The sequence below is a fragment of the Colius striatus genome, chromosome 4 (genome assembly GCF_028858725.1).
Source record: "Colius striatus isolate bColStr4 chromosome 4, bColStr4.1.hap1, whole genome shotgun sequence".
NCBI classification, from domain to species: Eukaryota; Metazoa; Chordata; class Aves; order Coliiformes; family Coliidae; genus Colius; species Colius striatus.
The window spans coordinates 36,200,657-36,272,745 of NC_084762.1; the positions used below are offsets into that span (position 1 = coordinate 36,200,657).

The window sequence follows — 72,089 nt, forward strand, 5'->3', positions numbered from 1 at the left end:
TATCTGAAAAATGATTTTTTAATGAAGTAAGTAAATGGAACTTTCTCAGCTAACAGTAGTTAAAGACAATAATGTTAATGGACTCTTCACTACAGAAAACTTCCTTTCAAGACTAATGGTACAGACCAATGGTACAGACCATTGGGAGAGGAAAATTAGCAGTCAGATCCACACCGGCTCCAATTTGGCATCCTTCTAATGACAGACTAACATCTTGCCTAGCATGGCAAGCAAGATCACACAGTCAAGTTGCGCTCTGACATACGCATTTGTTATGCACTACCTCAATTTTTTTACTTGTTATTTCAGGACTGAGAAGTAAATTTGTTTTTAATAACAAGAAATAAAAAGGTGACTTCATCCTTAAAAACCGAAAACCAAAACAACCTACAAAAAGTACACACTTCAGGCTTTAATCAAGCCTTGGTTGTTCAAAACCTCATTCCTATGGCCTAGGGGAGTTTTCACATGCTCAGTTGTTCCTAATTACAGGGCTATTTCTCTATCACCTGTACCCCAGGGACCAACCCAGTGGATCCCCTTTGCCACCACCACCACTGTGTTTGCAGCTGTACTACGGGTAAGTTGTGTTACAGGCTGAGCTATCTCCATGAACCAGTTTACAGTCAACTTCTAAAAGATGTAATAAATTTTCTACCTTCAAATTACATGAAGGTAACAGAGTGATTCAGGTTTTTTCCACTTCTTAATATTTTCCTCTGCTTCAGCTACTTCTGTCACTGTTACAGCCCCTAAGACACAGAGGCTGAGAAACCCACAAACGTTAATGCATTTATGCTTGAGCAATAGCTCTGCAAAGCAGAGCGTTGCTACTATTGATTTTCCATGTATTTTAAACAGTTTTCATTTATAGAGATTTATAAAGATAAAAACAAGTATCTATTTACATTATTGGGATTATTAACAGACATGGGGAGCTGGGTACATTGCACGCAGATACACAGAATCATAGAATCACAGAATGGTAGGGGTTGGAAGGGACCTTTAGAGATCATCTAGTCCAACCCTCCTGTCTAAGCAGGTCCACCTAGATCAAGTTGCACAGGAACGCATCCAGGTGGGTCTTGAAGACCTCCAAGGAAGGAGACTCCACACCCCTCCACGGGCAACCTGTGCCACTGCTCCCTCATCCTCACAGTAAAATAGTTTTTTTATGTTTAAATAGAACTTTTTGTGTTCCAGCTTCATCCCATTACCCCTCATCCTGTTGCTAGTTACTATAGAAAAAAAGGATGTCCCAACCTCCTGACACCTACCATTTAGATATTTGTAAATATTAATAAGATCTCCCCTCAATCTCCTCTTCTCTAGACTAAACAGCCCCAGTTCCTGCAGCCTTTCCTTGTATGAAAGATGTTCATGGGGTTGTTCCTTCCCAGGTGCAGGACTCTGCACTTGTCCTTGTTGAACCTCATGAGGTTACTCACTGCCCAACTCTCAAGCCAGTCGACATCCCACTGAATGGCAGCACAGCCACTTGATCCACCTCACCATCTGCTCCTTCAACCCAAACTTCCTGAGATTTCCTATGAGGATGTTTTGGGAGACAAAGGCCTTGTTGAAGTCAAGGCAGATGATATTCACTGCTGTCCCCTCACCATACTCCAGATAAGTACTGAGGTACATCTCCTGGCCTAGCCTGAACTGATATGTTGAAGGACATGAGACGGTTGGAGGAAAGATGAGCTTTGGGCTAGCATTTTCAGCATTCCAGCTACCCTAGGCTGGCATTCTGTCTGCCCAGCAAAGCACCATAAAGTCCAAATTAGCGTTGGGGTTGGCAGCTCTAAAGCATCAACTAGCTCTGTGGTCTGTAACACTGGATAAAAAACGAGGCAGTGGAATCTCTGTGGATGTCTCTAGTACCTCCCTCCTTCAGTCTTTTTGTAAGGAAGGACAGGAGCTGTAGCAGTGCCTCCGCTGCAGCTGCAGAGGTAAGGTAGTCAGGTTGGCTCGGGCACGGAAGTCAGCCTTCCTGGAGTAGAGAGCAAGTTTGGTGCAAGTTCATTTACTTTCCATTGCAGGCTATAAACGTGATGTGACATTTGGCAGTGTTTCAGAGGAAAGCAGGCGATGAAATGCTTTGAAATACATATGCAGTGGGTACAAATGGAGAAACAGGTGAATAAACATCAAGTAAGGAGTCCAGGGAACAGAAACCCTTTTTCCTATCAGTTGAAACACAGTCAAGGGGCCCAGACTAATTCCGTTAGGAATCCCAGAATACCTGAGAGGCACAGGAAAAATCTGAAATTTAGCAGGAAAGCTGTTCACACTGAAGCCACTGAGTGAGTTGGTGAGAAAAATTACTCAAAGGCATGGAGCAGAGCCAGAGAAAATAAACAATTGACATTACCAAAGATTCTGGGGATACATTGCTCTAGAGAGGTGCAGTGCTTTTTAGGACTGGAGTCAATTGTGCTTAAGTATTATTTCTTATGTAAAGCCTCTAGAGCCAGCTGCTTGGGAATTTCTCTAGCAACTTTTTAAATACTGAGAAATACTGATTGATCAAAGCAAATATTTTGGAAAAAAAATAATAAAAAGCATCTGCTTTGAAAAATATCCTCTGGAGCACAAAACCAGCGTGGAAACAGTGAATTCTATTTTTTTTCCCCCAGCTTACCTACTAGGCTTAATGAGTAGGATCTGCTGTTGTGGCTGTTCAGCAAAAGAAATGGTTCTGCAGATGCTGAGAGTTTAATTCCTAGGAATAGACTTAGTCTGTGAGCTACCTCAAAAGTATATGACCCCACAGTTTCCAAAACCCCTTTGAAAAACTGGCATTTGTAGAAGCCTCAACTTGAATGACAATTTTCAGACTCACAGGGAAGTGACTCAGCAAAGGGAGACCTTGAGATACAGAACTCCCCATAATATTTGGGATACATAACATTTGGGATTCTTCTGTTGCGTGAATGGTGCTCACTATGCTGCATGAAACAAACTCCCAATTTTAGTGTCACTCTTTATAGCACTGACAAATATGGGCATGCCCTCCGTTAATGGAGAGTTTAGTAGCTTTGAAGTACTTTTTAATAAACAAAATCTTCAATTTTTTCTGTTCTGAGATCAAAGCATAATTAATTATTACAAACAATTTATTTGAACCAGCATTAGAAATCAATTTGACGTTTTTTGTATCATTTGCCCCATTCTTATGTAAAAGTCTCCTATTCTGTTTTGTATATAATTTTATTTCAATTACTGTAATTTTGGTTGCAACTAATCATACACATTAAAAATCAGCTAGCCATGAATAAATATGAAAAGGCTGACACTCTGTGCTGCTCATTCTTGATAACTGATGCATTAATGCACACCTCACTTAAAATGCTTAATAAAAACACAAAGTGCAAATTATGGGGAACCAAGGTTTTTGTGGTTCTGCAGAGAGTGGCCTAGTACTTACCAGCTGTAACCCAGAGGCCAATAGGCTACATATAAGCCCTCATTCCTTAATTTATTCCCAGCAAGTAGCTTTCTGTGGGCAGGGCAGAAGGCTTACTATGTTCACTGGGAGCAATTAGCACTACAAGCAAGACCATATGAACTCAAAAAAGATACAAATCTTAAGGTCTAGTTTCTCTCCAACCTGATTCCCAAATAATCCCTCAAGACACGTACATCCTCTCCCTCCAGAAACTCATCAGGCCATTTTATTGTTAAATGAGGCTATTTTTTTCCCTAAAATTCAGGCAGTAACTGTTTGGGTTTTTTTAATTACCATTTGACATAGGCCATATTTACAGATTCTGAGCCTTTTTACTTCTCTGAGATGCTCAGGGCAAGGGCTCTGCAGGCTTTGAATCAAGCCTGTGGTTCCCCACCGCAGCCGGCACAGCTCTGTAAGACTATGTTCAGAGGCAATATCTAGATCAGATGCTTAATTGCTACTTGACAACGTTCAACTAGTACATGCAGCAGATGGGTGGGGGAATTTGACGGCTTTAAGATGATTGTGTGGGGGAAAGGAAAAAACAGACTTTGTTCTGCATTTGGCATGAAAATGATTAATATTTCCTTTATATTATTTTTAAGATGTAACATGGATGGGGAGTGAGAGAGACTTAGGTTTTAGTCTTTTCACTGAAGTGAAATAATTAAAAGGGTTTCACAGACTCATTTATTTCCACATGAAATATTCTATTTCAGGCATGTTTGAAAAAGTGTTTCAGAAGTTTGCAATTTAAAGCAAGCAGCTGCATACTGGTAACAGGGGAAATATCTCAATGTGTTTATAGATCACACGAATCCGCTCAGCAAAGCAACCAATTTTTCTTTCTGATTTTGTAACAACCAAACCCCACTGATGAGAGTGCTAGCCTGAAACACGTGTCTGCTTATTTTGCAAGAGCAACATTACAAAACCAGGTTGAAACATCTGTAGCTCTATTAATATCCCATAAACAATAATTTACCATGAAGAGAAGAAGCTACTCAATTCTTCCTCCTCTAATTACTCATCATTTATTATTTAGGGACAAAAGGGTCTGTCACTTCATATGGCTATTTTAAATGCTGACTGGTTATGAACTCTGTGCTTTGCTAGCAAAGTTACTGTCATGGAGGGGCAATTGCAGTGTGTTACCACAGTGTTCATTGAGCAGTCCTGAGCCGTGTCTGTCTGCTGCTGGTCTCAGAGCAGAGACTCTATCACCATAGACTTCTAATGCAGGAAGTGCTTGTATGAATTGTTTCTCATGTTATAGTTTGTTCCTGTACCCAAACCCCTGACAGCTCGGTTTTATCAAATGATAAAATATTTTACCATGTGAGTCAATGCTTAGATGGAAAGCGTGTTTTGAGAGAACCAGCTATGACTTAAAAATCAGTTTGTTCAATCTGTTCTTCTGTGCTTGGACTTGTGAAGCATGAAGACAATGAAATCCTGGCAGCATTTACATTTAATGTCCATCTAGAATCACAGAATCACAGAATTGTTACAGTTGGAAAAAATAATTGAGTCCAACTACTAACCTCACACTGCCAAATCCATCACTAAACTAAACCATATCCCTCAGTACTTCATAACTTAACAGGTAAAAGAATTATCTCAGTCTGACACTGGGGGTCACCAAGGGGATTTCTGGACCAAAGAGTGCCAGTAGCGGGCAGACTACCTCTGCTTGAGCTCTTTGATGGTTTATCAGGATAAAACCAGCTTCTCTGTGCTTTGAGAAATTTTCACCTGCAGATGTCTACTGTAACATGTGGGCTCACGAATTTCTTGGCAACTTTTCAAAACTAGGTTTTTCAAAATTATTTCCATACTCAATAGTTGGATATTCAGAGTTTGGCAGACCTGTAGAAAAAGACCTGCAAGGCAATTCAGAGTTCAGAAAGTCACAGTCACATTATCAGTATTTTAATTTGCTGTGAACTCAGACTTAAGCCCAGAAGGAATCATTAAGTACTGTAATGTTCCGTAGATCACAGGCTTTCATACAGTTACCCTTTGCTGAGGCCCTGAAAATGTTTGTTTGATTACTCATTTCTTCATGTGAGATTTGATTGTTGATTTGAAGACATCCAGGCATGGAAAGCCCTCCATTTCTCTTCGTGGTTTGTTCCAATAGCTAATCACTCTCACTTGTTTCTCAATTAAATCTGTCTGAGCTGGCTTCTGGCCACCTATTCTTTCAATGTCTTTCTTATGAAGAAAGACAGCTTTGGGAAAGTCAAGGTCAGGAACTGGCAAGCTATGTCTGCTGAAGCAAAATGCTGTGCAAGAACTGCTGTTAGCATTTTTAATTATAAAACCTTCAGATATTTATTCAAATGAACTGAAATAAAAACACCACAGTGAATGAGCAGTTTATACAGCATTTTAAAAGGCATCGAGCACTGTAGCAGCATATGGTTTTATTGAGAATTAGCAACATTTAAAAAAACCCCAAACCCTGATGTATTTGTTCTGCTTTGTATAACAAACATCTGCATTCTTGTGTACCACAAATGTCTGTTTATGAAGCTAGAGAAATCCACTGCCTAAAGAGTAGGTCACTACTCTGGCATTCAATAGCTGTGTTTTCATTAGCAAGTTGTTTCTTCTCTGCCAGCTCTACCCTAAAATCAGGATGGGCAGAGAAACTGAGGCCTCAAATGGGCAGAAGTAACAGGAATAACTCAAAAATGCAGAAAACACAGTAGAGTCTAGAAGAAAAAAAATCTGGGTTTGCATCCATTCAAACCTATGGAAATTTGGTTCTCAACGGTAACATGTGCTTTACTCCTTCGACTGAAATATTTCGTCTACACAGTCCTCTCAGATTCAAAAAATGTTAATGTCACTCCCTATGTCAATGTCACTTGGCCAGGGTGGGTCCATCTGCTATCTTTTTACAGGCTGGTTTTGGAAAGCTGGCACTGTAAGGACTTACTGAAAAACTGAGACAAGCACAACAACACTTTGTAAATCCACCAACCCTGAAGCCCACAGAGACTGAGAAGAGAGCCCAGGGGGGAACAAGGGCAGGAAAAGTAAAAACCCTCAACCAACCAACCTGCAAAGTACTACTCTAGAAAGCTACTGTCATCTAATATGAATTTCCAAGACTCTACAAAACAAACTAGCCAAGGTTTATTTTAGCAACTGAGACAATGGTGTAACTTCTTGCTGTTGTTCTCCACCACAGAAGAACAACACTGCACTTAACTAATTGTGGACAAATCCATTAGACAATTACCATTAGTGCAGTTATCTGATTATGCCCTTTCACAGGGCTAAAGGAAATCAAAGACAATCCACATACACTGATGTGCTTCACGTTTGCTGCAGGATACACTGGAAATGCATTAAGAGCTTTTTCTAGAGACTGCCTGCAGCAGATTTAAATTCTGCTTGAGTTGAATAAAGGAAAGATAATGTTACTTCAATGTCTTCAAGTCATCTGGGTTTTGTTTTGATCATATTTCAGAGATATTCACATACTTCCCATACGTGGTGTAAGAGTATTTGTGTAACATGATGTTCTCTTTTCTAAGGTCATTTATTTTAGTTGCAACACAGCCATGCTGATAAATGGGAGATGAAGGGGCATGAGAACCTACTTCCCCATTTAATCACAAACTCGAAGCACTAAAACATACTCCCCAAGTACTACAAATAGTTTTGGGCCAAATCTTACATATAGGAAACTCCCATGACTTTTAATTAGCAGAGGCAAGAACTACAAGATTCATCCCTGAGGCCACCTCTATACTCATTTTATTAGGGGGTAGCTGAGGGTGAAGCATTCCTGCATCCATATTGAAGCCATTTGGGGCACCCTGTCAGACCCTGAGCATGAAGTGTACCTCCAAAGCCTTGCAGTTCTCTCTCAGCTTGTTTACATTGCACACATCCAGGGCCCTAGCTATCTGACCCCACCTAAATGGCTCTGTTTGGCTTACATTACTAATCATCACTGCCACTTAACACGAAAAAGGAAGAGGTGGGGAAACCCAGTCCTGAGCTCCCTGCATTAGCCACTGGCAGCCAGAAGCTGGCGTTGAGCAGAGCAGTCCACATGTGCACTTGCAGGTTTCCCTGCACAAATATCGATTTATTCTATTGCAAACGCCAAAACCCATTGGTGTTGCCAAAGGTAAAAACATCTCTGCTTCTCTCATTCCCATGCTTTGCTCAGACCAATGCCACAGGGCTACAGAGAAGCACAGTCTCATGGTCTCGATGCCCTGTGAGATCTCAGTCCAATGTGCAATGTCCTGGAAGTCGCTGTGCAGCCAGGCCTGCTATGAAGGCTGTGGTAAGACTTGGTAGGAGAGAAACAAACAAGACCCTCTGTCTTTCTAATAAAGAAAACATGGTGAGTCCAAGTAAACCCACTGCTGGGTGTTTTATGATGGGGGTGCTGTGAAGTGTAAGTCTGAAGGATGGCCCCTTTAAGGAGGCAAGGAGGGAATGAGTAAAAGCTTGAAAACAGAGAAGCTATCTGCTTGTACAGCTGTGCAGGACTACTGATTAGCATTAGTCATGGATCCAATTTCTCTGTGTTTTCTTAACAGAATCACAAAGAATCTCACAATGGTAGGGGTTGGAAGAGACCTCCAGGGCTCATCCAGTCCAACCCCCTGCTAAAGCAGGTTCACCTCAATCAGGTCCCACAGGAACATATCCAGGCTGGTTTTGAAAACCTCCACAACCTCCCTGGCCAGACTGTGCCAGTGTTCTGTCACAGTGAAGCATTTTTTACTCATGTTCAAGTGGAACTTCCTGTGTTTAACTTGTGCCCATTACCCCTTGTGTTGTCACTGGGTACTACAGAACAAAAAACTCATTCCATCCTTTCGACACCTGCTCTTTAGGTATTTGTAAGTGTTGATAAGGTCTTCCCTCATTTTTCTCTTCTACAGGATAAACTGCCTTAGGTCTTGTAGCCTTCCTTCATAAAGAGATGTTTCAGTCCCCTGATCATCTTGGTAGCCGTCTCTTGAACTCTATCCAGAAGTTCCCTGTCCCTCTTGAGCTGGGGAGCCCAGAACTGAACACAGTACTCCAGATGAGGCCTCATCAGGGCAGAGTAGAGGGGGAGGAGAACTTCCCTCAACCTGCTGGTCACACTCATCTTGATGCATCCCAGGATGCCATTGGCCTTCTTGGCCATGAGGGCACATTGCTGGCTGATGGTTAGCTTATTATCAACGAGGACTCCCAGGTCTCTCTCTGCAGAGCTGCTCTCCAGCAGGTCAATCCCCAGCCTGTACTGGTGCATGGGGTTGTTCCTTCCCAGATGCAGGACTCTGCACTTGTCCTTGTTGAACCTCATGAGGTTCCTCTCTGCCCAACTCTCAAGTCGGTCGAGATCCTGCTGAATGGCAGCACAGCCTCTGGGGAATCGGCCAGTCCTCCCAGTTTGGTGTCATCAGGGAATTTGCTGAGGGTACACTCTGTCCCCTCATCCAGGTCATTGATGAAGATGTTGAACAAGACTGGCCCCGGAACCGATCCCTGTGGAACTCCACTGGCCACAGGCCTCCAACTTGATTCTGTTCCATTGATCACCACCCTCTGGGCTCTGTCATTTAATCAGTTCTTGATCCACCTCACCATCTGCTCCCTCAACCCAAACTTCCTGAGATTTCCTATGAGGATGTTTTGGGAGACAAAGGCCTTGTTGAAGTCAAGGTAGATGATATCCACTGCTGTGTCCTCATCTAGCCAACCAGTTATGTCTTCATAGATGGCTGTGAGGTTGGTGAAGCAGAATTTCCCCTTGATGAATTCATGTGGACTCTCCTTGATGACCATGTTTTCCTGCATGTGTTTAGAAATGACATCCAGGAGGAGCTGTTCTATCATCTTTGCAGGGATGGAGGTGAAGCTGACTGGCGTCTCTTTTCCAGAGTCCTCCATCTTCCCTTTTTTGAATACTGCAATGATATTTGCCTTCTTCCAGTCCTCCACAACTGTCCAAAAAGAGGGAGAGAAGCTTAGCAATAACATCAGCAGGCTCCCTCAGCACTCATGGGTGCATCCCATCAGGGGTTTTTGTCTATCCAGCTTACCTAGTAGATCCCTAACTCAATCCTCTTCCAAGGGAAAGTCTTCATGTCCTCCATGAACCTACATGTTGAGTAGTTCCAGTAGTGCCTAACGGGAACCTAGCTTTCTTGTTAGATGGCTTCTGTGTCAACATTAGCTCTGGCCAGCATGGGATGGTTTTGCTGGTATATCAATCACCCCATCTTGGGATACTACGGGATCACTTTCCAGATTTCCATATACACAACTGGAGGAATATATTTCTTGGCAGTGATCAGTGATCATGGAGCATAGAAGCATGTAGGAGCTATAAGAAAGATGGTAGTGCAGTCAGGGGAAGAGCATCATCCATCTGATATCAGCAGCACGTTCCCTTCCCCCTCCCACTGTGGAAAAAACACTTCTCTAAAGGAAAAGTCTCAAGGTCCCTCTCTCAAAGGTCCCTTCAAAGCAAATCACGGAAAAGTAGACAACTGACAAACTTCTTGGTCGTACCTAGTTCTTTGCTTGGGCTGATACGAGTGTGGAAGCCAAGGCATGAGTGAGAAAACACTGATTAGTGACACAGATTTCTGGCTGGGAAACTAAGAAAACATTGGACTGGGGTCAGACTGTGGGAGAGAATTAGCCTTGCAGGAGAGGCTGTTACTGTCTGACCTTCTGGGGTATGCCAGTCTGCTTGGAAACAGGTTTCTGGCACGTTCTCACAGACAGAATTAGCTGGTACCTGGCTCAACAGGGAATGAATTCCATGTAACTCACACAGGGCCGTCAAGCAACTTGGGTGAACACTGCAAGCCTGCATTGGGGAAATGGAGAGATGTGTGTCAGGACATCAGGGGAGGCAGCAAGCTGGCCAAGGTCTGGCTACTGAACAGGAACAGCACCTTAAAGCAAACAGCCAGGCTGTTCTCAGGGATGTCCAATGATAGGACAAGGAGCAATGGGTATAAACTGGAACATTGGAGGTTCCAAAGGAATACAAGGAAGAATTTCTTCACTGTGAGGGTGACAGAGCACTGGCACAGGCTGCCCAGATGGGTTGAGGGGTATCCTTCTCTGGGAACATTCAAAACCCAACTGGATGAGTTCCTCTGTGACATACTCTAGGTGATCCTGCTCTGGCAGGGGGGTTGGACTAGATGATCTTTCCAGGTCCCTTCCAGCTGTTGAGATTCTGTGATTCTCTGAGTGCAAGGGGGGAGGCTGAGGGACAGGAGAAAGGATCCTGCTGTCTGACCAGGGCTGCAGCTGCACTGTCCTTCCTGGGAGCCTGGCCACCCCAGGGACAATTGCCTGCAGGAGAAGCTGGTCCTGGCACTGCCTGGCTGGGCTGGTGCTCCTGGTCAGAGGGATGCTGGCAGGGGCAGAGACATGCTGTGGCAGGGACACCCCAAGGGAGTTCAGATGTGTGTGACCACCAGGGAACAGAGCAGGAGAAAAAGCAGTGAGCAGCATGAAGTAGCAAATCCTCGTTGCAAATGAGAGCGAGAAAAGACACTGAATGTACCCCGAGAGGCAACAGAAGTTGATGCACAAAGGACAAGGATAAAAAATATGTGGGCAAATATATGAGCAGAATGCTCAAAGTTTCATTTTAAACCTTCCATCCCCGCCCCCCCAAGAATAAAAGTTAGAAGGAAGAGGTAAAAGAAATCTAATCTGTGTGGCTATGAATGAAATATCTCAACCTCAAACGACCAAAATGGGAAAAATAAAGTGTATTTCAAGTCTGGTTAGATTCCCTTTCCAAAAAACACTAGGGTTTGACACTCTGAATGCATTTAATCACATCTGTCCTATTAAGCAAGAGAGAACAGTCTAAACTGTATAGAAATTGTTGTTGGCCCAAACATGACTCACCAGGAATGAAAGCCAGCCTCATTAATTACTTTCTGTAGAGCATTCCCAAAAGTGCATTATTCACATTGAAGTTCGAAGCACATTGCAGTTCATGAGGCAAAGGTGGGAAGAGCCTCATTCACATGCAGGCAGAGAGCAGTGCCTTCAGACTGAGCACGCATAGACTTGTAGGAGAGGGGAGTGACAAAAATGACACAGAATTCAATGATTGATTAATTAGCTCTAATGGAAGTGCTACCACAATCATAAAGGGAGGCATGACTAAATGGACAAAGAGTCAGGTGACCTGAAAGCAGTTATGAATTTGGACACTTACCAACTCTCTGTTCCTATCTGTAGCCTGTGCCTCTGTCTCTCTTGTCTGTTCGAGTCTAAGCTCATAAGAACAAGTCTCATATCCAGGGATGCTATGTGACTTCCAGATTTTTGCAGACCTCCTGGGCTTACGTGACTGTTGTATCCAACAGTGCTAATAAAACCTATCATATCTTAACAAAACAGTGAGTTACTGCAGAAATGCTTTATCCTGTGTTCACAAAAATAGGAAAAAGACCCACTTTGTGTATTCCATGCTAAACTTTTTTTTTTTTTTGTAATGAATGTGTTAAGAGGCTGCTGTGTTATTATTCTGAAGTATTCTCAAACTACTCATTCTGATTATGCAGCAGTAGGCATGTACAGCTGATCTGAAGGAGCTAAACTTTGCATCAAATTTCCCCTGGCTGCTGTGTAAAACTGCACAATAAATGAGTGTTGCTGTAACTTAAATAGATAATAACTATTCAGAGAAATGAAAATAAAAATGTTGTCTGATAGTTTTAAAAAAGTCTGATAGTTTTCTTCTAACAGTAGGTGTAAAAAAAATTAATGATGCATCCTACCAATGCCGCTCTCATTACTGATGTGCAACTCAGTAGGTTCAGAGGAGGTTCCAGCTCGGTGGGTATGCCCTCAGTGTATGGAGGAACAGGCTCAGCTCATCAAGCAGCTTAGCTTTTGTGTATCTTTATCTACTTGATCTACAGAGACTTTCTGTGAGATCTTCCACTCTGTGTTCTCCTTTGCAGTTGTCCAGTAAGACTGCTTTAGATTTGTACCTTAGGTTCCAAATTCCATATGATAGCATAAAAATAGGGGTGTTTTGACTGAAGCTTATAATCATGAAGCATAAAACCACCTTCTTCTGGGAAGGAACAACCCCATGCACCAGTACAAGCTGGGGGTCGAAATGCTGAAGAGCAGCTCTGCAGAGAGAGACCTGGGAGTCCTGATTGATAAGACGCTAAATATGAGCCAGCAATGTGCCCTCATGGCCAAGAAGGCCAATGGCATCCTGGGATGCATCAAGAAGAGTGTGGCCAGCAGGTTGAGGGAGGTTCTGCTCCCCCTCTGCTCTGACCTGGTGAGGCCTCATCTGGAGTACTGTGTCCGGTTCTGGGCCCCTCAGCTCAAGAGAACTTCTGGAGAGAGTCCAGCACAGGGCTACCAAGATGATCAGGGGAATGGAACATCTTTCATACAAGGAAAGGCTGCGGGAACTGGGACTGTTTAGTCTAGAGAAGAGGAGACTGAAGGGAGATCTTATTAACGTATAAATATCTAAAGGGTGGGTGTCAGGAGATTGGGACATCCCTTTTCTCTATAGTAGCTAGCAACAGGACAAGGGGTAATGGGATGAAGCTGGAACACAAAAAGTTCCACTTAAATATAAGAAAAAAACTATTTCATTGTGAGGGTGAGGGAGCCCTGGCACAGGCTGCCCAGAGCGGTTTTAGAGTCTCCTTCCTTGGAGGTCTTCAAGACCCACCTGGACATGTTCCTATGCGACCTGATCTAGGTGAACTTGCTTCTGCAGGGAGGTTGGACTAGATGATCTCTAAAGGTCCCTTCCAATCCCTACCATTCTATGATTCTATGATTCTATAGGACCTTTTATACTTTCCAGTAACATTTAACCAGATCTAGGTAGACGAGAATTTTCCTCCATAAAGATGTGTACCATATTCAAAGTATTGACAGGCCCAGTAACTGTTATGATAAATTCCCACTGGCTTACTGTCACTGAATAACAATGCAGAAAGGAAGTGCCTTGTAGCCTTCTAATTTGGACTAATTTAAAATCAATTAATTTCAGCAGTGGTATGTCAAACATACAAACCAGTTTTCTAAGGGGAGTGTTTCTATAATTTAACACATCTTTTCATCCACTACCACCCAGTCAGCTCCCCCTCAGCCCAGGAAAAGCCTGGGAAAGTAGGTAAAATCAACATTCTGACCCAAAAGCGGGCAGATTTGTCTCTGCTGCAGAGCACAGGACATGAGAGAGTGCAGTTCAGCACCTCTAGCCCAGCTGGGGCCTCAGATTTAAGCAGATGCACACATGCCGATAGCTGACAGGTACAGGCACATCGAGTATTCCCAGTGTGGGCAAAATCCCAAAACCGATGTGTTTTCCTTTTCATCTGAATGGTGGTTCACATGCCTTGAGTGGACGCTGCTAACATCAACTGTTTCATCTCCAAAGGAGAATTAATGAAGATGGATGCTTAGCACCAAGCTAGGGCTGGCCCTGTGCCTGGGTATTGGGAGTTGTGCATTTCCCATTACTGGAATGCATCTGCTCTCACTGACGAGCAGAATTCAGACTTTAGTGTTATTCTTTCTAATTTGAAATAAAACAACCCACAAACTGCAGAGGTAGAATATCTAATTCATAGTGTGAGACTGAAAAATAACAACCCAAGTTTGGTCTGCAGGACAAAGTGCTCACTCACTTTGTCTGGGTGCCATGGCATTCCTAAAGGAGTTGTGAGATCTGATAAGAAATGAAACACTTACGTCAGCCTTCAAAGCATCCGATCTCCCAGAAAACAAAACCTTACAGAACTGAATCTTACTTTCAGCCTCTCTTTCAATAGAAAGAGCACCACAGAAATTTCGTGGTTAACAAATGTTTGGATTTAGGCAGATTTTAGTTCTTTACAATGCTGGTCACGTACGTTAAAAGACACACAGTAAGCTGTGGAAAGCTATCTGCTTTACAGAGAGTCTACTTTTCTTCTGTCCCTATTTTTCCCTATTATATTTTTTCCCTATTTTTTTCCACTATATGAATGGTAGAAAAAGAAATGAAGTTAATTTTCTGATTTTTTTAATTTAATTTTTAAGACTGAAAACTACACGTTATCATTTTGAATCGTGACTTATCACCACCCTTTTTTCCCCCTCTTCAGCAGAGGTTTAATTTTGCTTCATTTACCTCACCTGCTTTGAAATGTCCCAGAGCCGTGCAGCTCCAGGTGCAATAAAAAAGTGTTTCTACTGCACAATACAATAAAAAATGTATCACAAAAGGTTAAACAGGCTTCTGCTTCCAGCCTTTGACCCAGCCCTATCAACCACTAGACCATTTCCCTGAGCGCAACATCCACCCTCTCTTAAACACCTCCGGAGACGGTGACTCCAGTGCCTCCCTGGGCAGGCTGTATTTTGGAGCTGTAGGTATCTTTTGCTGTACCTCCCACTGGAAGGACTCTTCTTATTTTTATTCTGGGCAGCACTTGGGCACTAAGCAGTCTCAATGGCTGAGACAGGTGGCTGCCAAGTTTTGAAGACGCGTGTTTATTCTTGCTAAAATCTGTGCTGTCATATCACGCATAATTAAGGGAAATGCACTTTATTGGACTGTGGAAGCTGAAGTGCACACAGCCATGTGCTTTGTGTTTAGGTTCAACTTTGGATTGCCTACCCAGGTGACCGCTTCAGCTCCCACGGATGCCTGTGGTGAGCAGGACAGAGGGGTGAGATGGGTAGGCCCTGGCATGCAGAAACGAGACAGTTTCACCCTCACTGCTACACTGGCATCACTCACCATCTCATACCACACAGCCAGGCTGCAAGCCGCAGCTGTTGGCACACTCAGCTAACTCGATTTCTTTAAACAGCAGTCAATGGCTTAACGGCTTTTAATGAAGTTCGTATACTGATGGAGACAGCACAGTTGAGACAAGCTGAGAGCTTTGGCAGCCTGTTCCTGTCAATGTAAGCTGGGTTTGGTGTGGTGGCCAAGGGAAATGGGACGACAAAGTCAAAATTATCCCTTGCCCATCACCCCCTGGTACCTGACAACCAAACACTGCTGCCCAGTCTGAACTGTCTGTGCTAGAGCACTTTTCACAGTACACATAATCTGCACATTTTTGAAACCTCTGTAGTGAAACACAGCTGATGTATGGATGTGTGTATGCACACACACATGCTCACACACAGGCACGCGTCTGTGCATATGTACATTCCCATACATACACACATACATACATTTACACACATATTGGGCTGCTCTCACACTGGAACAAAGCTGTATCTCTTCCCAAAAGTCATTACTTGATCCCAGACAAGGAGTTTCATCCTGAACGATCACACATATTGACTTCCAATACATTTGAACTGCTCTCAATGGAGCAAGCCTCAATCCCTTTTACCTGTCGGGTTTAATGAGAAATTTGCTGTTACTGTTTTGAAAAAGAAAAAATCCCACCCAAAAATTGCAAGAAGCTACGTGTGTTCTTGATGGAATTGTAAGGTCTTTGGGAACAATTTTCACGTATTTTCCAGCAAAGTTAGACTGCTTTGTCCCAGATTCTAATGTTACCCTGGGGGGATTAAGCTGTTCAAGTTCTGCACAGATCCCAAAGAAAACATACTTGCTTGTCCTGGCTGCAAATGTTTGGAATAGAGGTTGAGCTGCTTGCTCTGTGCTGTCCGCGGGCCGGCAGAACTGTATGGTTTGGCCAAGAGTCTGCACATAGTGTCGTTTCCAGGGCTGGGAGGAATTATCTCCCTCAACTAGTACAGGAGATGCCACAGAATTCTTCAGCTCACAGCTCTCCATGAAGCTAGGATGAGCATGTTGATGCAAACCAGCATGCAGACCAAAGACCTCAAATTGCTGTATTTACTGAACTACTTTGTGATACAGTGACATAGTACTCTTAGAGGTCTGAATCTGACTATTTTTAAGCTGACTATTAACCACAAGCTGGTACAGAACCAGGACCAGGTAACTAAACAGCAAGCCTCCCTGTTGTTATACGCATCTATAAAATAATTTGCAAACCTCTACATTCAGATTCAACAGAATGCTTGAGCCTAAGCCAACTGAAAGTATGTAAGAAGTCCCTCTGGCTTACATCTGTGACGGCTAGGGAGGAAAAGAATGCTGACAACTTATGAAAATACATGAGAAAAGATCACTCTCTGGAAGTGCACATTTACTAAATAATGTGAACTCGTTACAAATACTTCAGCTGAGACCTTTGGAATCTTCTGATACAGTGGCCGGCAAATTCTTTCGCAAATATAAACCTGAATGGACTTGGATATAGAATCAGATGCTTTGAAAATCGGTGAAAAGCCATTAACCACTCTAAAACCCAGCATGTGATAGCTCCTGCCAGCTGACCTCTCACCACTTTCTCACACCTGGGGATTTTTTTAATCATTTACATTTCCACTTGTTCTTGATGAACATATTTTGGGGCAGGCGGAGGGGTCTGTTCTTTTATTCTTGAGAAACCAAGCCTGTACACATCACATGAGGAGGCTCTGGGTGATCCTAGATGTCAAAGGCTCCCATGACAGCTTTGTGAACCTGCCAGAAGTGAGGGTGTTCTGCCCAGAACTGATTACAAGGAGAAACCAGTATGTGCTCCTGCAGCCCCTCCATGCAATCAGCAAAGGGTAAAGCAGCATTAAAGGTCACTTCAGCATCACCAGCTCCTCTGAAGGCAGCTGCAGCACTAATCCTTCCTCCCCTTCAGTGGCATTTCTGCCACTGCTCCTGTAGCCAGCATGTTTCCTCTCACTACCAACATCTCATTACACAGGTACAAGGAGTGGGTGTGTGAGGTAGAATAACGGGGTCCTGCCCTACAGCAGAGACGAGGAAGTACTTGGCAATTGATGAATAACTCTACAATTTATTTTGAATGGAATAAATTGGATCTGCAATAGTTAAATTTTCTGTATTTTGAGTACTGTAACAGATAACACAGAATTATGTAAACATTTGAAAATGCAAGAATAACGAAAAATTACTTCTGTTATAGTACAGGGCAATGTTGGCAACCAGAAGCATTTTAAAATCACCAATAGAAAAAAGACCAGATGAAGCACTAATTTATCCAGCATAGTGGGAGTTCAACTGCTCTACAGGCTTTTTCATATCATAAGTAAAAGATCAATTACATATAGCCAAACCTATGAAAGAACAACTAACCCCAGCACTTGAGAAGTAGCTTTGTATACCAATTTGCAGACAAAACGTAGCTACAGTGTGATTTCTTGCTAAGTGTATTGCTCTGATTTTTGTAACATTTGCACTTTTTGTATTATGTATGAGAAAATTACATGTCGAAGTGCCCATTTCCCATGAAACACTGTCACCATTAAATTAGAGCTGTGTTAACAGTCACTACTCAAGAAAACAGAAGAGAAAGTTGTCACTGTAGTAGTGCAAAACCCTACTTTGAAAAATGAGGTAAATATAACTATAGGTATGGCACTAGAAACCTAAAAAGGTTTTCACGGAGTGCACAAAGTCCCATTGTACCAATTCCTTTAGGAAAAGCTTTATGAATGTATGTCCAGAGCAAGTGTTAAGCTAGAGCCCTACACGATGTGAGTTTAGGAGCTGGTGTGGCATTCTATTTCTTACAGGTAACACAACATTATTCACTTAAAAACAGCAATTATGAGGCAACAATCACATATACGGATACATTTGTAACTACATCTTGAATTAGGTCATTGAAGATACATTTCTGCTGATAAAATTACTCAAAGGGCAGTTATACACATTCAGCACAAACTGATGAAGAATGGAATTACCAACTACACTTCAAAAATCTTTTACAGAGCACTTTCATTTCTGAAAATGGAAATTCATTAAAAATTATAACAAGAAGTAAAGAAGCTTGAATTAAATCCAGCCTTCAGATTAGTCCCCTAAGAAAAAAAAATATACCATTTATTTTCTAACCATTTGACTTGACAAGGAAAAGTTATTTAGGAATGTTTTACAGATGAAACAAAGAGGCCTAGACATTTTAGTAGAGAATTAAATCTCATTATATCATAAAAAGACAGCCTTGAAACTTCAAAATAACTTGGAAAAAATATTAGGTGCACCAGCAAGTAATAGGATAGACATAGTGTGATTCAGAGACTAAGCAGTTGGCTAAATTTTCAAATTACTTGGAGGCTTATTAGCCAGAACTGTCTGGAAAAGTTGTAGATACAAGGATTCAATTGACTTTTAAGTATTTAACACTCAGCTTTTCATCCATGGATTCACTTGCCTGTAAGCACTTAACCCTCAGTTTTTCATTCAGAAACAGGTACCAATGATGTGAAACAGAGTAAAATTCACAAAACTCAGAGATCCTCAAATATGTTAATGCCCTCTAGGAAACCTGAATGGAAGAAAACACAGAAAGAGTTTAGATCACCAAATACAATAAAAAACAACTCAGAACTGTATGGTTAATATGCAAAAAACCACCCAAACTGTACTTTCACATCTGTATTTGCATTCTGTTTACAAAGTTTGTATTTATATGATTCCTTAAAAGTTATCATGTTAGCTTAACATTTCACATCAAGAAAGCATTTGAAAGATGACTTTGTTGAAATTTCTGTAGCATAGCCTAATTAGAAGCTAAATTCCTAAATGTTGGCTTGGGGAAATTCACCTTTTAAAAGAATCAGCCCAAGAGATCTCTAGACTTTGTATACAAAACTGCTGAGAATTTTTACTTTATTCCAGCTGTGTATAGCTCCTGCCTTTCTCTTGTGTTCATACAATACCCTTACAGTAACACCAGCAAATACTTTGATGTACAATCACACTAGTACTACTGTATGTAATGAATCTGTAGCTGCTCATTTGCTAAACAAAATTTGGCAACTAAAAGCAAAGGTCAGTGCCCAATGACAACGCAGGAGCAGAGCAACAGGAAGAGTTTTGCACATCAGTGGAAAACGCTTGGGAACTTCAGTGATGCTATTTTGAATATGTCTATTCTAGCACCAACATTTGTAATGATGCAACTCCTTCTTTTAAAAGGATCTGCACAAGTGTTTACTGTCCTTCAGATGCTCTGTTCTTCTGATTGCTCTTAGTAGCCTAACTTCCCTTTCGCGGTAGTTTTTGGCCTTGAAAATGATAGGATTACTTTTGTTAATAAAAGATTAACCATAGACACTTTTTTTTTTTAATGTGACAGTAAATATAAAACAGCATAAAAGAATCTATAAACCTCTTCTGAAAACTCTGTAATCATGCAAGTCTTTACTTAAACTGAATAACCTTTTAAGCCTGACCCTTAGGATAGTTTTGAGCTCAAGACTTATATCACCTACATTTAGCTGACTACATATGTGTTAGATGTCAGAACTCCTATTGCATTCAGTGAAAATCTAGTAGATGTGCCCAACAGACCCTACAGAGCTCACCCAATAGCCGACGTCGTGCCTGCACCCCATGGGCTGGACACCTCAGCAGCATTGGAGGTTCCACTGGCCTAATCTGCACAGCCTTGAAAAAGAACATTGTATCCACACCTAGCGTAGTTCAGATCTTTAAATATGGAGGCAGGAGAGGGGTCTCTTAGAACTCAAACTTAATATCTAGCTACTCTTTTTATGTCACAGAAAAACCTGAGTCCTTCCCCTGAGAGTGAGGGATTGTCTGAGTAAAACCAGAATGAATGAGAATGATTTGGTATTAAAATCAAATGTTCAGCTTCCTGCTATGTTAAATACTTCTGTCATGCTGCTTTACTAACATACCTACTATTTTTACCAGCAGAACAAAGAAGAAAAATAGGATTATGCTGTGATTTCCTAAGAGGACAAGCTAAGAGGCTGTGCAACTTGGCACATTGGTCATAAAAACTGACTCTTTTTGCAAGATAATTGTAAAAAAATGTTGGTACTGTCGTGAATTATAGATCCAAGTCCTTCTTGTTGATTAAATCATTGAATTCCACTCTAAGACCTTCCCACCCATAAATCTTGCTACGCAGTATATTTGAAAACTTACAAGTAATTCTCAAGTGTTCAAATGAAAACATGCCCTCTGAAGCCATGTTCATAATATGTAATAAATAAATTCAGAGCAAAGCTTTTCAGAACCAAAATTGTAGGAACCAATCCAAGAGCAGAAGTTATTTGACCTCTAGTTTTCTTTTTAAATCATCAACATCAATGAAGAACCCATATCAATGGGATTCTTAAAAAATCATAAACACTTTCTGCTCCATGGTTTAAGCATTGTCTACCACGATCAACTCAATCTTGTGGCCTTTAACTCACAAATAAGAGAAAAAAAAAAAAAAAGAGGGCTTTTTAAAAAATTTCAGTAAAAAAGTTAAGTTCTGACCATTCTCAGACACATCATTTCTGTTCGTAAGTCCTCAGTGAAAGTCATGGTCTTTGGACCTACAGATATTTATACTGAATTGCTAAAACAGATCACCTCTGAAGATGGATCATGCCTGAACTGCCTGACTTGAAGCAGAAGAGATTAAATGCTAGTCTCAGGAACAGGATATCCTGAACACTGAAGTAAGAAGGCCCTGTATGGGAGCTTCCATCCATACAATGGATCTTCTTTAGGGAAAGCAAACAACTGATATGTATGTTCACTGGAAGAAATTTATCCATGCAAAGAAAGGAAGGACATAAAATGCATCTCTGAGACAAAATGCATATTTGGCTACTTATCATTTATGTCAAAGCCAAAAGCCATACTAAAAAATGCACAGTTTATGTTTTTCTTTTTTTACTATTTTTTTCCTGTTTGTTTTGTACAATCTGCATTTTTGTGCTGTTGTGTCTGTATGACCATCTTGCTTGTATCAATATTTTCATTTGAATAAATATACTTCTATTTATCTCTGAAACAGTCAAGTGCATAGGCTACTCCTTCCTGCATGTTTTACTACGAATAACATGGGATTAGGCAATAGGTCAATAAGACTCATGAGTTTCCTATGTTATATGTATCCGTAATATTCAAATGAATAGTCAAAAGAAAGGCTTGTTCTATCCTGCAAGACTATCGACAGCCACCCACAACGTGGGTTAAAGTATCTAGTTACAGAACTAAATTTATTCATTTTGTATGACAGATCACTTTGTCTTTGGATTAGATCTTAGCACCATAATGGTATTTATCCAGAGGTTCGCTTTAATGTTTTATGGTTTTAACTTCAGCTCAGATTCAAATGAAACTCAGCAGCACAAAAAATCTCAGATTTATTCTTGTCTGAAAGAAAATGAGACAATCAAAATACAAATTTAAGACAAATTTTAAGTTCTACTAAGTATAAAATACCTTTGTATTTAATATTGCTTGTTTCACATTAAAAAACAGGGGGGAAACTTTCTTTGCTAGTGTCCAAGAAACCTAAGATTTTAGCTTCTGTTATCTTGTTATTTTCCTCTAGAAGCATTTGTTTAGTAAAGTGATTCCTTCGGAGAAAGCTGATATCATTACAATGATCCAAAACAGTAGGAACTATTATAGATGTGATATTATTTTAATAAAGGAAGTATTTAATGTAATGAACATACCCAGTTTTCTTTCAATACTCCAGAAAACCTAAAGAGAAGGCTTACTTCTTTTGTCTCTCTTTAACTTTGGACAACTTTCTTCTTTCTGTTAAAACAATCCAAACAAAAGGCAAAAGTGGTAAAGCAAACAAAGCAGTAAAAACCAAGCTGACAGCTCAGTTAAAAAGCAGTTCCTGAGTGAAATGCTTATTTGAATCATATAAGAAGTAATTAATAGAAGCTTTTGGTTTTGAATGTAAATGTAAAGTACGTTTATACGTTCACTGGGTAAATAACTAAAACCAGAGATATTTTCAAAATACCTTTTCACATCCTGTCAGCCAAGACTTACAAAACCAAACTGATCATTTCTCATGTCCAAACTTGAGATAATGAGAAAGGCTTACTCTTCAGAGAAGTGTTTAGCAGTGTCCCTAGTCAGCGCAATTGCATTTTAATCTGGAGAGAGGAGGAATCAGACTAATGAGCACTGGAAGGTCCTTTCCTACCCCAGTTAACATACAAGTCTCTCTCCTCTTCCTGAGCCTCCAGCTGCTCATGGACCTCACTTGGCTGTAGCAGTGGCTATGCTGCACTGGCAGCGTGGCAGGCTGACAGTGAGAACTTGCTGTCCCAAAAGTAGCTTGCAGGGCTCAGGCTCATAGCCATGTCACACAGCCTGTCTGGAGAGGCAGGAATGGCATGAGGTACTTTTGAGTCATGACTAGGACAGGACAGAGCCCCTTCCCCACCCCAGAAGCTCTGCCAGACAAGCTGCAAGCTCTCTTCTTGTCGAGTCTGCCCAAGCTGCAGAGCTAGCTCCATGCTCACAAGCTCTAGTGCAGCTGAGTCATACTCAGCAGCAGGGAAAGGACTTCATATCATGGTGGAAGTTTCCCTTCAGTACTCAGACCCCTGGGGTTGTTATTCTTATAACCACAGTTATTTTTAGTCACTGTTTTTCCTTCTTCTTTGTAGAGTGACTCTTTACTGCTGTAGCACTGCAGTGTTGGGACGGCAACTAGAGGCTCAGTTGTGGCTCCGTAGAAGGGCCTTTCCCAGCTGCAGTTGGAGGGGGCCAGGTCAGAGCAGCTGGGCTGGCGTTTCCCACAGCAACTCCCCTCTTCCCTACTGCAGCCTGAGCTCTAGGGTGTGCGTGTGTTCCCGCAGAGGCCCCTGAGACTGCTCTACTGGCCCCTTCCGAACTGCAAGCATAGCACAGACTGTGCTCTTTTAGTTACCATTAAAAGTTACTGAATGATCTCACATTTGACTTTAAAAGTATAACAAACCAAAAAGATAACAGATAAAATTTAATGTTCAGAAATGCGAATTAAATGGAAGAATCTGAATTATGGATACATACTCTTCAGTTCTTAATTAGCAATTAGTGAGTATGTTGACAAGGTAAGTTTATACATTGCAACATGTGACCAGGCAAAGGAAATTCGGATCTCAAATGGTCACACTTGAAATGAAATACAAAAGGCAAGGGAACCTGGGTGAAAAGACAGTAAAATTCATGCAACTTTTCCTCTTGGCTTGTTCTGTAAAGTTATTGCACAGTATTTTCAGTTGACTATTAGCAGAAATAATATGTATATATCTATGTAAGAAAATACATTGGAGATTTGGGACCTGTTCCTTCCAATGGGCCTAATTTCTGGGTAGTAAAAACATACAGAATGTTCTAAGGAGAAGGAGATGAAAGATACAACTGAGTTTTAAAGAACTGACATTTAGAAGCAGAAGCGTAGGCCAGTAGCAGGTAAAAAGAAAATCATAAGAATCATAAGAAAATATCTTGAAGAGGACTGTAAAGTATACAACACTATAATTAAAGCAGTATCCAAAGGGAAAAAAAAGTATATAAACCCCAAAATAATTCTAGAAACTTATCTAATTGCTGCTGGCCTCAATAATGACTTAGATATTTTAAATAATTAAGATAATATAACTTTTAAAAAATCAGAACTAATTACAAATAGCCTTTTGAAACTTATTTCTATGGCATGTTGCTAAATTCAAGCACTTAAGATGGGACACTTTCAGAGCTCTTAAGAATACCCATAGTTATACTGGCCGGGATGAAATGGTTCTTTGTAGAATCAGAAAATATGATTCAGAAACATATTTATATTAAGTTATTTATATTAAATAACAGCATTAAACATTTTCATTTTAGTAATATCTTTTGCAGGAGACATGCATTTTAAATGCACACTTGAAGTAACAGTAACACAGCCAATAAAGGTGGTTAATTTTATCCTGGTTAAGGTCAATTTTATCCAGAACGGGCTCAATAAGGCTTCTTGGTTTCACCATTTTAACTGGTATATGCTAAAATTTTTAAAAATAAAAATTTCTTCTTTATGCCTTAATTTGAGTTCTTGTAGACTGGGTGAAGAGGTGTATGGGTGGGGGTTTTTACCTGTCTTCTTTTGGCACAACCTTTCTTTACACATCCTTCCATGTTGTTCTCCTTGACTGAGGAAGTCAGTTTTGAGGTCAGTGTTTCACATGTCAGATACTCATTCCCTGTAATCATCTTAAAGTAGAAAAGTTTATACCTTCATTAGCAAAAAGAAAACCCCAGTGTTTTTCTGTTAAAATTACCTACTTTTTCAACATGCTCTCATAACATAAAGTTCAAATAACCTACCAAATTACATTTTATCTGTGAAAAAAAGTGGTAAGCACAACACATTTCATCCATGTGTCCAATCTGTGGGATATTATCCTCATAAAAAATGCTCTGAAATCAGCTCAGCTATTTATTTTATTGAAATGCAGACAGAATCATGGAAAGATTAGGCTGTGAAGTGATAGGATTAGGCTGTGAAAGTCATAACTTTCACTCAAAACAGAGCTAACTTCAAAGTTAGGATAACACCTCTACAATCTCTCTGTGAAACTTGTTCCAGTACTAAGCTACTCTCACTCTGAAGACTATGACCAGTAGGAATTTTTCCTGTTGCAACTTGTGCTTTTAGTGAAATTCTGTCTAAATTTGGGAATTTTGTAAAATTTGTAAATGCTGTTTAACAGCACAATGCCTTACACACTGCAGTCAGCAATACACAATTTATGAGTCTTGAGATTCCTTCCAGGAGCTGTTCATTACTATGAACAATTCTTCAAATGAAGACAGACTGAATACCGTAAATTTCACCATGTTAACCTCACAAAAATCTTGATAAACTGATAAAATCTCTGAAGAAAGGAAAACTAATTACTCCACCTTAAAAGTCCCAAATAAAAAGAATCTCTGACAACACAGCAGATCATAATTTCAGAAAAAAAAGCAGCAGTGGCTGACAACACTAACTTATATACTAGAAATTTTAACAAATTATATTGAGAATGATGGCGAAACATGATGAAAGTCAGGCTCTTTTTGCTTAACAATGTTTTAGAACATACTGAATTTGTGAGAACCAGTGAGAATGAGTGCTGTTATTTACTGTACCTGTTCAAAGTTAGATTTGGAATGTTGACTGGTTGTCTTCACAATATAGCCCTTAGAATGGCATGCTGCTTTATTTTCTTCATTTTTGGCGATGTACATTGTACTGTTGAAGACAGACTCATGAATATTTAACCTTGCTCCTTCATTTGATCTCTTTCCTAGTTGCTGTGATAACTCCGTATTTGTCAATTCATTGTCTAATTTACAAATCTGCAAAGGCACTTCCTTTGACTGGTGGTATTTCTCAAGAACTTGCTTAGCATTTTGACTTGCAAACTTTTTTCCTCGTCTTGCAGTGGAAGTAGGAGATGAATATGTATCCAGATTCAGATCAATGTTTGATTTCTGAAGTACTGACCCAACATTCTTAAGAAAGGAACGAGAATTTGCCTTTTTGTGACTGACTTCACTTGAATTCCCACCTGAAGCTGAGTTATCAGAAAAATCAGAATTAGTCATTTGTCTGACAGACTCTGTTTTCCATCGAAATACAGGTATATCTTGTTTTATGTATGCTTTGGCACTCATCACCTGAAGTATGTTGCTGTGAGGGGAATTTCTGACAGATGAAACACCCATAACATTTACTGGTGAACAACTCTCGGTATTTTCTCTTTTCTTCCCATCTGTTTGATTTGCGCTCTTTCCATTCATTTGCATTAACTTTCCTTTGAAAATTGGTATAATTTTGCCGACTTTTTTTGGGATGGGTTCAAAGGCCGAATTTACAGGCGTTCCTAAAGATTTTAAAACTGGTAACTCTGGTACTGCTGATAGTTGCCTATTATTCACTGATTTCTCCGTTGCGTCAGTGCAAACCTTTGCTGTACCCTTACGGCTACTCAAGGAAGTGTGCGTTGCTGGCTCTTTAATCAAACGCTCCATCCAGTGGCTGTCTTTCGTACTGCACGATGAAGAACTTCCAGGAAAAGTCTGTTGTCTTGGAGAAGTCTGCGTTAGAGATACTACACAAACCACTTCACCATCCAATTTCACACGCTTAGATTTTATTTCCTACAATACAAGAAGAGTCGCTAAATTGAATAATCTGGATTTAAAAGTCTGCATCGTTATATGACACTAAATTAATATACATCACAATTTATAGCTGTATTCCTGTTTTGAATGAGAACAAACTACCTTTTAAAACAATACTTTGTTATCACTATAAATGAAATTTGTTTTCTCCTCCCATCAGTTTTTTGTTTATAAACTATGCTGGAATATCGTATTTCTTAGAAGGAAAGACTTAAATGACAGTCACTATCTTGGTTTAATGCGTTCCAACCAGGTAGTGCTTAGTCCTTTTGAGGCAGTCTGAAGAGAGTTTGACTGATAGGACTCTATCTCTGAAGACTTCTAAGGGCACCTGTATTCTAAGCAAAAGACAATTTGTGTGTCTATAAAAGCTTCAAACGACAAAGAGGAGCCATTCTATCTTTGATCACTGAAGAGACATAAACAGAAACTGCTTTCTGAAAGAGGACAATAGTATTTTAGAACCTCTGCAATTTGTGTCACTGTTCTTTGTTCAGAATTAATTACTTCATCTCTTCTTTCACACACTACTGCTGAAGAAATTTGAGTGTCTGCCTTTGTCACAACCCCAAATTAAAGGAGTTTTGATTGCTTGCCTCCTACAGCTTGAGTATTTTTAAATGCTAAAGTCTACAGAAATTTATATTTTTGGGGAGGGTGATTTTTAAAAAAACATTTTTATTAATAATAATTACAGTGGTTGGGAGCTTTGTTGTCGTTATTGTAGAAGGAGTATGAGAAGGTTCTGGCTATCCAACAGCAAAGTAAGGTCTATGTAACTGCAAATATTGATATCAACTTAACACTAAGTCCTATTTTTTAATGCTTTTGTGACATAAACAACACCACAACAGCATATTAGATGCATGACTAACAGTTGTATGCTGTGAAAAGCATGGTTTTACACTCTTACCATGTTCTGAATATGATAAAGACCACTTCATACCATGGATAAAGTACATGCTGTAAACATATGTAAAATAAAGAGCTAACACATACCGCAGCCCTGGAGAGTTCCTGTGTAGCATAAAGTGCTTTACTTGTCATCTTTACTGGAAATCCACATAGATGTGAAAGGCTGTGCTTCATGTCAGAAACAAAAGAGTTCAACACGCTTTCTGAATCTGTTCTGGGGAAATACTGTGCTGGCTGACTTCGAATGCAACTTAAAGGATACCTGAGTAAGTGTTCAGAGATACGTAACAAGTTTCTTTACATGTCAACAATTATGAATCGTCTTTGCTGAGAAGAAAGCATGGACATGTCTAAAGCTTTGTCAAAAAGGTCAGGAGAAGCACTTACTTTCTTAAGGGAGTTAAAAAGCTCATAAAGTTATAGGACCTCAACAGTATTATACCATACTAACCTACTAAAGGGGAGATTATTCAGTGTAAGCAATCCTTAACCTAGTCTTTCTTAGCAGGAACATTCTCTTTAAAATAAATCTTTGTTGGCCATATTTTCACAGGAATTAAACTCATCCTTTCACATTACTGTTTGAGGTGGCATTACGTTTACCAAATCTGTGAAGCAAACTGATCTATTTGACTTACTGTTATTTAATAATAGAACAAAGAGACTTGACTGAACATTTTGTTCCAATTTGTCTAATGAAATAATTGTCCACTGACTTCCATATGGAAATATGGAAGAAAAAAATGTGCCATGATCAAAAATGAAAATTAGATCTTCAGTACAAGTGTAGTAGAGGAAAAGCAAAGAAAATATTCTGAACGCATACGTGAAGAGCCTTTCTCCTATTGGCTTGAAGTAAACACTGAAGTATACTTCTTTTTCTTCAAGATCCTCTGGAAGAATATATCCATACTGTAGAAAAAAAAACAACACACGTGTTTTACAAATACACATAGGGACAAAAAATGGGAGGGAGACTCAAAAGCAGTATATATGGTTTCTTACCAGATTCTTCCAGTGCATCTGAAATTCTTCATATGAACGGAAAGGAGATTCTGGAGGAATTACGTGGCTAATGTTTATGATCTGACCCATTTTCATGCTGCACACAGGTAAAGAAGGGATACTTAGAAAGCGTGTCATAAAACTCAACTGAAAACACACTGGGACTTTGAGGAAAAAGAAAAGTGAATCTTATTTTTGGCCTTGAAAGTATTTTTGGATTATTTTCACGTTTTGAGGACTTGTATCTTCGGGTCATAGTTTATGATGGAACAACGGCAGTATTTCCCAAGGTATGGAAAAGAACTTAGCAGCACCCACAAGTCTATTTTCTCTTATCCGTAATGCTCAGTGCCAGTGAATGTAGAACATTCACACATACCATTACTTCTCTCCTTTTTATGATGAAAATCACAGGTGAAAATATAGTTTGTGGCAAAGATGCAAATACAGTTTTTCTTTACATTGACACTTTCTGCAAAAATTGTATTTCATAAAAATTAATGCTTTGCATATCACAGAAGTAGCAGAGAGATTATTGAAATTGTTGTAATATTTAAATGTGTAATTTATGATTCATTAATTATTCTCATTTTCTACAATGAGACCACAAAAGTGAAAAAGAAAGATTCCTGACTGTAAATCCAATTGCAAAACAGAAGTGTTCCTATCACTAGTATCAAATTCACAATTTTTAATGGTAAATATTCCAGGAGATGTCTGGGTTTCTGCTGAAATATAAACAGATTCCTACCTTGGTAAAACATAGCACCAGTTACTTAATATGGAATGTTGGTGAATAACTGTATTTTCATTGCTGTCAAACATCTTCAAGGTGTTTGCTGAAATATCAAAATCTCCCAGCTTAAAACAGAAAAAAAAAAGTTATCTACAAATATTTCTACAGCAGTACACAAATTTTTCAAAAATAACCATGTATCACAATACCTTGAAGCTTATACATTATTTTTTTTTTTATCAGCTCTTACAGACTGATTTCAGAAGATATTCCCATTACCAAAGTCCAACCACACTTTCTTATAAAATCATAGAAACATAGAATTGTTTTGGTTGGAAAAAACCTTTAAGATTGAGTCCAACTAGTAACCTAATGTCGCCGAGCCCACCACTAAACCATGTCCCTCAGCACTTCATCTACATGGCTTTTAAATATCTCCAGGGATAGTGACTCCATCACCTCCCTGGGCAGTCTGTTATGTTAGAGCATACACTTCCAAAAGTTATTAAAGCACAAGGTTTAAAGGTTACTTAAATCAGTGAGACTTAAGCTTCAAGTGTTTTAATAAGCAAGAGTACAGAAGGAATTTGTCAAACTAAGAACTGTCTCACTTCCAGGCACATTTTTTAAGGTTCAAATCAGAAAGTCGTATTTAACAGTCAATTAACAGTGAATGCCACCTTCCTTAATCAAGTGCTGAGATGCCAGCAACAGAATTAATGGGACATAAAGTTTTATCCATAAAGTAAAAAACCACCAGACATTTTCCCAATGTTAAAATATTTGACTGTAAGGGGTCAATCAAACACAGAGGTTTCAGAAATATTTCCTATGGTCAACCAGGGTTTGCATTTATTCACCGTAAAAGAAAAATCTGGCCATTTTATATTTTAGAAAAGTATTAAAGTGATGCAACCGATAGTGAAGCCACATCATGATTCCTTCCATCATTGCTTTGTGTAATTTTTGAATCAAATTCTTATATAGCTTTAACATTTATGCTATCCTGCTAGGCCACAGAAGAAATTCTATGATGTTCTAAGAAAGAAGAGTTTTTATGAGAATGACTTATTTTGGAAGAAACCAGCAAGCCTGACAAATGTGCCCCTATATGTATGGACACATTCAACAATGGTCACATGGCTGTCAGAAAGGATGGTAACTTTTCAACCTCATTCATGAGTTCTTAAAAGACTACTTAATTATGCTGGCACGCAGCAGCACCCAGGCTGCTCCTATCTTTTGGAAGCTGCGTAGAAAATGAAGCAGATTCCGGAATAACTATAAATAGGGACTTAAACATAGGTGGGGACAACTTACCTATAGCTTTACTTTTAAGATTTTACTAAAAATGACGTATTACAGTGATACAGTGAAAGTCTTCTAGAAAACAGTGCTAGAAGGAAATCTAGAATCCTAAAGACACTTCCCTACTATATTCTGCTAGCAGTTTTCTGAGATTCTCTGAGACTAGAATCTCAATTCTACAATGCCTGTGAGAATGCATCAATACAGCTGTAACATGGACGTTATGCACTTATAACAGATGCAGACAGTCAACAAATATAGTCACTGTCATAATGCAACCAGAAACGCACTTCTATCTCCATCATGTTAACTGCAAGCTGCCTAACAGAAAAGAAGGTAAAGATTAATAGTCACAAGTGACAGGAAATATACCTCAGGGGGTGGCAACCGAATCGAGCAAGCCTCCACACTGATGCAAAGCTGCCTCTCTGACACACTGAGGTCTATAACTAAAATAAAAACAATGCACAAAGCTCTGTTTTGAACTACAGTTCATCTGTTAGACAGAAAGCTAAACCAAATGTTTATCTTAAGTAGTTGTTAGTCAAAATGTTGCATTTGAAAATCAAAAGCCTAAACTTTCTCACCATGGAAATGAAAATCAAGTGCATTTTAACCGTGGAAACATTAAAATAATAATTAATTACTATTGATGCATTACACCTCCCTAGGAACTCATGGCTGTCAATGCAGCTGGGTGCTTGATAAATAATTAATTATTACTGATATAGTACACGTCCCTCGAAAGTCATGTCTATCTGTGCAGCTGGCGTGCTTGACACTCATATCCTTGATATACAAACACCCATTTTCAAACCAAATATAGTTCTTATAACCATTGGCTGTACTGAGTCATCTAGCCCAGTACTACATCACATCCAGAAGTGATCAATAGGAAAAGCGACTGCAGGAAGGCACATCTCCAAAACATTCACTCAACATTGCGCAAGCTGTAGCACAGGGACTGGATGTATCATGCTCCTCAACATATGTCCCTGTTACAAATTTAGGCTCTGATATCCCCAAATGTAACCTTCAACTTTTATGCTGAAACAAAAATATTTCTATTTTTTGCAATAGCTAAGCAGCATGTTTTGTGACTCAAGTTTTTTGAGCAGCAAATGTAGTATATACAGGACAGTCACTTTAGCTCATTTTCCTCATTCTGTTATTAGGGAACTTTAACATCACTTGCAAGACTCATAATTTGAGGTAAGTGCATTTAATTACAATAAGCACAACTTTTAAATGGTAAATTTCAATCCATGGCTGTAGATCAATAGTATAAAAAAAAAAAACCAACCTTTTTTGATGGGTAATATTTCAAAGGTGCAGATGAGCTGACATACAGAGCATCATCTGTCATAAAGTGTATTTTGGTAGGAATTGTTTCACAATGAAAACCAGAAAGACACTGTGTTACCAATACCAAGATCATGTCAGTATGAAAGCACATAACTATACTCTGCTCTTACAAGTTTACTATTAATAGAATATTGTACTTACCAACAGCATTTTGCCTTCCTGAACGAGACAAAAAGTCTTTTCCTTAATAAATGAAATACATTAATGTTATTTTCTAAATGATATGCCTAATGTCATTATGAAAAAAGAAAGAACTCCCACTGTTTTGTTTGTATGTGTCAAGAATGATGACAGGTTTGTTACTTTTAAAGAGTGAACAACTCTTCTATTAGTTGATTTTCACTGATTCACTAACATTTTCATTAAAAAGAGAAATTAAAGTATATTAGCTGAGAGTAATTTATACATCTTTTTTTCCTCCCCATAAAGGATTTGTTCATAGAGCTCTTTTTAATTGATTAACAGTTAATACATTTCTCAGGTTCAGAAGCAAATCTGTATAGTATTACGACTTGTTTTACTGTTTTTCATCAGTTTTGTCCAACTTTAGCACCAAATATTAGACAAGCTACATATATCAAGATCACATTGATGTTAGTGAGCCTCTTTAGTTGAAACCAATTTTCTATCAGTTAACATCTAATCCTCTACTTCTAGCTGCTATTCCTGAATGAGTTGATTTAATTCAGAGAGTTCTATTTTTTGAAGATACTAAAACAAAAATAATTTTAATATTGTGGTTGGAAATAAGACAGTAACATATACATTTTTCTCAGTCTTTGCTTAGAACGATCTTTACAACTGCTCTGTTAATAAGAGCACACCACAGCATGTGAAACACGTCTGGTTTTCCATAATTAGGTAATTCACTCTTATCCTACACAGGACTTAGCAAAGAGATGTCAGGCAAAGGAACTACCCTTTGAAAAGACAGTTTTGCAGAAGATGGGCTGACAGAAAAACAGTTCTGTATTAGAAAAGTATGCATGCAAACCATGTGCAGAAGTGCCACTGTTGAAAGGATGAATCTGAAAAATCAGCCAAAATTTTGGAAGACATTTATTGTCCAACAATATTTGGTTTGGAAATTACTCATGTAATTGGTGTGTTCTGTTCAGTTGAAATAATTATTCGATGTATTACAAAGATGAAGAGGGAGGTGAAAAAGCACATGATATGTCCATTCAGATGGCTAAATTGAATAATTGAACTTGGATAAAGGAACAACAAAAATGTTATCAAAGAAAAAATCATATGATAAATGAAAAAAAAGAATTAATTCATAAGGGAAAACAATTAATTATGGGAATTAAATGATGGAAAATAAATGCAATAATAAAGAATGAAAAACTAAATGCTTGATCCCTACCCAGGTGAGTCAAATACCTTGCACCAAGAGATGACCAGCCTTGTTCCATCTGGGTGCAAGTCTGGCTGTAAGTGTGTAGGAGAGACAGGTTTGGAGAAGAGCCAGACTAACTGGTTGTGGTGCTTCCAGCTAATAACGTCAGTGAGAAAAGGAAAATATCTCATTAACAATTTCACATATTTTTTGTAAAGGCTTCAGAAAAAAAATTATTCTGTTCCTGCTACTGCCTCCTAATACATTTTACACATCTTTACTTTTCATCTACATAGCTACAAGAGGAAGTTAATACAATACTTAATGTAGGCATTTACATTGCATGCGTCACCAAAGTAAGGTGCAGTACAATTCATTTAATGTTTTCACAGGGCTGATAATAGACTTGCAGAAAAGATTAATTGAGCCATAAGGAGTACTTTGCTAGATATGCAAGTCTTTACAGAAAACAAGCACATCTAAAATTAATCTGTATTAACCCTGCTGTCAAACTCAAGACCAGAGACATCTTCTTGCAATCACAAGAACAATATATGAAATATAGCTTTGTTCATCCAGCAGTACTACTTGCCTCACTGCTTGCCTGTCTTGCATAGCAATCTGTTGACAGTATTAGTCAAGAAAAATAAGCCAATTACAATGGCTTAAAAAGAGTTAACTAACACAGCTTCAGGAGGATGTTTCTAATGAGATCCTGCAAGGATCTGCTTGCAGCTCATGGTTATGAAATAAACTTCATTATACTAAGCTGCTGGTGTCAGAAAATCTAAAGATGACAAGTCAGTTACATGTATCGTCATGCAGTTTTGTAAGGTTAGCATATTTGAACAGTAGAAGCCTTTACTAATCCAGATACCCATTTATACTTCACAGAATCACAGAATCCTAGAATGGTAGGGGTTGGAAGGGAACTCTAGAGATCATCCAGTCCAACCCCCTGCCAAAACAGGTCCACCTAAATCAGGTCGCACAGGAACATGTTCAGGCGGGTTTTGAAAGCGTCCAGAGAAGTAGACTCCACACCCTCCCTCGGCAGCCTGTGCCAGTGCTCCCTCACCCTCACAGCAAAGAATTTCTTCCTCGTGTTCAAGTGAAACTTCCTCTGTTCAGCTTATGTCTGTTTTCCCTTGTCCTGTCACTAGACACTACAGAAAAAAGACTGGCCCCATTCTCTTGACACTCGCCATTTATGTATAAATTTATAAGCATTGATAAAATCCCTTCTCAGTCTTCTCCAGGCTAAACTGCCCCACATCCCGCAGCCTTTCCTCATAAGAGAGCTGTTCCAGACCCCTGATCATCCTAGTAGCTCTCTATTGAACTCTTTCCAGAAGTGCTCTATCACTCTTGATCTGGGGAGCCCAGAATTGCGCATAGGACTCCAGAGGAAGCCTCACGAGGGCAGAGCAGAGGGGGAGGAGAATTTCACTCAACCTGCTGGACACAGTCTTCTTGATGCTTCCCAGGATGCCATTGGCCTTCTTGGCCATGAGGGCTCATTGCTGGCTCATGGTTAGTTTGCTGTCCACCAGAACTCCCAGGTCTCTCTCTGCAGACCTGCTCAAACCCCAGCCTGTACTGGTGCATGGGATTGTTCCCCCCCAGATGCAGGACTCTGCACTTGCCCTTGTTGAACCTCATGAGGTTCCTCTCTGCCCAACTCTCAAGCCGGTCAAGATCCCCCTGAATGGCAGCACAGCCTTCTGGGGAATCAGCCAGTCCTCCCAGTTTGGTGTCATCAGGGTATTTGCTGAGGGTACACCCTGTCCCCTCATCCAGGTTATTGATAATGATGTTGAACAAGACTGGCCCCAGAACCAATCCCTGTAGAACTTCACTGGCCACAGGCCTCCAACTCAACTCTGTGTTCAACTCTCTGGCCCCTGTCATTCAGCCAGTTCTTGGTCCACCTCACCATCCACTCATCCAACTGACACTGCCTAAGGTTTCTGATGAGGATGTTATGGAAGACAGTGTCAAAGGCCTTGCTTAAACAAAGGTAGATGGCATCCACTTTTCCCCTTCATCTGCTCAGTCTGTCATGCCATTATAGATGGCTACCAGGTTGATGAAGCAGAATTTCCCCTTGGTGAATCTGTGTTGACTCCCTCGATAACCACTTTTTCCTGCATGTGTTTAGAGACGGCATCCAGGATGTGTTGTTCCATCACCTTTCCAGGGATGGAGATGAAGCCTGTTTTCCAGGGTCCTCCTTCTTGCTTTTTTGAAGACTGGAGTGACATTGGCTTTCCTCCATTCCTCGGGCACCTCACCTGTGCTCCACTATCATTCAAAAATGATGGAGAGCAGCTTAGCAATAACATCAGCCAACTCCCTCAGCACTCATGGGTGGATTCCATCAGGACCCATGGATTTGTGGGTGTCCAGCTTGCCTAACACGATTCTTCCTAAGCAAGGGAAAGTCTCTCCATCTTCCCAGGGATTCCAGAGGACTGGCCTTAGGAGTAAATACTGAGGCGAAGAAGATATTCAGTGGTTCCATCTTCTCTGTATGCTGTGTCACCAGGGTATCCACCTCATTCAGCAGTGGGTTCACATTCTCCCTACTCTTCCTTTTGCTATGGATGTACTTGAAAAAGCCTTTCTTATTCTCCTGTATAACCTTTGGCAGATTTTATTTCAAGAGGACTTTAGACTTCGTTGTTTTGTCCTTGTGCACTCTGATGACATTCCTATACTCTTCCCAAGTAACCAATTTGTTTTTCCACATTTCATAGATTTCTTTCTTTTACTTCAAGTGCTTCAGCCCCCCTACTCATCCATGCAGGCCTCAACTTGGAAGAAAAGAAAAATTTGGCCAACTGGCTGTGCAGATGAATCACAAGAGCTACAGGCTTTGATTACAACCAGTCTTGACTCAGCAATTTTAGTGCTTCCACACATGCATTCATAAAACCCACAAACTTTGCTTACTAGAAGATCACAAAGCAGATGCATAATGGCCTAAAAATATATTATCTACTAAGCTCATGGGTTTCATTTCTTCTCTATGTTTTTGTTTTCATTTTCTGAGACTGTGTTGTATAGGCTAGATAAATCCAAAATGTGAATGAGGAGAGAGTTTGGCAGTTTGAACATCCTCATCTGTCGCTGCCTCAAGGTCAAATCCCAACACCCCTGAGCAGGATCAGGACCCCACTGCAGCAGAGAAGTCTAGTGAAATTGATCAAGAACTTCTTAAAACTTTTGTCTCTGACAAACTGTACTTATTACATGCAGATTCGTAAGAGTCATTTTATCTATGGGACAGAGTTTTATCCTGAAACTTGGCTTCTTAGTGCAAATTGCATGCCCTACAAAAAATACTCATCTCTGGCAACAGCAACCGCAGACAAATCTCACAATCTTAAGAAACATGACACCTTTCAGCACTTACAGTAGCTCCTTGTTTCTCTACGTACACTTGACATATTCCTGATTTGTAAAACGGCATCTAAAAAAAAAAAAAACCATAATTCAAGTGTCTGAAATTAAAGGGTGTTTCAACAAATCATAAATTAAATTCTGTCTCATCAGTGACTTTGCCAAAGAAAAACATGTAAAGGAATAGTAAGAGCAAACAAAATATCCTGCATTTAAAAGGAGAACGATAATTAAAATAAGTTCAGACATTTAGCATAGTGTAATCTCATTTCCAACTAAAGATACACTAACAAGCAATCAAAACAGTAAAAGATATCACCTATCATCTACATTACTAACGCACAAAAATTAAAGTTTGCTTTAAATGACATAATTTTGCTTTTCCTTGATCCTCAGAAAAAGACACTTCTTCGAGAAATGTGCATGCATATGTGACAGATACACTTGACTCCTAACCCTAGTTTGGTTCACGCTGACTGAGATGCATCAGGACTCACACCATTGAGGTGAACTTGTGACTGCAAAGCCCCTTGCTCACGGACAAGGGGGTGAAGGCGTCTTGAAAAATATTTTGTAAGGTGGTTTAGAAACTCAAAAGCATGGAGCAAGATATCAGAGCTAAACCAAAGACATCTGTCTTTGTCTATGCTATTGATCAGCAGCCAACTATTTCACCCTACAAATATTAAAATCAGGGTGTGCCCAGTTTGAGCTCTCCCTGAATGGCAGCCAGCCCGTCTGCTAGCTGACTCACCCCTTGAGCAGTGATGCCTCTCAAGGTTTGAAAATCCTTGCCTGAGACTAAGAGAGCCTTCCTTACCAAGGCAAAAAGATCCCTTAGCTGTGACAGATATTCAGTAAATGACTGACAGCATGCAGAATTAATACCATGAAACACTACAAATCCATATAGCTGTTCATTATTATAAATACTGCATGGATAATTCCTTTAGACATGAATAGTTGACCAAGTCTGAGGCTAAGATTGGGTCCAGCCACAGCTAGGCTCCAAAAAGGAGTCTAGAAAGCAAGGGGATCTACTCAACCTCATGACTCCATATGTGAGTAATTCTAACTCAGTCTTCCTTAGCATGTTTCTTCCATGCAGTAATTACTAAGGCAAACCTTGCCACCAAACTTACTGAACCTTGTCAAACCACACTTAAAATGTTGTTAAATTCCACCAAACTTACTGAACTCTGTTCAATCATCATTTTACCTCAATGAAACAAGTCACTGCTTCCCTCTTTCAAGTGAGGTACATTCTGCTCATCCACAACACTATGTAACTACTTGTATTTATTTACTAGTGATACTGACCGCCATGACAACTGAAATTTGATTTAGTGTTCCCATAACAGGTGCAGAAAGGATGTCTTGATGCAGGAATAATAATTGTCTATTAAAAAAAAAAAAAGTTAGGGGAAAAAAAAAAAAAAATTTCCATACTTGATTTTCTCATTCTAAACTTATTTTCCTCACTTTCTGCAAACACAATAAATTCTACTTTTAATCATTTTCCAGCGGTTTGGTATAATATATTGGACAAGTTACTTGCTCTTAATCCACCCACAGTGGTCTAAGACAGCCCTCTGGCACATGAACAGAACTCTACAGAAGTATTTATTTTCGCAGCATTTCTCATTTCTCCCGTTCCCTACTAACTGGAATGACATAATGCTTGGTGACACTAAGGAGCACACACATGCTTTCTGAGTACTCTACATTTCAATAAATCAAAAGATATATCTAAAGCATTCCAATTTTCCATGTGAATACAGGTGAATTTTAACTATTAATTCAAATTCAGTGGCCTTGTTAGCTTTAGCTGATAACGTTCAAAACATAATGGAAACGTGAGGATTTTTCCCCAATGGTCAGCAAGTCCCTCCCCTCCATCACCCCAAAAAAAAAACCCCACCAAACACCCCAACTGTTTTGTTTATCCTGGTTGCTGCTGATAAGGAATTTGCCATTCTGTGATTCTGTGATTCTGTCATTTTATTACAGTTCATTCCAGTACTGCTAATCAAATCTTTGAACAAAACTACCAACAGCTTCTGAAAATAATAACCTTCAGAATTCTTTACCTACAAATCTTTATCTGTGTACTCCTTGTCTCAGTTTCTGGTATCTGAGAACTCAGTGTTACCGTAGTGGCACAGAGTTTTTGTAGCTCCGGCAGACTGATGAAGAACAGAGACTGGTGCCTGGTGTCATTCATGTTATATTCTTGATGGCCCTAAAACAGCAACTGGGTCTTAAAAAGAAAAAAGTTATTCACTTTTATAAAGCAGATATTTGTTTATAGAAGTTTCTAAATATGTGGTATCAGGTAGATGAATAATCAGTTATCTTCTGATTAAGATTAGGTAGGCAATACAACATAATTGGTAAACTAAAACAGCTCAATATACTTCTGCTATAAATACATCATTATATTTGAGAACAATATTTACAGAAGTCAAATTATCAGAGTAAAGACAAGGACAAAAGCATCCTTTCTGTCTTCTTCTCAGTGTGTTTTGGAGATGGAATTTATCTAGGATCCAAGAGCTATGGAATCCTTCTGTGATGTTGGACCACCGTTGTCTGGCAAGAACAGGAGCTCAACAGAGATCTAGTCACCAAGTCAAAGACTGTGGTCAGACTGTCAGAGAGAATGAAAACCACAGAGGCACACTGGAAATATTTTCCTTTTTCCCTGCTCCAGGCTCCCTTCACATTGTTACAGTGAACTTGTTTAAATACATCTGTCTTCTCAAGTGACACCGTATTCTAAACTTTGCAGAACTGAGTACAGTCTTACACTGGACTGAAAGCTGTACTCATCCAGAATCACATTCAGCTACATGATTCATACTGAACACTGACAATTTTTTTTTCCCATTCTTGTTCTCAAGGGAGAAATGTCTGAAGAACAGCATTTTGTCTTGGTATGAATTTTTTTATAAGTACACTTATCAAAAGGTGAAAAAAGCATAGCTGGTATTTGGAGTGGAATGTGATCAGGCATATAGTGGTTCTACCAGAGCTATCTCTCACATCCTAAAGCTTTGCCTTAAAATAGAAATGACTGTCTGTATTTTGTGTTCAAGAGTATAAGGCAGTTTTGGCTCATGCTACAGTCAATATACTGAAGCGCACGTGACGTGGTATTTCACATGGAAGTAGAATGTAGCACACATGAATGTTCACTGCCCTGCCACTGAGCAGATATCACAGATTCATAGAATAGATATGCTGCAGCTCCATCATTTTTGGAGCTTTCATAGAATCATAGACTCGTAGAATCACAGAATCATAGAATGGTAGGGGTTGGAAGGGACCTTTAGAGATCATCTAGTCCAAGTCCCCTGCAGAAGCAGGTTCACCTAGATAAGATTGCATAGGAACATGTCCAGGCAGGTCTTGAAGACCCCCAAGGAAGGAGACTCCACACCCCTCTGGGCAGCCTGTGCCAGGGCTCCCTCATCCTCACAATAAAATAGTTTTTTCTTATATTTAAGTGGAACTTTTTGTGTTCCAGCTTCATCCCATTACCCCTTGTCCTGTTGCTAGCTACTATAGAAAAAAGGGATGTCCCAATCTCCTGACACCCACCCTTTAGATATTTATAAATGTTAATAAGATCTCCCCTCAGTCTCCTCCAGACTAAACAGCCCCAGTTTCCACAGCCTTTCCTCATAAGAAAGATGTTCCATTCCCCTGATCATCTTAGTGGCCCTGAGCTGGACTCTCTCCAGAAGTTCTCTGTCTCTCTTGAGCTGAGGAGCCCAGAACTGGACACAGAACTCCAGGTGAGGCCTCACTAGGGCAGAGTAGAGGGGGAGAAGAAGCTTTCTAAAAAGCAGCAACAAGAAGAACCAAAAGAACCCCAATTTCAGACTGAGGATGTGATCATTTGATGCAGTGCTAACAAATTTCATGTGAGTCAGAGTAACACAAAGTTATGGCTGTTATTCAGCCTGCTGGATGCCTGTTGCATGCTTCTCTCTATGCAGCACAGGTCAAGCTCAGCTTGAAGGAACCAGAATATTTATGTCAAAAAAGAACATCTAATGTTTCAGTATTTAAAGAAAATAGACCTTTTAATCATAGTACCTTTCACAACCAAAGTGTTTCAAAGGAAAACGGGCAGATAGAAAGACTGTTGTTATGAAAGCCAGGAACAAACCCTTCACATAAGAAAAGGCTGTTTTAATAGTTCTCCTCCCACCAAATCCTAAAATCCTTTTGGGAAATGGTCTTACCTGTGCAGCAAAGACAGCAATAAATATTTTGTTTCCAAATTTAATGAAGTCACCCAGTATTCACCTGAACAGCAATTTTGCAAATTGTCATTAAAAAAATTATGAACTGGAAACATTTTTTTGAAGACCAATGGCAAAGATAACTGCTGTTCTCATTTTGCTTTGCCTTACTTGCAGTGTAACACATTAAAAAGATTAACCTCAGTCATATCCTAGAAAAATCACAAGGTCAGTGTTTCATAACTGTCATTCAGAAGAAAAAAAAGTTTCCTTTCTCCTCATTTCTTAGTCTTAAAAGGAAACATTTCATACCCTTAAATTAACATTTTTAGTTTTTTCTAGCAATTGTGAAAAGCAGATTTTTTTATAATGACATCCAAGACTATCACTTCATCAGGGAATTCCAAAAGCTACATGTTAAGGCAAAGGACCATTTTAAACAAATGAGAAAAAAAATCTTGTGAGCGAACATGGTAAAAAAAAGGCTGGGTCCTCAGCTTTCACAACATTTAAAAGAATCCTAAACAAGTAACTGGGGAATTTTATGGCAAAGATGTTGTAAAACACCTACTGCAATGCTCCAGTGATCTGTTGTTTGAGGCCAACTCCCCTGTGGGAACCACTCACCGTATTCAGCCTAAGTTAAATCTTCCTGATCATCTTAAAAGCTAATGGGACAGAGCGCTTGCAACTGGCTTCTCCCTTCAGGGAAGATAAGTACCAGTTAACATAGAGCTACCAGTTATAACTCATAGGAAATAAACCCAGCTGTCTTCTGTACAAGTAGGAGAGCTTAACATGTGTGTGAGAAATAACATATTTAGATGATGATAATCACAACATGCAAACTTGAAACCACCACCAGAGCTATCACTAAGCTGAAAAAGACATCACTTGGAGAATGGCAGTTGCTGATTTTCTGTCAGAACAGACAGGTAAAAATACAGATGTTGGCAGCGATATTTGTAATTTTCAGTAATGACATAGCAGATGGAACAAAGAATATCCTTATTTAATCTAAGAGCAACACCAAATTGTGTGAGGCAGTAGCTACGCTTCCTATTATGCTGACTGTAATGAACTAGAGGTGGCATCTTTAGATCATGGTGGCACTCCGCAAAGAACCATGAAGCTGCCCTACAAACAACCAACACCACATGCACAGGTTACAAAACAACTACCTAAGCATCAACTTTGAGGCACGGTACCTTGACAGGTCACTGGGTAAATTTTATGCCACTGAAGTGACGCTGTAAGCAAATCCTACAAAAAACCCTGACCTGTAATCTCTCTGGAGCATTTACATGGGGCTATTGCTGTTGAGGAACCAAAGTAGTGTAAGTAGCACAGCTCGCGGTGTGGCTGGGTCAGGGACAGGGGGACCCATTCTGGCCCAACAAGCTAACAAAGCCATCAGACATATCTGAGGCCATAGCGAAGAAACCAGGCGTTACCTTAAATAAAACTGAAGGTGAACAGGGTGGCAGGTGGGTGAAATGACGCTGCCAAGAGAAGGAGAAAGTGCTGTTCCCCGGGCCCTCAGCCCACCTGACAGCAAGTCAGGTGGAGCAGGCTAGTGGCCCAAGGAAGCCTCGGCTCAAGGCCCACGGTGAGGCTCTCCCAGGGCAGGCCGAGTGGCTCCTGCGGCAGCCAGTGGGTTCAGAGGAGCTGTGAGGACGCTTCCCAGGCCGCCTCCGCCAAGCTCCCTCACAGGCTCCCCGGGGTGCCAAGCGAGCCGCGTGCCTCCTGCCTTCAGCGCGAACGGCCGAAGGCACAGGCGCCCTCAAGCGGCGACTCGATCCCCTCTCGAGGGGACACGGCGGCAGCCACCGGCCCGGGCACCCCGCAGGGCCCTGTGCGCAGGTGCTCGGGGGCCACGGGAAGGGGCATGGGTGGCCTCGGCCTGGTCAGGTTGCCCGTCGGCCGCACCTGCGGAGAACGCTAGCGGCTGCCGCGGGGTGAATCGAAGTTCTGAAAGATACTTCCCCGGGCTCCACTGGGCAGGGCTACGAGGCCGTGAGCCGCCAGGAAAGGGAAAGGAGGCGGCCCTGGTAAGCGTAGCGTTCCGCCTGCTCGTCGCCTTGCCTGAGGAATGACCGTGGGGACACTCCTCACGGGTACAAACCAGCCGGTAACAGCGCTGTTTAGCGCTCGGAAACAACTGCGCTTTCTTTCGATTGTCACATCTGCCTGCTCTGAGCGTGAAAACGCGCCGAGAGCAAGGAACCCATAGCCGGGAAGCGAGCAGCACTCTGCAAAACGGCTCAGCCAGCCCGCTCTGTCGCAGCGACGGGAGCCTGCGCTCACGTTTCGGGAAACGCTGCAAGCAACGGATCTGCTCGTCGCTGCGCGGCCCGGCATTCGCAGCAGCCAAGAGCGCGGCGCTGAAGCCCCGCGCGGACAGCGCCTTCCCCGCGCCGCGGAGCGGAACGCTGCGGCTCCAGAGGCCGGCGTCCGCCGCCTGGCCGATGGAGCGGGCCCGCGCCGCACGTGACCGGCGGCTGATCACGTGGAGGACGCAGCACAGCTCCTGGCCGCGGCGTGGGGAGGGGGGAAGAGGGCGGGGTACGAGGCCACCCCACGGGTCCCGCCCCCGCGACCACGAGGGTCGCCGGCAGGGCGCCTTCTTGTGAAAGGCATTTTCCTCCGCCAGTGAGGCGCCGAGAGAGAGGGGCGGGCGGCGGGGCGGAGCGGCAGCGGGCAGTGATAGGCTTGCGGCTGGGTCACACTCGGCGTGCGCGCGTGGGGTGCGGATCCGTATCCTGCGGAGCGTCGTGTTGCAGGGAGCATGGCGGGCGCTAGCGAGGCCGGAGGCGAGTCGTGGCGGGGCCGGTACTACCGGCTGGAGGACGTGCAGAAGCACAATAACAGCCAGAGCACCTGGATCATTCTGCACAACCGTGTCTACGATGTCACCAAGTTTCTGGACGAGGTAAGTGCTCGGTGAGGGAGAGGTGGGGAGCCCGGCGTCACGCTGCCAGGTGCCAGGGCCCCCTCAGCCTCATGGGGCTGGCTCCAGCCCGACTCCCCGTGCAGGGGCGCGGCGGCTGCGCTTTGCGGACTCTGCCCCGGGCCCGCCCCGGGCCGCGGTCTGGAGGCGGCTGCAGTGGGCGCGGTGCGGTACGGGCCTGCTGCCGTAGCGCTCCGGAGAAACGGCCGTGCGGCGGCTCCGGGCCGAGGCCGTAGCGCACGCAGGGCTGGACAGGCAGCTGGAGGCGGGGTAGGGAAGGCTGTGCCAAGCAGTGTGCGCCTCGTTAGGGCAGCGGACCCCTTTTGGACAGGAAAAACCCGCTTGTGCCGAGCACGCCGGCTCCCAGTCCCATGTGATTTGCTGCTGGGAGCTGCTCTCTCCCTTCTTTCGCCTATAAGCTTCTTGCCAGGGTAGAAACAGTTCCCCGAGGCTTTGGGCTGTTGCTGCTCCTCCGACACCCTCAGCGTGAACACGCTCTAGCTCTTGGAGTACGGCAGTGGGGATTTTTCTGCAGTTAGCACTTGACGGTCTTGATCATTTGCTGCTGATGAGCAATTAGTATAGTCATTAATTTAGCAATAGTTAATAAAGAAGTGTTTTAGTTATAGGACTAAAACATTCATCTCTGGAGGTGCAGAACTGCAACTACTGAACAACTTTTTTAGTATTAAATGTAGCTAGGATTTATTTGTGATACTTTGAGTTTTCCCTGTCATTCCAGTTACTCCAAATCTGCAAAGATCTAGCATCCAATTAAAACGTGTTATGGTAGACATACACTGAATTCTTGGAGAATACAGTTCAGATTGGTAGACACATGACAGAATTCATGCCTCAGTAGGTGTGTAGCCCCATCTTGATTTTTGTGGCTGTAACCACTTGTGATTCAAAGTATAAATTGAGCATTTTGCAATAAAATGCTGACAAACAATTTTTCAAAGGCATTGCCGACCCAGGTGGTGTTTCCTTCTTAAGCTATGTGCCCACAGAAATTTGGCAAGGCGAATTGTGAAACTGATCTGTTGACTCTTTCTTGACTATTCTTCCTTATCTCTGTCCCTGGGTCATCCCTTTGGTTAGGGAAATGTTTGGTTATGTGGGTAAGGCCAATTTAATTATAGAAGCCCTGGAGGAAAAGGCAGTTTTTCATCGGGCCTGGGTAATTGCAGTAGCTGTTCTTGGAAACTTGTTTGGTTTTGTTTGATACTTAATTGCAAAAGCACTTCCAGATTGGGGGGGGGAGGTGAAAAACCCCACAGCCTCTTCCCCTTGCCAACCCCCATCCTCTGCCAAACATAATGCACGAGAAAAAAACTCCACACTGGAGAGAGAAAAAAAAAAAAACACCTCCAAGATTTAACAGGCTTTTGGATTTAAGTAGTTGCACAAAAAAGCTGACAGCCTCTTCCTTCAATAAGTGTAATGAAGTTCTTAAATGTTATGAAGCATTAGTCTGTGCAAATTGCTCCAGAAATTCTTAATTTCAGTTTTCAGGACATCGCTGCTTATTCAGCAGCATAACAATAGAATTTCACTTTAAGTAGTTACATAGCTGTTTCTTGGACAGTACTGGTATGTCTGTGCTCTGATACATGTGGGACAAACTTAAGCTAAACAGCTTTTGATAGAAGATGGCTGGTTTTGGAGCTGAAATGTGTATGACATTCTGAGATAATGAATAAATGAGATAATTATTTTCAACAAAGTATCTAAATGAATTGACAGTCTTAAGGAAAACTTGGATATTGTCATATTCATAGTGTTGATGGTTCTTGAGATGGAAACCATGCACTAAAATACTTCATAAGGTGCTCTTTAACCTTTTCTTTGAGTGTTTTTGAGAGCTGGTTAATTTATCAAGTAATGTGACAATTCCTTACACTGTCAGACACCCTGAGGCATTTACATGTGACAGATGAGAAATTGGGACTAGCCTCTTTCTGGTACATTCCAGAGTATAGTAAATGCTTTTCAGTCAAATGAAGGTTAGTTGTTTTGATAGCATTATTAGTCAAACTCAGTTTTACTTCCTGCAGTTCCTTGCAGGAGTAGAAAATCTTGACACATGTAAAGAATTACATGTAGACTACTAAAATAAGGCCAGTAGTACTAGAAGAGGATAACTGCTAAAGCGTCACCTTATTCCCACTTTTCCCAAGTAGTAAAGAAGTAAAAATATCAGTTCACTATGAAGTGAAGAACTGGAGAGCAGACTTCACCAGACTCATCTCTTGATTTGACAAACAATCTTTCCAGCCAGTGCTTTAACATATGGAAAAATTTCCATGTTGAAATTGAAAGCTTTACAGTACTTCAGGACTAAAAGCACCCTGCATGCTGTCATGTTTAGTAAGTAAAATTACGCTGCTGCCTTTCATTCCATTACAGTACCTAAAAGATGTGTTTCCTCTGTCCAGGAAGGAACAGAAGAAGTGTTATCTATTACCTCTTGATAAGTCTTGTAGATGTTATGTGAAACTTGCTTGGTGATAGGGCCTCTCTGGACACTGGATAGAAGTTAGATGGTAAGTGGAGGGAGGATCGTGATGTGAATGAACTGGAATTGGTGAGGCTGCAAAGGAGTGTAGACCTCACAATGTGTAAGCATCTTAGCTTGGTTTCCTAAGGACAAGGCTTTGAAATACGGATGAAGTTTTGGAGAAGGAAAGGATTGTGTACTTTGACACTGTATCGTAAGGGTGACTGAAGGTTAAGATTGCAGCAACCATTATTTAAGTAAATTTAAGTTGCAGATCTTAGGGAAACTTTTTTAGTATCTCCTTCTGGATTTCCTTTAACTATCAAAACATATCTTCTAGGAGAGAAAATAAAGAGACTTTAGCTTTTGCAGCTGAGTCTGTGAAAGCTCTTGGCCTGATAGACTTTTCTTGAGACTAGAAGCTTGTATACAACTGCTTTAATTCAAAGGCAACATGTTGGACCTGGATTACAGATAATTTGGGAAGCCTTTTCATAGTTTCAGGTCTTATGTCTTTAAAGGTAAGTAGCTAGTGGAAATGCACGTGTGATCACAGCAGGATCTTATGGCTTTATTACAGATAACGACGTGAATAATACTAAATGTAAGTTGATGGATTAAGTGTGTTGGTAATGCTCAATAGTATTTCTCAAAAGCTTCATAAACCAATCCCACAAGTTGGGCTTTGATGTTAATCTAATGAGCTAAACAGGAGTAGCTGGGCCTATAAAAATGAGAATGAAATGATCGGTGTCTGAATCTTTTTTTCCCACTGGAATGAGAATCCACCATACAGCTGTTGTGAAAACTTGGTTGCATTCTCTAAACTAGGCAGAGAAGCTAACAAGAATAGGAATGTCTCTACCTTAAAGGAATTATTTTGTTCTGGAAACAAAGTATGGTATGTATTCAGTATATCTCTCATACGGACTTTGTTTACTCCAATTAGTGGTGGTCTCAAAATTTAGCAGAAACATTAATGACCAATAGAAATGGTTTTTCATAAGGTGTGAACTTGTGCTTTCATAGCACTGTTTCTAAATGGAAAGGACAGCTCCCACAAAATGTGTTTTGTAATGCTGATAAAATAAAATACAGAAAAATATTGGTTTACTTTGTCAGAATGAAAGATGTTCTCTCTGCTACATGGTGATAAGTTACATTTATTCAGTATGATGGTATTGTGAGAAGTAGCATAATACCTTCCATATTTAAAGTAATGAATAGGTTGTTATGAGGAAAGGTGCTGGTGCTTCCTATTCTGAAGTCTTGTTAGGAGCCTGTGTGAATTTCTATTGTGGAACCTTGCAATATGAGGATTAAAACCAGTGTTATCACTTGTTTATGTTCTGAAGCTTGCCAGGAGGATTTGCAAATGCTTTGAAAAATAGCACCGCTTAGCACTCTTACGCAAGTTGTAATTGTTTTCTTTGTGGGGAAAGAGACACACAGCTACTGGGCATTTCTTTGGCACTTCATCTAAAACACTAATGAACACTAATAATAGTTTTCAAAAATGCTTTCTCATAAAGAGACCTACTCTTCCAGGCTCCTAAAAGCCTAAATCAGTACAGAATTACTGTCCTGTAACATAAATAGGTGATGGAAATAATTTGGAGAACTCTCTTCAGACTACATGAAAGTGCTGTTAAAACAAGTGTTAATCTGTTTTACACAATAAAGCTAAAGTTCTCTGTCTTTCTGACTCTCACTGCTCCTTTCTGCTTTTCATTCCCTCTAGCATAGAAGGCAGACTTGAATTTATAAGACTGTCATTAGTGGAGACCTTTGCTAATCTCTCAAAGTTAAATTGGACTCCAGAATTGATTTCCTCCAGTATGGGAAGAGGGGAGTGGCAGGAGTTGTGAATTAGGTTAGTTATATGTTAGTAGAACTTGAACTGTGACACAGAGAAAGTTGAATGACTAGCAGGGGAAAGAAGACGTGATAGGCATTCCTGATGAAGTAATCAAGCTTCTGATCCACGTGAGAGCAGTGAATTTGCTGGTTTGCTATATCTAGAACTTTCTAAGGTGCTACTGTTAGAAATCAGTGTATGCTCTGTACCAGTGCTGGCTTTGCGCAGACTACTCTTACATGTGTAACTTAAATCTATGTTATTATATTGGGTATGTTCTGGGAATGAACTAGTCTAGCTTATCAGCAAAAGTTTATTTAATTCCCCTTGAACCACAACTTGTCTTGAAAAAACTCTTCAGTTACTTTTATCAGCAGGATTTTGGTTTAGGAGTTGCTATGTGTATAGAGTTGTGGGCTTTCCAGTTCTAGGGTCTGTCCAGAGGCCGTTCGTTCAAGTAGACTTTCTGGTAGGAAGCGTTGTTTGGCAGGCAGGAGAGAAATGTGAACAAAGACCCTGTGTAAGCAAACTCCGAGAAACTCATTAAACTGTGGAATATGTTCTGCTTTTTATTGAAAAATTGCTTCTTGCCTTTGAGACATTACAGGTGCTCCCTTTCATTAGGGGATGTGGAGTCTCTTCGTTAATTGCTTATATTACGTGATAGCTGTTTGCAAAGGGTTTAAGTTGGCATTGCTAAGCAAAGGTGCCATCTGAAAGAAAAGTGTCTAGTTTCAAAGAACTTTTATGTATATCTAGTAGGTTACTGGTAATGTTACCTGCTAGATTACTGGAGCTGTGAACTCAGCATGAGAGTCTCTCTACCTTGGTCTTGCCATTGTGAGGAAAAAATACTATCAGTTTTCCAGCTATGGTGGCAGGTCAGGGTGAGTTTGTCCCCTTCAGCTGATGTGTGATAGCCACTGAGCGGGTTGGTTGCAGTCACTGACATTAGTATCATGGTTTTGTAGACAGGGATCAGTTACTAATTAGGCCAAAACCTAATTCTACATAGAAAATCTGGAGTTCAGTGAAACTGCCCATATAGCTACACAATTGCTTTGTAGTGGCCCCAGAGATGGATTTGGTGACTAATTGGTGCAAATGATGGATCTGTAGTCAGCAGCCTGCAGGGAGTTAAAGTATTCTGTGTAACAGTTTCAAAGTAGATGCAATTATACAGGGAGGTATCCACTTTTTTTGGTTGGTGGGGTTTTTTTGGTTTTTTTGGAACTAATGTAAGGCATGTCATCTTAACTTGCTGGAGTAACTAGTACGTTACCTACTTGTAAAAGTAGGGGTTGACTTCACTGCAGTGAGTCTGCATGCTACTCATGATGTTAGTGCTTTATGGATTGTTTAACTTTCGTCGCTTTTGCTGCTTGTTGATGTTTAAGCATGTTTTCTGAGGAGTTTTGCAACACTTTCAGCTGAAGACATGACATATCTTTTTTTTATTTTGGGGAATGCAATTCTTTAGCATGGTATTAAAAAAACCAAAACCCACCACCACCCCCTCAAACCCCACATCGATGAAGGAGTTGTTTGAAGGCTTAGTTGTGGCCTGTTAAACTCAAGTTGAGCTACTTAAATATGTCATAACAGGGTACTAAACGTGAATGATCCCTCAACTTTTGTCCAGTCCTTTCCCTGTGTACTTAGAACGGATTCAAGGGCAGGATTTTGGTGATTATGCAAGCAGACGCGCAAATATAGCATGATCTTTACTCTGCATGCACTCTTATAACCTTTTTTTTTTTTTTGGCTAGCTGCTGTGCCTAGTCTCTATCAATTGCTTAATCTTGCTTTTGCTTAGTCATGGCAGGGATCTCTTATCCGTCTGGCTTTTAGTTAGGTTTGGCTTTTTGTGGTGGTTGTTTTTTTTTTTTTTAAACACTTGTTCTTCATGTATTAGAATAAGTGTCTGCCTTTAACACAGAGATTCAAGTTTTAGAATTCTGGTACTGTGGGAAAGTAGTAGTAATAAAACTGGTAGTTAAAGTCTCTTCCTGATTTGTAGGAACAGGTCTTATTTTTGTTGGAAGAGAGGGTTTGCTAGGAGATTAATATGGTGGATTTGAAGTAAATATTAAGCTGAAATGCCTAGACTAGTGGGATTGTTTGTTTCTTTTTAATTTAATGTCTAAGCATAGCCTTTTGGTTCAGCTATGTGCCAGGCAAGATGATCCTAAACAGTAGAAACTTTACCTGTTTTCGTAACTTTAAATCCTGTAGTCAGAATCACTGAAAATAGAACTGAGACTTCAAAGCCTTAGTTCCTCAGTTGTTGATGAAGTGTTAGAGTTTATTTCATGGTCACTTTAATCCAAGGCAGTAGTACTAAAGTGTTTCTAATTTGCTTACCTAAACATTTCCAGTGTTTATGTAGCAATTGACTGCTTAAAAGTTGAGTGGTGTTTTTTATGGCATGTTATTAATCTGTTATGTGAATGAGTAACTTGAAGATGAAAATTTACTGAACAAGATGTGATACATCTTGCAGTATATACAGAGTTATTTGATGTATGTAAATGTGAAACTGCATGCAGTCCCAAAAGCGAATCCTGAATAAAAGTCAGTGTAGAACAGGGATTTAAGGGAACTGTGATGGGTTGAGGTATCTTAGGAGATACTCGGAGACAATTTTTCTGTATCTTAGGGGTTTCATCGACAAGATGCATTTGGGATTCCGTAGCCTGCTGAAAACAAATTGGTATTCTAGTGTTCTGTATGAGCTTTCAGTCATGCTTAAACAGTTTCAAAGTAGCTGGCTTACTAGATAACCTTCAAGGATCCTTTCCAAAAGAATATTACTGTATGGTTATCTGGTCCAGCCCCCGGCTCAAACTAGGACTGACTTTGAAGATCAGGTTCCTTAGTGCCTTGTGTAGGCAGTATCAAAGACTGGAGATTCTGCATGCTCGCTTGACATTTTGTTTCAGTGTTTGATTGCTCTTCTGATTAATAGCTCTTGTTATATCTGCCTGGAATGTTCTTGCTGCAATTTACACCTTTTGACTGTAAAGTATAACAAAGTATTGTTTGGATAAATATATGCATTTCATGTGGATCTGAGAACATAGAATGTAACTTTAGATAATAGTTGAGCTATCAAAAGGCTCTCCCCCAACGTTCCAAATGCTTTAGGTGCTAGGGGTAATGCTTCTTACTGCTCTATCACTGATGGGAGTAGAGACTTCAGATTCCTTGGTTTTGGCTTCAGAGAGTAGATGAAGCTCCCTAGTTATTCAGAGAGGCTTTTGCTCTAAAGTCTAGCAGCTGATTTTTCAAGGATATTATTTCATTTTTTTAGAAATGTAGAAAGGAAGAATTAATTTTTTAGACTGTGGAACAGCTTTCAGTAACAAATGCAAACTCCTTAAATTGCAGCACCCAGGTGGTGAAGAGGTCCTCAGGGAGCAAGCTGGGGGAGATGCAACTGAGAACTTTGAAGATGTTGGCCATTCCACAGATGCAAGGGCACTGTCAGAAACCTTTATTATTGGGGAACTTCATCCGGTGAGTATGTGATAGTACCAGGACTTGCTGTTTACTGTAGTGGTTTTGCATCTAGTTATTTCTCTGGTAACTTCAAAATAAAGGAGAGCTGCTACTTTCTTTGGATAGTGCTGCAGCTGTTTGTGGATGGACCTGGGATGGAGATCAGTTCCCTTCATGTTGAGAGAACCTATTAGTGTAGCCTGAACAAGGTTACATCTAAATGGTTGTGGCTTTGAGATATTTTACAGCATAGTTCTTGAATAAACTGAATGCTATTTCTTCTATGAGCTTTATAATGAGACTATAACCTCTGAAGGTGATTGTCAGAATGTCTAGACCACTTCTTACATTAATATGCAGAGTAACTACTAACAGCTGCTTTCATCTATGTAAATACATATACCAGACATCCATCCTGACTCTTCATATGTGTGTTTAGAAAAGAGCTATTGTAAGCATTGTACTTCTAGTTTGTGTCTAGTTAACTACATGTCAACCAGCTGGTGATATAACACACAAATACAACAGTGTTCAAGACTATGTTTTTTTGTAATGAATGTGACTTAAGACTTTGAGTTTATGAAAGATCCATAGAATTTGTGACCTTTGCACTGGAGGTTGGTTGGACTGAACCTAGTTAGATGACTGCCTGTGGTAGTTTCATTACACTAGGTAGAAGTAACCTGCTATGATTGCAATCCGTGCATAAGCTAAGATTATGTGTACTGTTTAGAGACAAAGGAGATGCAAAAGATGGGCACAAGAAATAGTGAAATACGTTGGAGACCATTTAAAGTATTGTTTATGGAAATGTTATTGTTTATGGTAGCTTAATGATACACTGACATTTGCTTTTTTGCAAGTCTTTTTCCTAGGTAAAAATAGGTACACATTAACAGACTGAATTGCAAACTGAATTTAGTTATAAATAGGATTTTTGAATACTTTGGATTTTTGTCTAAATGCTTCTTGCTTATTTTCCTGCAGGATGATAGAGCGAAGCTTCAGAAACCAACAGTAAGTATTTCTTGAAATGCCACATTTTTTTTCTTAGGCATTAGGGACAGTGTCTGTCAGTAAATGGTATGCCTTCAGAGGCAAAAATAATTTAAGTGTAATGTCATAAATATCTTAAACCTGTTGATTTGACTTCAAATTACTCTTCCTGTTAGCTGTTCTGTAACCTGTGTGGTTTTAATCCAAGAGGTTAGTAAGTGTGAAGGCATTACGCTATAGCAAAAAGATGAGTATATAAGGTGTCAGTGGTTTTCCTAATATTGTTTAAGAAAAATAACTATTTATAGGCAGAATGGATTAAAAAGAGTTTGTGGGGCAAAAATGGAAATCTTAATGATATGTTCTTAACCCTGATAGAAAGGGAATGTAAAAACATCTGATTGCTGTTATAGATCAGTTAATTTGCAATTGAACTTTTTTCAAGGTGAAAATACTGTTTGGGTCCTATCTGTGTTTTTTAGTAAGTCTTGACAAGTGCCCTGTCAATGCATTATTGCACTAATTTTTTGTTGGTTTTAATAGTTGAATGCCAACACAACTTTATTAAATCTGTAAAATTCAGAAGGCTCTTAAAGGAGCAAGCGCATCAGATTCACCTGTACTGTTGCTGTATGTGTACAGGATGTTTGCTGTGGGCTGGCTTTAACAGTAAAGCAGTGAGCTTAAATAGTTGCAGATTAAATGAACTATAGTAGGAATAGGATCTTACTTTTGCTGTTTGAGGGAACTTTTAAGATTTTTTAAAGCATTTTCCAATAATATGAGTAAGTTAAAGGAAAGAAAGTAAAGTATATGAACACTGAAATGTTCTCTATGGCAAGTATTAATTTTATTATTAAGGCCTGGAACTAATGTACTGATAAGAAAGTAAGTGGTGACTGGAGTTCAGAGCTTTTTCCCACCAAAAATATCTGCTATTCAGATTTCTATTGAAATTCAGGGCAGCTTACATTTGAGTTGTAAGAGGGGCAACCATAACTGCAACTGAGAAAGAGACTGCCCAGTGCAAGCTGTAGTATGCAATCCCTTGATTAGACTCACGGGAATTTACTGAAGTGAAGCACCTGCAATATTAACTCAGACAAAATGTGTTCAGCTGAGAGTTAAAATATATAAAAATTACTTTCTAGTACACTCTTACTTGTTTTATTCCTTTGTTTAAGTGCTGGGTATAGTTATCTAGATTACCTGTGTGTTCTGTGCTGATAAGACAGTTTCAATTGCATTGTGCCCTGGATGGGTAATGGGCAGGTTAGGCCCTGTGCCTTGGCTTTCTAGGAGCTGTCAGAAGACTTTATGCTTTCAGGTAGCCTTCTTGTCCTTGCACTGTACTTAAAAAACCTGCAGAGTACAGGTACTATGTTATAGATCAGTTAATTTGCAACTGAACTTTTTTTCAAGGTGAAAATACTGTTGTGGTGTGTTTTAAAAACAGGTTTTGATGACCTGGGAAAATTTCTCTTACTGTCTTGATATGGGGGGAATGGTCTTTAGGCCCTGTATATGGGAAGTTTGTTCTAGAGTGTTAGCGTTAATGTGGGCAAAAGCTGTTCTGTACTGTTTGGTTTTGAGATAAAAGTTTCATGGAAAAACTCACATATGTTCACAATATAATTCTAGTCACCAAGTCTTACTATTTTAAATATGGTATTTCTTACATGTAAATCTATGGTGTTTTGGGCGCTTGCAAAAGTAAAGTGTTTGAACTATGAGAGGCAGTTTGAATTTCTTTCTCTTTAAGTGAATTGTAGATATTCTGATACTACAGCAAATAGTTTTTCATTGATGGATATTGTACCACTAAATTTAAGTACAGTTTTAATGCTTGGATCTTTTAAATGCACTTAGAGCCATGTGCAATTAGTAGTAGAGAAACTAATAAGTCTCTGTATAAATTGTACACATGCATTCAATTGGTATTTGATCTTCTAGTGCTTATGGAAACAAAGAAGTCCAAATTGGTATCAGAAACATCTAAAATAATTTGACTGACTCTTACACAATCTAAAACATCATATGAAAAACCTGAGTTTAAGATGCCTTGTGGATATAAATTAGTAGCTTTTTTCCTGTTGGCTCAATATAAGAAATATTTGTGTACTAATTGAGAAGATTTTTCAGTCAGATTTTAGGCAAGTAAGAGATCTTTGTCTTATAGGATACAGACTTTAGAAACGTAACTTTGGTTTGAAGTTAGTTTCATGGAAAACTTGCAGCAAAATTCCTAGTGATGACATTTTAAGTAACTTTGCCATGTTGGCTATAAGAGCTGCTGCTAGCTAGCTTCTAATACAACAAACTGTTACAGGAATTCTGAGAAGATGCTTTCAAATGCAGTGCACTGAGTTGTTTTTAAAATAGTCAAACTTAATGAGCTTTGAGAAATTGAGGAGCTAGATAAGATGGAGAGGGCTATCTGTCTGATATAAGTATCTCTTTATTCTTTGCTTTCCAGGAAACTCTTATTACCACTACTCAGTCTAATTCCAGGTATAGTATGACTCCTGATGTCTAATTTGGATATTCCGTATGATTTTGTTTCTGAAGCTTAGAAAGCTGAATGGCTTCTGTCTACCAGAAGCATAGATGTCAGAGGGTGGTGTGTGAAAATTTCTATTCTATGTAAAGTCCAAGTTGGCATCTATGTACCACTTCACAAGCATGTTAGCTTAGTAGATGTATTTTTTTCTCACATTGATATATATCACTGTCTACGAAGTGGTTTGTTGCACAAGCCTTCATTTTTGAAGACTATGAGGTAAATAGAAGACACTTGGTGCTGTTGCTGACTTTTTTACTGACATGAGTGCTGTACTTTTAAAACTTGGGAGCAAGGAGGGGGAGGAAACACTTCAGAATGCTATGAAATCAAACTTCGTAAAAGTATATCCTTCTCACAATTGCCAGTTGCTGAAACTCTCAAAGGACTGTTCCATGCCCCTCTGAGTGGGGATCTTGAGTGCAGCACACCATGAATTCAAATATATCTGAAGAGTCTCACCCTTCTCTAATAAGCAAACTTAACTTTTAAGATCTAGTACAAAGCTTTAACAGTAGAAGTTTTTTTACTTGTCTAGAATATTACTAGGTAGCCCAGATAATCAGTTGGAGTAAGGAAGAAGGACTTCTCTAAACTTTTTTTTTTCTTAAACTGACTGGTTGTCCTTTACTAAACTGTTCTTTCAAACTTTATTTTAGTTCATGGTCCAACTGGGTGATCCCGGCAGTAGTGGCAATTATTGTGGCCCTCATGTATCGTTCCTACATGTCAGAGTAAGCGCCTTTACTGAGAACTAATGCAAGATGAGACTGATCTGGGAGAGAATGTAAGCAATCCTAACCCAGTGTGTTTCCAGACAAAAGCCTGATGTCTGAAGAAAAAAAAAAATCATCTTTCAGAAACCTGAACAATTATCTTCTGCTGTGCACTTTTCTTAATGTTGCCTTCTTATTTGCTCTTCTGTAGTGATAAAAAGGCAGCATTTCTCCTTTTTTATAACAATTTTGTTCTCTAATGAATTATTTGATAACTGTATTGGTTTCTGTGTTAGAATATTGTTTGTTGTGTAATACTGATTCTGGTTATTTCTCTTTTAATCTGTAATGGGGTCCATAGGACTCTTTCAATATCAATTTTGCAGCTTTAAATGACTACCAAAACTATGTACATGTGTTGGTCCATGTACACAACTTTGCTGAACTTAAAAAATAATGTTGTGGTTCTGTTGAAAATGTCTTGTTGAAATGCTAGTTAAATGTAATGGAGAAAGCAGAGCAGAGTGGTGAGTAGAGATGCCTGTAAGCAGTCAGGCTATAATGAGCTAACTGTTTTCTTTCTTCTTGATATCTGCTCTTATAGTAGATACTCCTACTATAGAAAATTGTTCTATTTAGCTCCCATTGGAAAATTCAGGTGAAATATGAAACCTAATGTTTGGCCCAATTGTCTGTCTCAGTTTTGTGAAAATACTGTTCCTGCCAAGCACTCAGGTGACTATAGAATTTGTTCTGGGACTTTTAAACTTTTATAAAATCAACTTTGTCATGTACATTGTGAAGGCAAAAACTGATACATGGAACCTGTTTCTGACTGTTCTGTTGATATGCTCCTTGGTGCTTTAGTATAAAGAGATGACTATTTTCACTGCTAAATACAAGATAACTGAGTCTGCATTTTGTGGTGAACATTTTTAGTCATATGTAAATGATCATGAATAAAAGTTTAATTGCTTACTCTTGCTGGCTCATATACATTCATTTCAAACTTTTTCAAAGCTCTTAGAAGGGATAATTATGCGTATTGGGATACTTCTCAAAAGTATCAGTTTGGTGCATGCTGAAAGTCAAGGTATGTGCTGTATGTGGGGAAGTTGCATTTAGTAAGTGGGAATGTATTATAAAGCAGTTAGCACAGAATATTTTCATCACCATGACCTCAACACCAGCTCCTGACGTTATAGTGGCTTGGCCCTAACATCCATCAGGACTTGAAACAGTAGCACCAGGGAAGATTCATGAAGTGTAGGTCCTGTGTCAAGTCTAAATTGAAATATAATTCACTGTAAACATGAGCTTTAAAACAAAAGTGGGAGGAGAAATGCTGTGACTTCACGAGATTTTGTCCATGTGTGGGAATATGTCAATATAGGAATCCCTTTAAGATTCCTTATGAGATTCCTTTTGTGGGATTTTTGTTGTTGTTAGAGCAAAGAAGGATGTATTACATAGCTTCAACTGTGAAAGTGTTTCGTGTTTCTTATGCTGGTATGTTCTAGTCAGACTTGCTTTACAGATGCAGACATGCTGCACTTACAGTAGATTATATCAGTTTCTTTACCTTGGAAATTTTAGCCTGCAGTATAAATGACAGCATTTGGGACTGTGTATAGCACTAACTTATTTTGTCCTGGTTTTGCCCCAGCTTTTCCTCAAATGTGGTTGAAATGGAGTTTAAAAATGTATGGTTTATTGAGGGGTTTTTTTACAGAGCTTTTACAGGATATATTAACTCTGAGTTGGTATTCAGAGTCATAGATAAGTTTGAACAAAAAATTCAGTACTGATGTTTAAGATAACAATTAGGTTCACATGTCTAGGTGGTGGGAAAAAAAAACCCCAAACCACAGCAACTTTAAGAAGCTTAACCTTTCATACGTTTCTTTTAAATTTTTGCAAGAATTTCAGAGTGAGAATTATGCCTGCAGCAGTAGACAGGGTAGTACAACAAAGTGGATCCATAATACAAAACACTTGCTGTCAAAGGCCTTTTTCCATACTCTATGTATTTTGGAAGTTTTTGTGTGGAATAGGTATGTTTGGGCCCTGTGTATGGGATGTTTGTAGTTCTCTGACATACCTATGCAAGCTTAGTCCTTTCTAAAAGCAGTTCAACTGGTATGTGCAGGGGATTTCCACTAAGTGAAGTGAAAGCTAGTGCATGGAGTTGAATAGGCAATGCTTCAAAACTAATGCTGGTTAAAATGCTAATGTTAGATATGCACAGTGCAGTGTGGTTTGCCTGTTCATAATCCTTTCCCCCAGTGCTGATGTAAGGTTTTTCTGAGGTGGACATCACTCTTTCATGTTTTAAATGTAAACTGATAAAACTGTAAACTAAAAATGATCAGGTTTATAATTTTCCTTTTAATACCGTAAGATTAGAGCTGCTTTCCATCATACACGAGCTTTTGTGACTTCAGCTTTTGATTATTAATGTGAGAGGAAGGTAAAAGGTATATAGGTATGGAGAGGAAAGAATGACTATGCTATTGAAAAAGTAGTTAATATTTTTACAGTCTGATGTTGAAGGAACAGAATCTGTTTTCTCAAGAAGTCCTTTATCCTAAGACCTGATCTTAAGATACTTGCTCTAATTCGCCAGTTAACTTTAATACTAATTTTTGTTTGGAGAGGCTGGTTTTTGCGTCTTTAAATAGATGGCATGTTATGGTATCTACTAGTACAACATCACACTCTTTATACTGCCTTAAATTACTTGAGCATTACCTTTTTGGCCTTCATTTGCCTAGCCTCTTGTTCAAAAGAAGACATAGGAGCAGAGAGCTCCCTTAAACAGAGATGGCCTTGGCTTCTTAGCGTCTGGGGAATAAAGCCAGCACAACTTGTTCACTTGCTTTTTTTTGCTATAATGAGGAAAAAATACTATACTGTCTCTTTCTCTGGCACACTTGCTTCGACACAGTAGTCCAATGCATTCCTCTAGTTCTGAATCCCATGCTGCAGTCAGGCTTTTGCAAAAAAATGAAAGAGAAACTGGTAGGAGGAGGAAATGGCAAATGAAAGCCTGTTACAAACTCTTCAGAGGCAAGAAAAAAAAAAAAGTAAAGGTCCTATTGGTTTTGTTTTCTGAATGTTTGGCTCCTGCAGGCCAATGAGTGCTCATACATTCTTGGCCATTTTGAACAAAACTGTTGCTGTATTTTCCACAAGACTGGTGGTGAACGTTATTAACTGAAACTTAAATGATTGAGTTGTATCAAAGTATCATTCAGAATATGTAAAACATTAATAGCATTACTGTATTTTCTCCTGAATACAGAAAAGGCTTTCAGAAACAGCATAGAAGGAGCAAGGAGCCAGGAGGAAGTTCATGCTGCTGAAAGCTCAGCTGTAATGCCTGACCAGATCTGAAGTGAAGCTAGTAATTAATGGATCATATATTTGGATCTTCCTTTCATACTACATTACCTCTCTTGTGTTTAATTCATTGTGTGTGAAATATTGTGAGTTTTGAAATGACCTGGTTTAAAATGAATTAGTGAAAAATGTCGTAACATTGGATCTCAGTAGATGATTAATTCTGGATTTTATGTTCTTTCTGAAAACTAGTTAAAACTTTTTCTTCTTGCATGTCAGAGTGTGCATAAAACAATCCTTTACATTTTCTTTGCCAGCTTTCTAAAACTGGAGATATCCAACATGACTGTGGGCTGTACTGATAGCTACTAACTACTAGATTTTAACTTCTGTCTGTTGTAGTATAATTTCTGTGCTTGTGTCTTAGCTTACTGCACTTAGGCAGGCAGCATACTGCGAAGAGCTTCAAGTTGTGTATACTGAAAGGAGAGCAGCACTGTCAAGCAAGAGGAGTTATACACAGGGAAACCTTAAGGGAGAGTTTTTGGTATCTTGGGAGAGAACACCACAGAACTCCAGAGACCCCCAGAGGCTGGGAACTCCATCCAATAATACAATTGCCATAGCAGTCTTGCCTTTTTCCTTAGACTCTGTGTGGAAACATAATGGAAGACTGGCGAAAAGGATTGTAAATATGCTCTTGTGACCCACAGCTGGTGTGTTGAAAAACACGTCAAGGATGCTAATTGTGGTTTAGCCCTGTGTGCTTGGCAAGTAGAACATCCTTGTTTAGATAACACGGGCTTGTGATGGGCTCATAGGCACCTATCAGACATTCTTGAGATTCTTGCCTTGCTGTGAAAGATCAAAGCACAGTGGAAGATTACACCTGAAAACCAAGCCCTGATGGTTTTGAGGTGAAAAGTAGCAGATTCAAAGTCTTTACTTTTCTGCTATGCTGCTGGCAGAATCAGTCTCCATGGTGCTGTGTCCCCACTGACTTGCCTCTGCCTGAGTGCAGTTTCAGAGAGCCCCTGGATCATGAGGTATTGAGAGTAAATTTGCTCTTGGCATTTTATCCATGGTTCTGTGGTTGTTCCTGCGTGTCCTGCCTGTGCCAGCTCACTCACTTTGGTCTATGAATAAAGCTGATTGACTGATCCTATTGCAGGGTGAGAGCACTCCATGAAATCTCTGAAGTTCTGCCTACTTAGGTTCTGGATAAATGCAGCTTTGCATTGTTTGAAGTTAACTAGGTTTTTAGCTGTCAGCTATGGAGAATGTCTCTTCAATAGAATGTGTTCTGGAAACTGCTTCAAGGTCTAGGAGGGGCTGGTTAGAGTTGTTATGGATTTCTGAAGCTGTTTATGTTTTTACTGTCACTCATCTGGTCTTACTATGGCTTGCAGGGTTACCTGTAAAAGCATTATAGATGTGTTGCCTACATAGGCGTTGAGGGTGGACATGAAAGAATAGCTTAGCTTGTGTCTTAGAAGACTGTAGGGTGGTGGACTGGCAACTATAAACAAGCAAATATGTATTTTCAGTTTAAAACAGCCAATTCCCATCTTGTATTTATTTTGTTTCATTTTCAGAGCAATGCTGCAGTGAGTTACGTTCTCTGCATCAGTCTGAGGAGGACATGTGATTTATGAATAATAAAGGGATTTTGTATTGGAGCAGTCACAGTTTCTGGGATTATTGTTAGGTGATTCTGTAAAACTACTTTTTGATCTTATTGAAGAAACAAAAACATTTCAGTAATACAAGTTATTGTATACTTTGTTGTCATAGGGAGGAGCTCTTCAGACCTGGGGATATGAGTGAATGTTAATAGAATACAGGCAGCTCCTGGTGGTGGGCTGCTTTCACTCTGTTGCATGCAAGATCATTTGTTGAAGAACATATCACATGCTTGAGAAGCTCAACATCTAGTAGATGTGCAAGTCTGACCAAACAAGACCTTGTCTCAAAGTCTCATGAGAGTATTGATCCAGGATGGTGTCTCATGACGTTTAGCACATATCAACAGGATCAGATTCTTCACAACAAATTATGCTTATTCATACAGTAAGTTGGTGTCTGCAAATAAATGTCAGCAGGTGGGAGACAGCAGGAATAGTTGACTGTGAAGCAAGGACTGTAATCTGTGATTTTCTTTATGAGCTTTGTGCTATAACTGCTAAGCTGCAGAGAATTATACTCTCTCCACTATGAATCTGGCATTGTTTTTCTACCAGAACAGATAAACTGCTTGAATATTTACCTTGGTTCTTGGACCAAGTTTTACAACCTGGGTGAACTCTGGCCTAGTTTAGAGTGAGCTTGATTGCATCTGTGTCAGTCATGCAGGTGTAACTGTACTGGTTTCTGCTGGGCCTCACTTCTGGTTTGCACAAAGCATGAGACTACAGCTCCAGACTTGTCACACGCTTCCACATATGAAACTTCCAGTTTATTTGGAAGTTGGCATGAGCTCATTATGAATCCCTTAAAAATGTATGGCTTTCGAATTGCTAAGATGTTACTAACATCTTAGGGCTAATGTTACTAACATCACAAAACTACACTATTTACGTGCTTTAAAAATCCACATATTCTAAAGCCATTGATGCAGGGACTTTGTTCTTATATGTAAAATACCTACTGCAACCAGATTCTGATCTTTGGCATAGCTCAGTTGTTCAGATAATGCTGCTGAAAAGAGTATCAGCAATGGGGCTTGCAGGCAGCTGGGTGATTCTAGTTTCCTTTAAAAATACAAATTTGTACATGTCAGTGTTAGGGGTTTTTTTGTCTGTTTACCATGTAAACCACCAGAAGAATTAAAAATCTGAAGTATGGAATGAATTAAGACTACAATATTTGTCTTGAAACAGAGCACAAAGTAAGACACCACATGTGAACACTGCAATGAACTGCAGTAGTGTGCTGTGCCATGGAGCGTTGCTTAAAAGTTAGCAAGGGGAGTGCATGCTTAACTCAGCATTATATTTCTTCTGGTATACTGCCTTATAGTCATTCTGTCTTTTGGGTAAACCTTAAAAATCTCATCTTGAATCCACTCATAAAATGCTTTTTGAAGAAGATTAAATTCACCTCGACACTTGTTTTATTAACACAATAGAAAAAGACTTTTAGGTTTTTAAAGTGTTATTTAAATGTTAGGAGTTCTAGGCCTCATTGCTCATATCCTGGCTGTGATGTTACCTTTAGAGGTCAGTGACCAGGCGGTGTAGAAGAAAACAGGATTTCCACAGAAATTAGATTGCTGTATCATAAAAATCCTTTATTTTTTAATTTAAAACTTTAGATAAATTTTAAACTGACACAGTCATTTTTAGAAGGATCAACTCAGTCTGTTCAACAAATTGCTGTCAAAATGCTCTGGAATATGGACAGCCTTCTTCCAGAAACGTGTTCACTTAGGCATACATATTTTTTAGCATCTTGTTGCATAAATCAGCTGAGTAGATCACACATCCATTCAAGCAGCCACACAGCATAAGACAAATTGTCTCCTATGAGGATAACACCTATTTTGTTATCTTTGTTTTGCATTGTAAACAATGTAAGTAGTAACATCAAATCATGGAATCATTAAAGTTAAATTCATCAAGGCTAGCCACCAACCTCACACTGCCAAGCCCATCACTAAACTAAACCTTATCCCTCAGGACCTCAGCTATGTGCCTTTTGAATATTTCTAGGGATGGTTACTCCACCATCTGCCTGGGCAGCCCATTCCAGTGCTTAATAACCCTCTCAGGGAAAAATGTCTTCCTGAAGTCCAACATAAATCTCCCCTGGTGCAACTTAAATCCATTTCCTTGTGTTCTACTATTTGTTACAGGAGAGAAGAGATTGACCCTCACCTCACTACAACTCTCCTTCAGGTAGCTGTAGAGAGTGATCAGGTCTCCTCTCAGCCTCCTATAGGCTAAATGTCCTCAGCTGCTCCTCATAAGATTTATTCTCTAGACCTTTCCCCAGCTTTGTCCATCTCTGGACACACTGTAGCATCTCCATGTCCTTCTTGTAGTGAGGGGCTCAGAACTGAACACAGTACTCGAGATGCAGCCTCACCAGTACTGAGTACAGGGGGACTATCACCTTGGCCCTCCTGGCCACACTATTTCTGATACAAACCATGTTTCCATTGGCCTTCTTGGCCACCTGGGCACAATGCTGGTTAATGTTCAGCCAGCTGTCAATTAACACCCCCAGGTCCTTTCCATAAGACAGTTCTCAAACCACTCTGTCCAAGCTTGTTTTAGTGGCTGTTGATGTTATGAAAGATATACTGTATACCCTAGCTATCATCTTCCTATTTTTCCGTTTCATTAAATACTTTGAGTCTTAGTACTACAATTTAATGTGCCCAAACCACAGTACAGGCATTTAATATCTCTGCTGTAGTAATGAACTTCCAGAAGGTACATTCAAGGATTGCACAAGTTCAGAACTTTGATTTCCACTCCAAAAGACAAGTTCATCAGTGTATTACGTTACTATTTTTCTTTTAATAGAAGTACTCTAAATACTGAAGTTTGCATCCAAAAGTTCCTCCAGTTTCTAATGATACTGTGAGTTGCCACATTACCAAACAGTTCAGAGGTTAAAAATATCAGTAAAATAGCAATATTATACAGGACTCATCACGGTTCTTTAAATTGTTACCAATTGAGAACAATGATGATAGTTAAGTGCAAGTTTATCAAGTTTTAATTGGTAAAATAAAAGCATGGATTGCTTCAGGCAGTAAGCATCAAAGACAGCACATGGATTTGAAAACCCAAGAAACCTTTTGATTGTCCTGCAACACCTCACTGGTACCCACAGGATTTCTAGAGTTATCTTTGTGTAGCAAACAGCCTTCTTGCCCTGCTCGTCGCATGCTGCAGCTCCTGCCTTCTGCTACACCACTCTGGCTGCCAAACTCTCCTCAGGTGTCAGAGAGTACCCTTACTCCAGAACATTTTGGCAGTGCTTTGTTGAACTGACAAGGCTAAGCCATGTAAGACAGACACCATTGCCTCAGTTTGAAGATGGTTTGTACCAGTGAAGCTGCATTCATGAAAGGGCTTGTGCTGGTAAAACAAAGCCACCTTCACCTACTTATTCCATCTGTACTCCAAGCTTGTTGTAACCTAGGGCCGAGGTAGCTGTGCTTCTCAGAGGCAAAACCATGAGGGAGACATAGTGTATTTATCAGAAATACTTGAGCAAAGTAACCAGATTTACGGAGCTAAGGTAAATAGGAAGGTTGCTTAATGCCAAAATCTAGTTGAATTGTTGTTCTGTGCTGCTGAAAGGACCTAGGTATCTTCCTAATTGTTTATCTAGCTGCACATATGTAGATACATGTTAACAACAGAAAAAGGGAAAAAGCTTATTTTAAAAAAAGAAAAATTCTCAGGCTTCTCTGCTCATCTGTGAGAACCGAGCACTGGCAAGGGCTTTTCTTTTTGAAAACTGCTGTTCAAATTTTACTTAAGAATGAATTAACTCTCTTCCACCTTCTCTTTTGAGTCACTAATACCTTCTATGGGGCCAAACCTGTGTCTGGATTTTGTAGCTGTGCTAAAATACAACTGAGGCACAGGACTCAGCCCAAGCACAGAGCTGCTCTGTTGCCAGATGACATGACCAGTGAGGAACAAAAGATTTTCTAAGAGACTGAGGTGATGGACTTTTTTTACCTTGTCAAGATAAAATTACAGAAATATGTACGATAGAGGGTTACCTGGCTTTTGTAGGTCCTGCTGCTGTGTTTTCTTCCTTCAGAGCTTTTCCCTCCCCAGGGTGGGTGATACAGAGCATGCCACAGGCAGAAGTGCCTGGGGATCAGTATTAATACCCCACTCAGTCCCACTCCCCCAGTTTTACTATGCCTTTAATTAAAAGTTAGGCAGAAGCAGAAGAAAATTCAGTGCCTTTAAAAAATTGTTGGCCTAACTTCCACTGACCTTCCTGAAACAACAGGGCTCTGTTATTTCATGTTGTGGAGGGGCTTTGTCTGTGCCCAGGGAATGTTTTAGATGAGTCCCTTGTTCTTAGGGGATTTTTTGTTTTTGTTTTTAAGTACTGAAGGTTCAGGGAAGGAAGAATTGCTGCCCACCCACCACAGGAGATTTTGTATTCATGGGTGTTTTCTCAAAGCTTGACAGTGACGGGTTGCTGGCTGAAGGCTCTTGCTGGCTCCCTCTGTGGCCAAGAGTTTAATTAGATACAGCTGAGGGTTTTTAGACAAATGTCTGGCTATACAGTATTGGGTCATAAAGGTGAGATGTTAGGCCTGCCTATTATGTTTCCATAATTCTTTCTTTCCTGCTAGCATGGCTTTATTTGTAGGACTCGTTTCACAGGCACCTCTGATGGCTGCTAAACTCTGAAAGCTAACATTTCTCTGGGGGTTTGTGAGAGAAGTTTCTTTTGAAGGTGTGCCAGTATCAGCGGTGTCACACAAGTGCATGCTAATGAAAAGAAACTTGGTGACCTTAGAAACAAGCATTGTAAGTTGCACTAAGGGTACTGCATATGCTGGGATCGTTTCAGGAATCTTGTTAAGCTGATTAACTGTCAAAAAGGTTTTATACCATGATAAGGAATACAGTTCTGTCAGGCTGTGGGCTTGAGAGACAAAATGAAGCTGACATTCTGAATGAAAGTAGTGTTGTCTTTTATTCTGTAAAGATTAGCATTTGCTAGAACACCCAAAGCTGAAAGAAGATGAGAGAAAAAAAAACCCCTAACAATCTATTTCTTTATTTTTTCCATGGTAATAGTAGGTAAAAATATTTCTGGGGTTTATTATTTGTAAATATTAAGTATATAAACAGAAAACAATATAAGGTAATTTTTTTATAAGTAAGTGTCATTATTTGACATGGAGCTACGTCAAACCATGATAGTAAGCAAGGTCTTTATGTTTGGGTTTTATTCCTTTTAAAAATGAAGGAAAATGATTAAAAGCTTTTCCCTCCATTCAGTAAATTCTTTAGCTTGGTGTCTATGCGTAGAAAAATTTTCATATAAATAAATGTGGGAAAAGCTTTGTTCCTGATGTTTTTTCTATTTTTTTCACTGCAGAAACCTCTTATCCTCTACCATTGCCCTACACTAGTAACAACAATCAATCTTTTTGTGATTATCCAGGCAGTCTAAGTTATCTTTTCTTTCCAGTTGCCTAGGCAGATCACTAATCTTTTATTTACTTGAACTTTGACCGTGTCCTTCTGGACTGTGTAGAGGCAACAGTCCTGGGATGGAGTCCAAGGCAAAAGAGTTAAATTGACTCTGTTACTTCACAGCTCCATTCAGAGGTTCACTGCTTAATTAACTATTTCTGTTACCTAAGAGCTGTTGGCATGGTCCAGTATCGAAACTGGAAGGAAAAACATTAAAATTCTTGCATTCTTTGAGACCTAAGCCAAGTCCAGAAACACTAGAGAGCAGGAATCCCAAGGGAAAGGTGATGCTGTCTTGGGGACAGTGATGCTCTCCATAGGTAGCCTCTCTCTTTTCCCTTCCACTTCTGTTGACACGTCATGACCCTTTGCCAAGTTTCAAGCCCCTAGACTCAGGCAGCAGTAGCAGAAGAGGCAGAAAGCTGCAAGAGTGCTGGTAGTGCCAGCTAGACTCACCTCTCACCTGCTCATGGGTGTATGCAGGCCCATAACCTGCCTGCGGCCAGGATTTGGGATACACCAAGGGAACTAATAGGTTAAAAAAGGTGGTTGCAGGTTAAGCTGTCAGCTGATGCCTCCATGTATCACTGAGATCTGCCTCTGCACAGGGTCACTGAGCAAGGGTTGATGCTTTTGTTGGAGTTAGGGATGCCTGCAAAAATGTATCTGTAGATGTGAAGGAATTGCAGTGACTGACATTTGTTTAGCTCAGCCACACCTGAGAGACCTTTTGTAGCCCAAGCTCTATGCTTTCTGTAAAAGCCTCTCCAACCTGAGCTATGAACCCAACCTTAAACTAAACTCTGACCCAGCCTTAGCCAGATTCTGGCAACCCATGTGCCCTTCGCCTCAATACCTCTGTGCTTGTATAAGCCTCATAGCATTCAAAGTCTTGTTAGGGAGAAAGGGCAGGAGACACTGAGAAATTAGTGTAACTGAAGTCTTGGCAGTCTAATTAAAAGATTGTTATTCTTCAGATCAATTTTTGTTTGTTTTTCAAAACAGGAAGGAGGAAAAAATAGGACTATTATTATTTACGGAAAGCCTCAGTATTCGGTCAAAACTGTTACATATGCACTGTCTAGGCTCTACCTCTTCGCCCTGGTGTCTCACCACTCCTCTGGGTCAATGGCTTCAGCTTGGGGGGAGCAGGTGTGGCAAGGCAACAGTATGCCGAGTCTTTTACTGCATGAGTATGGTGGTGGTAGTTTCTTCCTCCTCCTCTAGGATCCACTTGAGGTCATATTCATGTTTCTCAGCACCTTTTGTGCTTTGTTCTTTCTTTGTCAGTCTGCAATTCGATGTTACCTCTAAATTTACTATATATGGTGCATTTTTTCTGTGTTAGAAACTTGTTCTTTATTCTTTTTGTTACTCCTAAGACAGGTTTTACAGAATCACAGAATCTTAAGGATTGGAAGGGACCTCAAAAAATCTAGTCCAACCCGCCTGCCACTCCCTGTTTTGTTCAGCTCCCAGATCTGTACTACTCTCACTGACCACTGGTGTGTGCCCTGCAGCCCTCAGCGTGTCTCCATCATCCTATGCCTGTACTCCTCTATGCTACCTCTTGGGAGCCCACCTCCAGGGCCTCCTCTGTCATACCAGGCCTCTGTTAAGGTTGTAAATATTTCACTCCACGTAGAACAGCTGTGTGTTATTCCTATCTGGATAAAAGCTATGGTTTTACTGTAGGAAAATAAGCAAAGCAAGTTAGGCATAGCTACCTGGCCATTAGAAAAATGTCTGTTACAGCAACAAATCCAACCAAATATAAGGAAAACTCTGAGCAGGTCTAGACAAATTCAGGCAACGCAGGGCTGACAAACCTCTATCCCAAGGCACTGGAAAGTGAAAGCAAAGCCTGTGTCTTGTTACTTGCAACAGCTGTGCTGTCTTCACAAGGCTGCAGCTTGCAGTGTGTCCTGGGCAACCCATATTTTAAACCTGGGTACTCATGCTGTCCCAAAGAGTTATCCTAAACCCAATTCTGGTCTAGGCATCCTGTGTAGCCTCAAGTGCTGAAATGTCATGGTGCTCAACATGGAGCGTAGCCCTCACTTCAGCCCAGCAAGCCCTTGCCAGCTCAGCCACCTTGCAGTGCTGGGCTTTGCAGGGTCTGAGATCCACCTTGATCCCATGGCTCCACAAGCAGATGGCCTTAAAATTCTTCCCTGGCCTCCACGTTACTCTCAGGATGAGCTTGTGACCCATCACAACTATGCCCTGTTGGATAGGGTGCTGGTGCAGGAGTCCTCACAAGAGAATAAGTTCAGGCTTATCCAAAGACCTGTGTAGGTGTCAGCCTGACAGTCAATATCTGGTGACTTCTCAATCCTCTTGGATTATGACAGTGTAACCTCATGCCTTGCCCTGTCCTTGGCACTGGAACAATGGCCTCCCATGGTGGTGAGGACCTTTGCCTTGGCCTGAGCTCCAGGCCTGAAGCCTTAAAGCCTTTAGTTGTCCTGGATCAGGAGCCAGCAATTCATGGTGTCCTCAAATTGACGTGGAGAGGGCTGGAAGTATTGGGGAAAATGCTGTTCAGAGGTAGCAAGGTGAATTTAGGTTTGGCAGTACCAGAGGAGGCTCTTTTCTCTCTGTATTGGCCCAAGTTTAACATAGATTATGTGCTGGCATCCCTTTGTTTCCTTGTTTTAGCTGGGATAGAGTTAATTCTCTTCCTGGTAGCTGGTATGGAGCTGTGGTTTGGATTTGTGCTTAAACCAGCATTGATAACATGTTTTCGTTATTGCTGAGCAATGCTTGCATTGCATCAAGGCCTTTTCTGCTTCTCACCCTGCCCTGCCAGCAGGTACACTGAGGGGGCACAAGAAGCTGGGAGGGAGCATGGCCAGGACAACTGACATGAACTATCCAGAGGGCTATTCCGTACCTTGGGATGTCATGCCTGGTATACAAACTGGGGGCAGTGAGCAGAGAGGGGCAGATCACTACTCAGGAGCTGGTCAGTGGATGGTGAGTAGTTGCATTATACATCGCTGTCTTTTTTCAAGCTTTGTTCCTCTCTTTGTTTTTGTTATATTATTTTTCTTTATTATTATTATATCATTAGGATAATTTATTTTATTTTAGCTATTTCATTGTTATCTCAAACCATGAGTTTTGTTTTCTTTTCCAGTTCTTCTTTCCACCTTAAGGAGGGTGAGCATGTGACTATGTGGTGCTTAATTCCTGGCTGGGGTTAAACCATGACACCTTGTCATGTCGACTTTGCAATTCTGCCAACTTCTCAAAGAAGCATGGGATCCTTTATGGGTTTGGTACCTGAGTTTTTGGATACCAATGTTTAATACTATTGACAATCTTAACTATGTCTTAGTAACATGTATTCCTAACGTTATCCCCGGTTTCATTCTTTGATTCCTGATTTCTGTTCGGGGGATATTTTGCAGGGCATTTATGTTTTCTACCTGTTTAGAATAAATAAGAATTTCTTTGGAGGCTGGCTTGGGATTTGACAGTTTGGTGGAGAGGTGATACAGGTAGAGATGATTTTGGTGTTAGGACTCTGGGTTGAGATCTGAGGAAGCTTGGAATTTATTGCTGCGTATTTTGGACTCCAGGTTTAATGAAACAAGGTTTGGTACAGTGTTTCTGACATGGTTGCCTTTAAAAAAATGATTGTGTTGGGCTACTATGAGTTCAGATGAACTTGTGGTGCTACTCCTCTGAGTCTCATCTCGAAGCACTGCCCTTTTCTCCAGCGGTGGAGTAAGTTGATGTAAGGGGCAGCTATGCCAAACTATGCACGTGCACTGGCATGGTCTGAGAGCACGTTTTTTATGTTTCCACCTTCAAAAGACCTATTTTCCAGGGCTCAGGGAAGCATTTGTGCATTTTGGGCTTGCAGAGCACCTTTTTTTTTTTTCCTAGTTATAGGTACAGTTTGATTTGTCTTTGCAGGAATATGATTTTCCAATCATCTAAATATAGAGATAAGTCTTGCATTCAGAAAAATAATGCGCGGTTTTGTCAAATGTGTTCTAGCTTGATTTTCTTCTTGAGGTCCCTTGGATAATCTGTAGTTAGTGTTAATTACAGGTTTCAGTTAAAGAAGTGAGGAGCAAATTGATACCTTGATCATGTGGACCATTGAATAGACTTCCTTCTGCTTAAAGTCCCCAAAGGCTTGCTCTGGGAGGAATGGCTTTGGTATCCTCTGGTAACTTGGGTAGGCTGAGGGTCAGCATGCTACACTAGTCAGGTGGAACTAAACTTTTCTTCTAAGAGGTGAGAGGCAGGTAAAGGGAGAAGGAATGGGGAGTTTCTTCCTCAGCTGAGAACAAGTGCTCTAATGTGTTGCTCAGCCTAATAGCTCAGACAGAAGTGCAGTGGTGAATTTATCCCTATTCTGCTGAAGGTGTCAGCTCTGTGCAGTGGCAGAGGGTATATAACTCAGTTTAAAGCATATTAGAACAAGCCCTTCCTCATAGGAGAGGTTTGCAGTAGCTATGACTGTGACAGATGAAGAATGGAGACACGGATGAGCTCAGCAACCTTCAGCAGCAAAGCGAGAGTTTCAGCAGCGTCAAGGACATCCAAAATGACTTTGACTTAAACTACAGCAGCTCTTGTTTTCTAGTCTGGTCTTGTATTTCACCTGGGTCCTACCTAGCTAAAAAATTTCATTAAGCTGTTCAATATTTGTGTACTTAAAACATCGTAAGTAATTATATTTTATAATGCAAAATTTTGCTTAGCCTTTCAAGATAAATGTGGAACACATGAAATGCCACAGCACTTTGAAAATTACCTTGAAATGAACTCATATTTTTGCCAGTATGTTTTATTATTTTGTGTGCTGACAACTCTAAGCTGGTGAAAAAGATTTTTTTTTTCCTCAGGTAATTTATTAAAAAGCCTAACAGTATTTTTATAGCTCTTTCCAAAGGCTTATCATCTCTAAAGAGCAAAAGAGTTCAGTTCTGCCAGTAAAACTTTGGACTTTTTGATTGCCAGATGTCTATTAATCAGTAAAGGAATTTCGTCAGAGTTTGTGGGTGAGGGAGAACCTACAAGGAAATATCTCAATACAATTTTTATTTTAGCCTGTATATAATATAATTACATTTTTCCCCTAAGGGAAAAACTACCTGTGACTTCAGTGATATTGCAGTGAGAGTAAAACACTGAAATTGGAAAAGTGAAATTAATCACAGAACGGTAGATTATGACTCAAGCCCAGGTCTGAGCTTAGTGAATGGGGTGAATTATCTTTCATATGATCCCTTCTGTTAGTGTTCTTATTTTTCTGAAAAACCCCAAAAGGTTAAGTCCTTGAGCTTCCTGTGCTCTGGATCTAAGCTACTTGTTTATTGTGGAAATAGCATGAATCTCCATCCTTGGAGATAACCAGAACTTGACTAGATGTGTCCCTGAACAATCTGATCTAATTTTATCATTGACTCTAAATTCAAGGTTGGCCTGGCTCTGAGCAGGGGTCATACTAGATGAGATCAGGAGTAACCTTCCAATTGAGGTTTTTCTATGTGTTTCTCTGTATATCTGCGTATGCAAACAAGTACCGAAAGAAGGTTACTCCTTGGCTCCAGCCTAAGGATATCATTTTCTCTGAAAATATCAATATGAAATTTGTCATAAAGCATTCTGGACAAACCAGTGAGTAAA

General features: G+C 40.2%; 2 protein-coding genes across 2 annotated transcripts; one reads left to right on the forward strand and one right to left on the reverse strand.

The window, feature by feature from the left end:
• Positions 1-18,482: 18,482 nt before the first annotated feature.
• On the reverse strand, positions 18,483-38,848 carry C4H18orf63 (chromosome 4 C18orf63 homolog). The gene is made up of 14 exons (XM_061995538.1): positions 38,662-38,848; positions 37,892-37,970; positions 36,585-36,641; positions 33,211-33,322; positions 31,966-32,007; positions 30,832-30,908; positions 29,167-29,276; positions 28,416-28,512; positions 28,237-28,322; positions 27,495-27,672; positions 25,458-26,471; positions 24,420-24,536; positions 22,010-22,094; positions 18,483-18,843 (listed from the first exon to the last, which is right to left on the reverse strand). Exons 1-13 carry the CDS (start codon positions 38,793-38,795, stop codon positions 22,038-22,040), a joined length of 2,160 nt encoding a protein of 719 aa, XP_061851522.1. The 5' UTR covers positions 38,796-38,848; the 3' UTR covers positions 18,483-18,843; positions 22,010-22,037.
• A 4,357-nt stretch (positions 38,849-43,205) lies between these two features.
• Positions 43,206-56,899, forward strand: LOC104557039 (cytochrome b5). Its single transcript, XM_061995827.1, has 5 exons — positions 43,206-43,756; positions 51,523-51,651; positions 52,621-52,650; positions 55,106-55,140; positions 55,849-56,899. Exons 1-5 carry the CDS (start codon positions 43,613-43,615, stop codon positions 55,925-55,927), a joined length of 417 nt encoding a protein of 138 aa, XP_061851811.1. The 5' UTR covers positions 43,206-43,612; the 3' UTR covers positions 55,928-56,899.
• The last annotated feature ends 15,190 nt before the right edge of the window (positions 56,900-72,089 follow it).

Excerpts from the sequence above, each read along its gene's own strand:
- C4H18orf63 (XM_061995538.1), bottom strand. The coding sequence starts at position 38,795 with ATGAATGACACCAGGCACCAGTCTCTGTTCTTCATCAGTCTGCCGGAG. Across the intron at positions 28,513-29,166 it reads TGGTGCTATGTTTTACCAAG|CATGAAAATGGGTCAGATCA; the intron begins GTAGGAATCTGT and ends ACCTGTGTGCAG. Across the intron at positions 27,673-28,236 it reads ATAGGAGAAAGGCTCTTCAC|GTATCCTTTAAGTTGCATTC; the intron begins GTATGCGTTCAG and ends ACACTTACTCAG.
- LOC104557039 (XM_061995827.1), top strand. The coding sequence starts at position 43,613 with ATGGCGGGCGCTAGCGAGGCCGGAGGCGAGTCGTGGCGGGGCCGGTAC. Across the intron at positions 43,757-51,522 it reads TCACCAAGTTTCTGGACGAG|CACCCAGGTGGTGAAGAGGT; the intron begins GTAAGTGCTCGG and ends CTTAAATTGCAG. Across the intron at positions 55,141-55,848 it reads ACTACTCAGTCTAATTCCAG|TTCATGGTCCAACTGGGTGA; the intron begins GTATAGTATGAC and ends ACTTTATTTTAG.